The 72,089-nt window shown below is 36.2% G+C and overlaps 1 protein-coding gene across 1 annotated transcript; it reads right to left on the reverse strand.

Moving 5' to 3' along the window:
* Positions 1-289: 289 nt before the first annotated feature.
* col11a2 (collagen, type XI, alpha 2) lies at positions 290-55,032 on the reverse strand. Its single transcript, XM_046843701.1, has 65 exons — positions 54,820-55,032; positions 54,626-54,735; positions 47,298-47,456; positions 42,451-42,661; positions 42,000-42,162; positions 36,501-36,623; positions 32,044-32,652; positions 26,589-26,786; positions 25,571-25,624; positions 24,761-24,802; positions 23,076-23,138; positions 22,750-22,824; positions 22,461-22,547; positions 21,836-21,892; positions 21,637-21,690; positions 21,476-21,529; positions 21,318-21,371; positions 21,148-21,201; positions 20,631-20,684; positions 20,367-20,411; positions 20,145-20,198; positions 19,769-19,813; positions 19,614-19,667; positions 18,837-18,881; positions 18,663-18,716; positions 18,430-18,474; positions 17,054-17,107; positions 16,929-16,973; positions 16,701-16,754; positions 16,504-16,617; positions 16,286-16,339; positions 15,880-15,933; positions 15,605-15,649; positions 15,178-15,231; positions 15,053-15,097; positions 14,858-14,911; positions 14,162-14,215; positions 13,984-14,037; positions 11,559-11,756; positions 11,342-11,395; positions 11,144-11,251; positions 10,936-11,043; positions 10,785-10,838; positions 10,072-10,125; positions 9,848-9,955; positions 9,713-9,766; positions 8,776-8,829; positions 8,632-8,685; positions 8,475-8,528; positions 8,158-8,265; positions 8,027-8,080; positions 7,865-7,918; positions 6,843-6,896; positions 6,572-6,625; positions 6,262-6,369; positions 6,065-6,118; positions 5,752-5,913; positions 5,047-5,100; positions 4,922-4,957; positions 4,764-4,817; positions 4,203-4,485; positions 3,968-4,080; positions 3,766-3,834; positions 2,042-2,278; positions 290-1,724 (listed from the first exon to the last, which is right to left on the reverse strand). Exons 2-65 carry the CDS (start codon positions 54,711-54,713, stop codon positions 1,578-1,580), a joined length of 5,763 nt encoding a protein of 1,920 aa, XP_046699657.1. The 5' UTR covers positions 54,714-54,735; positions 54,820-55,032; the 3' UTR covers positions 290-1,577.
* Positions 55,033-72,089: the final 17,057 nt, after the last annotated feature.

A 72,089-nucleotide genomic window follows, 5' to 3' on the forward strand; every position in this document is an offset into this window, starting at 1 on the left:
AACAGTGTGTATAACTCAGAATGCATGAAAAGCATTAGAGCCCTTCTTTAGAGAGGGGTGTATCTATGCATACAAACCTTTTTTTTGTGAGACTGGGTTGGTTATAAATGTATTATCTTTTCGGCAACACAAAACTAAACTAATCTCTTTACTGTAGAAAATCTCTGAAAAAAAAACAATCAATCACAACAACAAAAAAACCCAAAAAAAACAAAAAAACACATAGGCAATGGTTTGTCTTTTCCAGAACCATCAAATAAAAAAGGATTTTAATATTTTTACACTTTTCAGTTGTTCAACTGTTTTAATGTTTTAATGTCGTGAGGTACATTCTCCTGGACTGGGATTGGTACTGGGATGTACACTGTGATCTATAAGCAACCCGTCATGTGAACACAGAACGGTAGTGTAAACAGGTTAAAACAGGTGAAAAGAAAAAGCACCACATTTTTATTTCGTACTGCAAAAGTGTTCGGTCTGCTCGATCACCTTGTTTTTAATGACCTTTTCGAAAAATAAATACAATCAAATATTTCTATACAAATGCTTTCTAATTCACATTTTTCCACCACGAGCAGGAGTGAGGGTTAGTGATGGTGAACTGATTCATTCAGAGGATGTTCTTGATCTTTACAGCACAGAGGAAATTTGGCTTTAAAGCACAACAAAATACCGTTTGTTTTATATAACGACAAACGGCCCATGCTTAGTAAGCTAAGCTAGCTCGTAGCTTGTTATAGCTACAAACCAGCGTGTCTCTGTTTTTTTTTTTTTTTTGGGAGAGAGGGGGGGTATTCTTAATACTGGGTCCAAGGGTTTGTCGACATAACTTGAAAACTCTAGCTTTAATCAATCTACAAGGCATGTACAGCACGGCAATGCAGTTTAGACATATCCACTGCGTATATTGGAAACAAAAAAGGGGGAGGGGGGACAGTACAAAATGTTGCCACATGGCTTTATTACAGTATGGAAACACGATTTTTTTATTTATTTTACCTTCAAAATAATGACTTCATATGGAGTGAGCACGATCACACAGGGATTTGATGAGATTGTGGATGTGAAGGTTGAAGCTCGGAGGTAGAGTAGGACACCTGGAGAAGGTACCGGAAGGAGAGAAGGAAAGAGAAGGAGGAAGGCGATGTAAAATGCAGAAGAAGTTCGCTGTAGAAGTTCCTCCAACGGGTCTTCAGTTTGTTCCACAACATTCTTCTTGAAAATATCCTCATCACATTTCGAGCTTGACTTGGTTTTTCACCATCTAGACGGTTTTCTTTTCTCTCCGTCTATCTCATCTCACCCTCAAGCTGGAGTTGTTTTTTTCTCTTCATTTCTACTTCCTTTGCTTCACAATGACTTCACAATGTGTGTGTGTGTGCGTGTGTGTGTGTGTGTGTGTGTGTGTGTGTGTGTGTCCACATCTCAGATAGTCTTTAATCATGTATTTATTCTGGCATACATCCATGCCATATAAATGCATATTCGAATGAATCCAAGTTATTGCGTCTCATCTGTGTGTCTAATTTTGTATTTCCTTTGTTTTGTTATTTTTCGTTCTCGGCATGTCTGTAAATTTATCCCAGGAAACAGACAGGTCCAACTTCAAAACCAAACTTCTGACTGGTCTCCCCAAAGTCTGTGATCTTGATGTCCTTTAGAGGAAGTTGCTCAACTTGAGGTGTGTTTATCTCCAGAACCGTCCTACCATAGCCTTTACGATACTAAAAATAGAAAAGGAGAGAATTATTTATGAATAATTTACATTAATTAATTTTTCTTTTTGGTATTCAGTGCAATTTCTTTATGAAGATGTTTTGATGCCAAAACAAATGCCGACGCAGCAGGGACCGTAGGCTTTGCATTTGCACTCACACAGAGTAATTTCCTTTTATAATTCTAACAGATTATACACGGATTTATTGACCAATCATATTCCTGAATAGACAAAAATTTTCTCTAATTTTTTCACATTTTCTTTTGCAAAAACCAGAGCAATATTATTTGTATTTTTTATATTATGTAAATAGAGCAAACTTACAGAGCAGCCATCAACAAGTGCCTTGATATAAGGACTGGTCTCGTAACTAAGCTCCTCCTCATTAGCAGCCAGGAAGCGCAGTGCTCTCTGATATCTGTTCTCAGCAGTGTTATCAGTCCAGGCTACTGAGTGGTGGCAGTGATAGGTGAAGCTCTGACGAGCTTGAATGCTGAGCAACCGCAGGAATCCCAGCTGCACCACTCCCACAGGATCGTCATTTATATCCACATAATAAAGCTGTGGGGGGGAAAAAATTCACATGAACAAGGTCAACTTCAGTTTGGAGTTAAATAACTAAAAGTTTTCATTGGTAGCAAAACAAAACTTGAATTTGATTTACTTAAATGGCTGTACAGTAAATTCAGGACTGGTTGCAAATATTCACATAAAGAGAAGGTTGGGTCCCAAAGTCTGAGGAGGTTTGCACATTTTGGATATAATAATATAATAACACCAAACACAAGGCTTTGTGCCAAAGGTTACAAGTCTTTGCTTCTAAATCCAGCTAACACAGAGCATATGAGGATGGAATTAATACCGGTATCAACAGTCTACTACAATTGCTTACAAGTGGAGTTTGCATGAACAGTTCTAAGCATCCCATCACTGAACAGTACTGGAACTGGAATTAATGTAAATTCATTAATAAAGATGAGTCTGGTTCCTCTCGAGGTTTGTTTCTCATACCATCTAAGGCAGTTTTTTTCTTGCCACAGTTGCTACTTCCTCGCTCATTTGGAACAAACGTATAGACACTAAACTTACACATTCAAACTTTATAACCTCTTTGTCTCTGTAAAGTTGCTTGTTAAAAGTGCTATACAAATAAAACTAAATAGAACTGAATTGAGATCATTTGCCTAATGATGGATTATGGCATATGGTTTATTGTTTTTATGGAAACCAAATTCTAACACAATAGAAACGTTTGTAAATCATTAGCTGGGATGCCATGCCAATTAATTCTTGTAGGGTGGAGGATAAATTATTTAAAATGATTGAGCACATGTGTGGGGCATGATTAAGTTCATATACATTTTTTTCTCAGAAATTCATTCAAAATTAAATTTAGATCACTGCCTTGTTGTCCTCAAGTTGATCTCCACTAACTGGACTAGGGTATGATACATGGGTTTTCCAAAAATGTAAGATATGCCTAAATAAGCTAAGAATAAAGCAGTTTTAGAGAAGATACCTTAAACAAAAATTATATATCAGGGTGTGCTTCAAGATTTATATTAAAAATTTTAAATAGCATGTCAATAAATCTATTGCTAAAGATGGAAATAAAGAATGTCATAACCGCAACTCTGAGCTGCCATGACACTGGAAGGAGACTCAGGCAACATGGGATCAGATTATCTGGCTTGACCATGAAAAATGTGATTGGATCACCAGCAGAGTAGTGTTCAAATAATGGTCTCTCTAGAGATGAAAGACTGATCATGTTCAAATTTGAAAGTTATAATTTTCCCAGTAAAATAGGATTGTTTAATAACTACACTGATTTTTGTTATATATCATGCCTTATTTAATTAAGTGGATTTTAAGTGGATTTTTGTATAACGTCTATTCTCTGCAATAATCTTTTGTGGCATTGTCTTGGTACATTTATCGACCAGTGTATTGCAACTTTCTTCTAATCTTAAAGTGGAATTTTGATGATGAACTGAAATATGTACTTAGATCATTCAAATTCCACCTAGAGACAAGGGATTTCTTACCTGGCTTCCTTTAGAAAACTGGCTATACCATGACTCAGGCTTCTCATTTGGCCAAGACTTCATCTTTACCTGAGAGATTTGTGGAAGGCAACAAACACAGATCACTTATCACTTATCACTGACATTAATGTAGACATTTGATGAAAATTTAATGTAAAAATAATATTTTTTCCCACAGGTAAATGCCCTTGAATGCACTCACATTCTCCACTTCCTTGCTGGGATAGAGGCATGTCTCTCCACCTGCTGTAAAGTTGCAGTAGACCTTAAAAGAGTCGCGAGCACAGCCCTGGTTTGGATCGATCCAGTATTCACCTGTACAGAGAAAAGGCATGTGAGACAGGGCTACCAATTGTTGGTATATTATTTTTTTCTGCATGAGCAAATGAAATCAGTATTTACTAAGTGCAGCAAGAACTAAAATGTAATCATCATACCATCTTTGTATTCTGACTGACTCAGATGGAGGTCGTGGCACGTGCGGGCCGGGCTTTCCTTTGTTCCAAGCGGGAAACGCATGCTCTCAATCTCGGCCTGAAGTGAGTTCAGAGATCCCAAAATCTCCTCCATGTCTTCGTTGCCAGTGAAAAATCCGGGACCTGTGGCATCACCTGGGGAAGCCTCGTCATTAGGAGAGAACATCTTACTGGCATCAATGGAGCGCTTGGACTTTTTCGGGATTGTAAAAGGTAGGGGCTGGATGACATCACCAGGAGGTCCCTAAAAGAAAATCATAACAGTTGGTAATAACAGTTTGGAATAAATGTACAAAGGTTATGTGTTATCTATCTATCTATCTATCTATCTATCTATCTATCTATCTATCTATCTATCTATCTATCTATCTATCTATCTATCTATCTATCTATCTATCTATCCATCCATCCATCCATCCATCCATCCATCCATCCATCCATCCATCCATCCATCCATACACACACACACACACACACACACATATATATATATATATACTCAATACCACTATTTGAACTTACAGGCGGTCCTGGAGGCCCTTGTACACCTTTCTCTCCTTTGGGACCTCCACCTCCCTGTAACACAGCAAAGGTTTCATGGCATTACTTGATGTAACACAACTTTAAATAGGTGTCATCTCTAACTTTACAAAATATATAATATTAGCAGTTACGCTCACCATAGCACCTTTTGTTCCCTTGACACCTCTTTGGCCCTGTGGAATTTATGAAGAGATTGTACAAATTGAACTCTTCACCAATATATGTACCGAATATAATCAAAGTTTTGCCAAGTGATACTCACAGGCAAACCAGGAGGACCAGAAGGGCCCAGAGGACCAGTTCCACCAGACATCCCCTGGAACACAGCAGGCAGGATAATGAAATGTAACATGTGATTACTGAATAAAACTGACAATTCTATATATATATATATATATATATATATATATATATATATATATATATATATATATATATATATATATATATATATATATATATATATATATATATATATATATATATATATATATATATATATATATATATATATATATATATATATATATATATATATATAGCGTAAGGTAAAAACAGTATAGTATATGGAGTGTATAAATCATATGCATTATAAAGGTGTATAAGTTATATATGATATGTAAGGTGTAAGGTTTTTGAGGTTTATAAGGTATATAAATGATATGCTGTATATAAGGTGTTAGGTTTTTAAGGGTATATGAAGTGAATAAGTTATATGCTATATGTGTTATATGAAGCATACACGTTATACAATATACAGAGGTATATGAGGTGTGAGGTCTATAAGGTATATGCAGTATATGAAGTATATGAGGTATATAAAGTGTTTGAAGTGTTGGGTTATGCAAGGTGTATGTGGTATATGATGTGGATGTTGTTTGTGAGATATATGATGTGTATGAGGAACATAAAGTTTATAAGCTGTATGATGTTTAGGGACTATTAGAGGCAACATTAGACAACTTACAGTTTCTCCCTTGGACCCAGCTGATCCATAAGGTCCAGGCAATCCTCTGTCTCCCTTTTCGCCCTGCTCACCTGGAGGTCCAATCAGACCAATCATACCTGAATGTCCCTTTTCACCCTTCGCACCAAAGTCACCACGCAGACCTGGAAGCCCTGCAGGACCCTGTGAAGGGTAAGGAGAGTGTAGCATTTTTTATAAATTCACTAACAAATATTATTTGGTAGAAATGTTTGGGTTTAAAATAAGTGTTAAAGTATGCAAAATACATGACCAATGCCTGTCATTTTTAACTTTAGAAAAGTGAAAGCCTTACCACAGGTCCAGATGGTCCTTTATCACCTGTTTGGCCAGGAGCACCTTGCTCTCCCTAGACATGAACAAATGTGAATTAATCACAAATGTGCAGGGATGAACCTCGTTTGCAGCATGAGAAGGTGTGTTGGTGAAGATTCAGCATAAATCAAAATATATTAGTATATGGGCAGTAAGGTAGGGAAGCTGCAAACGTACCACTGAACCGGGGAGTCCTCTCAGACCCTCTGTTCCTGGCTTTCCAGGAGGACCTTGAGGCCCGACAGGACCTGTCTTCCCTGGAGCTCCAGGAGCTCCTGAATTTCCCTGGAGATTTTAAATAAATAAAAATGGGGAGAGATTTATTAGTACTTAAATTTAAAAACTGTGAATAGTTCTATTTGGTGAACAGTCTCATCAGTTTTATTATAATGCTATCCAACTAATCAAACTATTAAGCATGTTAATGAAAAGCACAATAGCACAAAAGGATCATGATAAATAATTATTATAAATAAATGTTCTTTACCTTGCTGCCCTTCTCTCCTTCACGGCCTTCAGGTCCTCTTGTGCCTGCTGGCCCCTTTTAAACAGTTAAAAAAACAATTACACAAACATCAAATACCCATATTGATCATCTAGATGTATTAAAATTGCATGAATGGCCAATATTAGGCATTTCTTGTATCTCGGTTTCTCATCACAGAAAAACAAAACCAATAAAAAAAAATTGTTATCTGCTTTTTATTTCATTATATTATTTCTTTTAAAAATAATAGATACGTTAAGTATATGCATACCCTTTTTCCTGTAGGCCCAGGTGGTCCGTTTTCACCAGAAGGTCCTGGCGACCCCTGAAATAATCATATAATTAATATTATTAAAATATTAATAAAAAAACATTTTACTGTTCAAAAGGTAGAGAAAAATGACAATACCATTTCTAACTAATTCCTTTATAACTTACTTTCTAACTATTTTCTCTCTCTAAATTCTAGACTGCTATTATTCTTAGTATGTGTCCTATTGATCTAGTGATAGTATGTATTTATGGATGGAGTCTTCAAAGCCCTTTGTACATCACATTGAATCAAGGCTTCTGCCAAATGCCATAGTTGTAATAAAATAATCTGGGATGTTTGAATCCCACCAAACAATGACACTTTTAACCTTGAAATCTGCAAAAGTTATCGAGGAAGCATCATCCATTGGTCGTTCTTTTCCTTTATTGACCAGTGTTTTTAAGGGTTAGTGATTTAAAGCTTTCGGAGTGTTTAATATACACTGTTGGAAAAACCCCATGTTCTGTTCTGGTGTCCACCCCTATTTTGCTCTTTCCCTCTTTACCTATGCCCTATCATGTTAAAAAAATGTCTGGTTGGCACTATTTGTTTTTTTTGTCTTGCCTTGTGTTGTCTTGTGTTGTCTGTCTGCACTGTCTGTCTGTACTTTTTTTTGTCTGCACTGTTTGCACTGGTTGCACTTGATGCACTTTATGTAGCTTTGTGTTGTGTTGTAGCTCTATGTTGTTTAGTGTAGCACCAGGGTTCCGGAGGAACGTTGTCTCATTTTTACTGTATACCGTGTACAACTATGTATAGTAGAAATAACAATAAAAGCTCTTGACTTGACTTGGCTTGAAGAGCTTTCCACTTTTCTTTGAAATAGCTTAATATAATAAATTGTGTAATATAATATTTTTTTATAAAAACAATGTAGCTTTTTCTACACTGCAGAGCTAGTCAAGTATTTAATGGTTAACATGACAATCCATTTAAAAATATTTATTTTCTATACATTTGGATACAATTGGACCACTTACTGATTCTCCTTGTTCGCCATCCTCTCCTCTGTCTCCTTTTGCTCCATCTTGGCCCTTAAAAAAAAAACAAGATTAAGTAAAGTTTGGAATTATACCTACAGTTCAATCAAATAAAATAAAATAAATCTCTGGAGGACAGATGAAAATGTAATGTGCACTCACTCTAGGCCCAACTTCTCCAGGAGGACCAGGATCACCAGGGAACCCGACAGGACCCTTAAAGAGAAACCAATATGTCACAACACACTCGTAAAAGAAATGTATAATTAACTGTAAGGCTGATTCAGACTTACAGGATTTCCTTTAGGTCCATCATCTCCAGTGGGTCCCTTTCCACCTGCAGGACCAGAAGTACCTGGCTGGCCAGCTTCACCTTTTTCACCACGTTCTCCTCTGGGGCCCTGCCATTAGCCAATCAAATTGCATGACGAAAAAAGTCAATTGTATCATAAAAGGAGGATTTATAATGAATATTTATGATTAGTACGAGAGGATATAGAAGATTTAGTATTTAAGAACGGAGAATTTTGGGTTCAATGTTCCTCTCTAGGAGCCTTTTATATTATGAGCAACATAATTTAAACAGTTATGAATTTGCAAAAATGTTCACCTTCTTTCCTGGCTCTCCACCAACACCAGGTGGTCCAGATTCACCCGGTTCACCCTGTCAATGACGCATCATTACACATTACACATCATCATAGCATAATAAAGACATATCATCGGTGTTATCACACTTTACAAATCAATTCATTTTTTATGTTTACCTTCTCTCCAGGTGGACCTGGGTTACCCAAACCGCCAGGGGGACCTTGGGGACCCTGATTACCAAAGGACATGTGTTAATGATAATGCGTTTGTTAGACCAATTTAAAACTGTAGTACAAAATTTTATATTTCAGATGACTTACATCAGCACCATTAGCACCTGCTGGGCCTCGTGGTCCAGGAGGTCCAGGAGGACCCTAAGAAGTAGAACAAAAAAGCCACAATAAAGGAACAATTCTGGAATTCAAAACAGGAGACACAAATGTTCAGCACCTTGTATAAATATTGACCTATAAACATGTTCTCTCTCACTTTATCTATCTATCTATCTATCTATCTATCTATCTATCTATCTATCTATCTATCTATCTATCTATCTATCTATCTATCTATCTATCTATCTATCTCTCTCTCTCTCTCTCTCTCTCTCTCTCTCTCTTTTCATATATAAATAAATAATATTTTTTTGTTTGGAGCACCTAGAACATAAATAGACTTCACTAGGTGTTTAAATTATATACGTATAATATTTGAAGGTATAAAAATACATTTTATTTATATAAAATGCCAAAGTCATATTAGCATATTTCTCTTTTCACCACCCTTTCTTTAATCCTTTTTTGAGTGTCTGGTCTACCACCTTTTTTTGGGGGTCGATCAGACTTCTCTGGAGTCATGCCCCTGCCATATGATTTCCAGTTTTAATAATGGTTTTAAAATCATTTTGTGGGATGTTTATTTTCTGGGACTTTCTCTGCAATCTTCATGATGCTGTATTTAGGTGTGTTTTTATGTGTAGCTCTACTGAGATCATGTGACATATTGCACACAGAAGTACAGTACTCCATTCAGCATGTGACTACTGCCTGGGGGAGAATATTTATGCAGTCAGAACATTGTTTTTATAAGATTATAAGGTACTCTGTGTAAAATCATGTTTAATTTAATTCCAATTAAATGCATTTCACTTTCACAGTCTAGCCTCACAAAATATGAAAATGTATAAGGAAATGAATACAATACATAAAGCAATGTCGGCTTTTACAATCCTATCTATTGTCATTAACAGCAAACACTCACCAGTGGTCCAACATCTCCTGTTTCACCCTTTTCTCCTGCTGAGCCTGGCAATCCCTAGATTAAAAAAAAAAAGTCTCATAGTATTCCTGCATACATTTTGTTTAATGTTAGTGCTCTTGTTATTTAGTTTGATACCTGTAGCCCAATAGGACCTGGAGGACCGGGAAATCCTCTTGTTCCTTCATCTCCTTTAGCACCGAATGCACCCTGCTGACCTCTGGCACCTGTTTCACCATCAGCACCCTAATAATAATAATGAAGGTATGAGATCATAATAAAAATGAGACTTCCTATGGTAATCAAATACAATTACATGTTGGATTTTTAATTAGGTAAATTAGATTATAAGGTATGCTTACAGGAGCACCAGGCTGTCCAACAGAGCCTATTGGCCCAGGTGGACCAGGAGGACCCTATCAAGGTACAAATGATCAATGATTACAAAAAGAGGGAAAGAAACATGCATTAGATTAAACTATGTGCAAAACTGACCAGCTATAATAATCAGATAAATACATGCATTTAAATGTGGTAACAAATGCCCTGAATTAGAGAAATGTGAAAGTTTCCATGAGGTCTTGGTGCAGGTATTAATGAAAGTATATGTCCATATTTGCCTTATTGGTAGCACCAATGTTCTTGAGGGGGAAATATATCTACATAATTGTAGTCAGATTTTATTCTGCAAACTGTTACAATACTGATACACATTTTCGTACAAAATAAGTAGAAATTCATTGATTGTACAGCATCTATACTTAATATATAGCTTTTTGTTTTATTTTATTCTTCTTATATTTTATTGTTATTTTATCTTATTTCACTTTACTTAAATTGTACTGTGAGTAACTGCAACCTAACAATTTTCCCATGGGTTTGATAAAGTATTCTGATTATGATCTCAAAATTGCACTGAAGGTAGCAAATTTTATTATAAAAGTTGTAAAGTATTCTTTGGACTCCTATATGGAATAATAGAAACAAGAATTAATAAAACATACATTTCCAATAATGTGCCTAGACACCTTGGGGTGCTTGCCCCCCTAAATATTACAGATGTATATTTACTTACTTGTTCTCCCTTGGCTCCCTTTCCGCCCTTATGCCCATGCTCTCCAACCTCACCCTGGCAGAAGTTAAATCACATAATTTTAAGCACAAACAGCCACTGAAGCCAGGGACTAATGATTTTGATTATGAGTAGAGTTGAATTGGTCCCTGACTTTGTCACCATCCTCTCCTGTAACACCAGCAGGTCCAGCAGGGCCTGGAAGCCCAACTGGGCCCTGAATGCCATCACGACCAGCTGGGCCAATCGGGCCTTTCTCTCCCTGTAAAAAGAATAAAATCCCATCACTGGCTTAGCATTTTAACTTATTAATATTTTAACATGGATAATTCAATTTCAATCAAACTGAGCTAGACACTTACAGGAACTCCTTTTTCTCCTGCAGCTCCAGGGGGTCCCTGGGGTCCAGGTCTTCCAGGGGGGCCAATTGGGCCAGCTGTGCCTGCAGAGCCTCTCTCACCTGGTGAGCCCTACACAAGAAGTTAGTTTAAGTTACTAAAAACACACATACATTATAATCAATTTGTGTCAATTGTTGTGTTTTAATTTAAAATACTAACAGCAGGCCCAGGGGGTCCGGCCGGGCCTTCATTTCCTTTCAGTCCACCAATACCCTGTTCAGAAAATAAATAGCTTATTACATTAGTCGCACAACAATGATGATTCAGTTGTCATACAGTTACCATGTACTGTAGCAAACATTAAAGCAAACACAATTAATTATGAGACATGAGCACTCATGACCATGCACAGTTTCCTTCTTGTGAATTTTCTTACTGGGGTTCCAGGGAGTCCTCTCTCTCCAGGAAAGCCTCTCAATCCAGGAGGTCCATCTTTTCCTGGGCCACCAGGAGGACCAGGATCTCCTTTGGTTCCTTCCTTACCTGAAGGGCCAGGAAGGCCTTGCTCACCTGGTGGTCCAGGGGGTCCACTGTGGCCTCTTTCTCCCAGTGGGCCTGTATCTCCAGAAGGACCCTAGATATAAAAGAATAATGATATTTGAAAAATAAAAAAATATACTTATAGCTCCTGAAAGCATCCAAAACAAACAATTACAAATTAAATATATATATATATATATATATATATATATATATATATATATATATATGCTATAAATATTTCCTCAAGCAAAATGTATAGCCAGTATAGGTACTGTGATTAGCTGATGTGCACAAATCCAATTAGCTAGCCTGACAATAAAATACATTTGTAGTGCTTTTCTTCTGACAGACAGAATTGAAATTTTAGGTGAATAGGGAAATGTGTCTATATAATAAATAATACTTTGCATTCAGAAAGTATTCAGACCCCATTACAATTTTTTTATTTTGCTCTATTTTGCTGAATGCTACAATTTATACTCAGTACCCCATATTGGAAAAGTAAAAATAGAATTCCAGAAATGTTTGTAATAAAAGAACAAAACTAAACTGAAATATTACATCTACATTAATATTCAGACCCTTTGCTTTAACAAACTTCCCCTTGGAGCAAAACCAATGGAATCTCACTTAAAGTTTGCCTACAGGAACCTGTAGGACTCTCAGAGTGTGTGGAACAAGATTATCTGCTCTGATGAAACCAAGAGTTAACAACTTGACCTTAACACTAAATGTATCTAAAAGAGAAACTGGAGGAAACCTGGCACCGCTCACCACCTGCCCAAAATCATCTTAATAGTGAAGCATGATGGTGGCAACATCATGCTGTGGGGGTGTTGTTTTGCAGCAGAGACTGGGCAACAGGACAGAGTTAAGGAAAAGCTGAATGGAGCAAAGTACAGAGATATCACAGTTCTCAGGACCTCATTCTGAGTCAAAGGTTCACCTTCATATATAACAAACATCCCTAAGCACACAGCGAAGACAAGACAGGATTGGCTTAGGGACAACTCTTTAAATGTCCTGAGCTCTTGCTCCTGAGGTACCAGTGACCACTGTTCCTGCCGCTCTTCCCTCCACAGATCTTCCCACTTTGTCCAGGCCTGCCTCTGGATAGTGTCCTCTACATTTGAAGGCCACTCTGTGCAGCTGGGGAAGGTTTCTCATCAATGCTTTGGATGGTTCAATGAAATTACAGAGTAAGAACAGGCGCTTTGAGGATGGATTTTGACTGTAGTTAATGTCAACAGTCTGCTACACTGACTCAGGACCACTTTTCGCTTCTGATCATCATCACTGCACCCCGCAACAGCGTATATCTGCAATAAATGGACATTCGGTGCAACCCGGATGAGGATGGGTTCCGTTTTGAGTCTGGTTCCTCTCAAGGTTTCTTCCTTATGCCATCTCAGGGAGTTTTTCTTTGCCACAGTCGCCACCGGCTTGCTCATTAGGGACAAACTTACTTATAAAGAACATATTCACTTTTAATCACCACATTATCTGTGTAAATCTGCTTTGAGACAATGTTCATTGTTAAAAGTGCTATACAAATAAAAATGAATTACATTGAATTTGTCAGTATGGGGTACTGAGTATATCAGTAAAACAATCACATTAAAGCATTCTAGTATCAGGCTGCAATGTAACAAATTAAAAAAGTGAAGGTGGTCTGAATGCTTTCTGAATGCAGTGTATATGGGGAGGCTGTACAGTTTGATTTAATTTAAATTTACAATTATAGAAAATAATAGCAATGGATCTATTTCTATAATCTCTAACAATGTTGAGGCTACTTGTAGAGGATTTTGGATCACTCCTTCATGCTTCCTTATATATTTAATTGTCCAGTGTGAACGTTCTCTTCAGGTCAGTCTACAGGTACCTGATTTAAATCTAAAGACTGATATAGAAAGTGTGGAACACTGAAGGAGACTGTTGTTAGCCAATTCTTAATAACCTCTTACCAGTATCCTTGTACTTAACTCAAATGACCACAAAGCATTAAAAATAGTCCTACGGTTTTACACATCCACCATAATATTTTATACTGGGTAACTGGGGCTAGTGGGTCATTAATTTCTAAGAATTTTTTCTTTTGTTATAAAAGAAGCCCAAATTCAACACATGCCACAAATTATGCTAAGACTTGTCTAATGTGTTACAGAATAGTAATCATAGACCCAGTTATAACTTATTCATTATACAAAGTACTGTTATATGTTATATTTTATACTGTTATAAATATGTAACAAACTCATTAACTCATTAAAACATATGGATGTATGTTTAGTACATAAAGGCTAAATAAACCTTACCTGAGGTCCAACAACTCCAGGTGGCCCAGGAGGTCCAGACTTGCCTTGAAACCCCTATGGAAAAAACGATTCAGGAAATTTAACCAAAAATAAACTATGGATTACTGGTCAGCTACTAGCAAAAAAAATCTGTGGAGCAGATGTGTAGGATTTAATCTTCTGAGTAACAACTACTTACAACTTCTCCTCTCTGTCCAGGGTGTCCAGGCAGTCCATCTTTTCCTGGAGGCCCCTTCAAAGAACAGAGATTTCCAATTTTAAAATAATAAAAAGAATGCATTCGGATAACAGAACAAATATGAATATTAAAAAGAATATCACAAATGAATTTGGAAATTAAAAGAATTGATTTGAAGTGCTATGAGTGTTTACAGCATTATTAAACAGTCCTGATTATAATGTTGCTTCAAAATATGTTTATGACAGTCATACTTAAAAATGATTGCCATTAAAGAAAATAAAAAAAATATATTTTAATTAAAAAATATAAACAGTAAAATGAAACACGTAAGTTTGCTTGTTTAAGGTTTTTGTGGAGGTTAAATATGATGACCATTTATGAACATTATAGCTCAAGTTCTGCACAAAATATTATTTTCTTTTTGTGCAAATTGTGCAATAATTGTGCAATCTACTTAAAATCTATTTTACATATATAAACAAGAAACAAGAAATTATCAACAAGAAAATATTTGGAAATTAAAAATCCACCCCCTCTGCATGCCTCTCAGGTTATGTTTGCATTGAAATGCGTCAAATTGTTGAATTGATTTCCTTATTATTTTAGTTTGAAAAATGGAGGCTGTGCATATCAAAAACATTCAAAAGCAAATGATATATTTTCTAATAATTAAATAGGAAAGATTTCTCATACAGGAGGTCCTTTTGGTCCAGGAAATCCGTTTACTCCTTGAGTTCCAGGTAATCCCTAAAACAGAACATAAAAACACACAAATGTATTAAAAAAAGAAAATATACAATAAGTATTATTTAGACTAAATTAAAGTAACTCAATATTATAAATAAATAAATAAATAAATAAATAAATAAATAAATAAATAACACCTACCCTCTCGCCTAGTGGTCCAGGAGGGCCATCACTACCAGATGAACCCTAAAATTCAATTAAATAATTGTTCAGTACATTAAAATGTAATAATGCAAGCTGTAGAGAATAATCGCATTAAAATGTACCTTAGCACCCGATTTTCCGGTAGAACCACGAGGTCCTCTCTGTCCTCTGGGTCCCTGAAAAACACAATTACACCATCAGTTGTTTATGTCATGTGTGTTTTGGTGATCAAAATATCACAAATTAACATTTACACCACATTGCTGTTAAATTGTGAAATTTTTATTTTTGTAAAGATTTACTTAAAGGTTTAAAAAGGTTCATAAAAGTTTATATAGATTCATAAAGATTTATTAAGTCTACCTAAAACATTTGATAAAGAAAGTCATGCTCTGCCAAAAATATTCTGTTTCTCTTCACACTTTGTGCACTTAATGCTAAATGGCTTTTTTTATTTTTAGTAGTATTTATATATAAAACTGTAGCAGATTTTATTAATTAAGCTAAAAATGTTACATTTTGAACAAAATATAACAGAAAAAAACATACCGTCGGTCCTCTCAGTCCTCTTGGCCCAGCTTTACCGATCAGACCCTGCAGAAACAAAACAGTATAGTAATAGTAAAATGTGATTGATTAATAATAATAATAATAATAATAATAATAATAATAATAATAATAATAATAATAATAATAATAATAAACTGGATACTATTTTGATATTGATTAAGAATAGGAACACACAGGTGCATAATTCATTGTTTTGAAAGCAAAATTTTAAAATACTTTTATGACATGTAGTGTTGTAGTGTTGTAATCCTCACCCTTGCACCTTTCTCTCCATTTGCACCAGGGAATCCTGGGAAACCGAGTGAGCCCTGAAACATAAAAAATATTTGTTTTATAATCAAATACATGACTGGATGGTCTCCTTAGATTCCAGCTAATAAATTCATTCAACATACAGTTTAGTTGCTTGTTTTAAAGATGTTGTATATAGCCTTGTTCAAACAGAAAAGCTAATATGATTAGGCAGTAAAAACAACAATAATACAACAATCAATATACTTAAAACATTTGGTAATTGGAAAATGGAGACACTATATTTTTCCAGTCAGTGTGTGGACTTATATTTCTGATGTGCAGACATTATTCACTTAATAATGCCCCTTTTTCTTTCTTAGTCTTTGCACACTGTGAAATGCAAAAGATAATTAAGATATATTTCACCTTAGGTCCTTGTCTTCCAGGATAGCCAGGTAGCCCGGGCACACCGAGTTTACCCTAGGATTTCACAGTTTGGATTTGAACATCATAGTTAAAAACAAAGTAGGATGCACAATAAAGCTATAGCAAAGATACACACTACTACTACTACTACTACTACTACTACTGTGTGTACTGATAAATAAATATAAACAAATGTGTTTTGATATTACAGATCAGACAGGCTCACCTTCTCCAACCAGCCCAAGTGGTCCAATCTCACCAGGAGGACCAACACGTCCTTTTGGACCCTCAGGCCCGTCCTCTCCTCTGAGACCTGGCACTCCGACCTCACCCTATACATACAGAAATCGTCTTAATTAATGATGTATGATTCATTATCAAAATGTGGATAACATTTTCATGAGTTGGCCGTTACCCTTTCTCCTTTAGAACCGAAATCTCCTTTGATTCCAGGAAAACCTTCTTCTCCCTATCACACGATAAACAGTACAATCATCACATACAGCTAACACATTTAATCTAGTAGATCAGATGTTCAGTGCTTTCTTTGAGGCTTCTTACACAGAGCTATTACGACATCTCATCATTTTAAACACAACTCCAATATAAAACACACATGCACACAAACTCACAAAATATTTACCTTTTCTCCCTTATGACCCTTTAGACCACGGATCCCTTGAATCCCCTGGGGGAAAAATGTTTTTTCATAAATTAAGATTTTTCAATCATTAAAAGTTTAATTCAAATAGTAGAAATGAGTCTCACCTTAATTCCACGAGGACCAGGATAGCCAACAGCACCCTGAGGACCATTAGGACCCTGAGGATATAATGACAAAATGATTACATCATTTGGTGTGTGTTCATTTGCGTGTGTTTGTGTATGAGTGGACAATAAATTCAATTTTCAGCTTTATTTATATTTTAAATTTTCTTCTTCTTCTTCTTCTTTCGGCTGCTCTCATTAGGGGGCGCCACAGCGGATCATCCGTCTCCATACCCCCCTGTCCTCTACATCTGCCTCTTTTACACCAACTACCTGCATGTCTTCCCTCACCACATCCATAAACCTCCTCCTTGGCCTTCCTCTTTTCCTCCTTCCTGGTGGCTCCATCCTCAGCAATATTTTCATTTTTATTACATTTAAAAATTAACACTTTGTCCTAAAGCGGCTTTACAGAAATAAATTACAAACATACATTTTTAGCGCCATACATTAATCCTTATAAGTTTATCCTGAAATGTTTATCCCTATTAATTAAGTCAGTGTCAACAATTTCATGGAAAATTCCTACTGAGATGGTATTAGAGAGAAACTTTGAGGAACCAGACTGAACCCAAACTGACCTGGGTGGAGCAATATACAAGTACCAAAGACTATAAAAGTCAATATGTGAGATACTATTCACTATTTATGAATCTTTCTATGCATAAAAGTAGTCATTTAAAATGAACTTAAAATTAAAAGCTTGTGTTTACAATGTATAATAATTCTAAAAGCCCACCACAAAAATCATGTATTTCAGAATGTATATGGCAAATGCTCCACAGATTTAAAGACTACTGCTGCATTTATTTGGTTTCCTTGACTTTAAGTTATTAAAACAAAAGAAGCTGCAGGGAAAGAACAGTGTTTATAGATCAGGGATTAATTCCATTCATTTGGAGCAGTAACTTTCTTTCGACTTCTCCCATTAGGGGTCGCCACAGCGGATCCTCCGCACGTTTGATTTGGCACATGCTTTTATGCTGGATGCCCTTCCTAACGCAACCCTCCCCATTTATCCGGGCTAAACAGTTTAAACAGTTTAAAATGATGCCTCATTGCTATTTGCCTCTAAAGTCATTGCAGCTACAAACAGTCATTTCCTCAGCAGTGTGCCTAATATTGATCCCTGTGTGTATCAGCTACTTCTATAAAAACGATAACATTCTTATCGAGAGTGAGCACTTCAACATTAAACATGTCCGAGTCGTGTTGTTACTGTTACAGAAACACACATTGAGCAATGTGACCAGGATCCAGTAGAATTTTTAACCCAGACCAAGTGACAGATTGTGGATATATATAGAGTTGTAATAAATATTATATAATGTTCTAAAGTCATTTTCACTTAAATATGCACAGTAACAAAGACTGACCTGATTTCCTTTCGTTCCCCCGGGGCCTTCCTTTCCTGGATGACCCTGGATGAAAAGAGGATTTTCTTTAAATATAATATAATATTAATATATACCTAAAGCAACAGTTGGAGATCTCAGCCTTATCTTTTTTTATTAATGGCTGTAACAATGAATCTGCATGCTAATTATTGATTATTGATTATTGAAGCAAATCATAAATATCTCAAAAGAGGAAGAAAAGTAACCCTTACAGGAGGACCATCAGCTCCGGGCATGCCTGGCAGACCTGGCTTTCCTGTAGGTCCCTAAAAAAGCATACAAAAAAAACCTAATTTTACACTTTTTTAAATCTACACATTTAATCTAATTCTTTATAATTACCATGACATTGTCTAAAACTGAGGATGACATTCTGTGAGTTTTACCTTCTCTCCTGGAGGACCATTAGCACCTTGAGGACCAGGCATTCCCTGTAAATCACAAAATATATTAGTTTATTAAGTGGTGCAGACCAAAAATGAATAAATCCATAATAAGTCAGAATACACAGATAGTGCCTCTAATGTGCATGTGTATTTGAATTATATGTCATTTTAAATTTCCATAGAAATTAGAAAATATATGTAGTGTGACCATCTGTGTGCAAGCAGTGCAATTCTACAATCATTTTACATTTTATCTTTCCTTTTTTTCTTTTCTTTCATTAATCACTAAAATGTTCATTTTACTTTTTTTAATATATAATATTAGATGGTGTGGCTTTTTTTTGTTCACATTATGAAAAAATTAATGATACAGCAAATTTATAAATGTAATAATCTTTTATTAAGTAATAAAAAAATGGTTAAACATGCATTAAAAAACATTTTGATGAAGTTTAATGACAGAAAGGTTAATGTATGTAATATCCTGGTTTATTATGTGTTGATCTCACCATTTTTATAACCAGTTATCATGTAGCATAATGAAAATAACGGATGGTTATATTTATGTAAATGAATCGTAAAAATATGATCAATCTTGCACATTCTTACATATTTAGTTTTCCTCATTTTTAAATGATTCTACATTCATCATTTATGAAAGAAATTTTTCTCAAAAGATTCTCCTCAGATTCAGTTCCAGATAACAGTAAATGTTGAATAGTAAATGTATATAATGTCAATAATGTTCTTGATTGTGATTATTAAATTCATATTAACCTGTGTTCCTGAAGCCCCCTGCTGGCCTGGAGGACCTGGCTCTCCTTGTGGGCCCTATTAAACATAAACAAACAGGTATAACAAGACAGAAAGTCTGATTTTGTTCTAAAGCAAATCAGTAAAAAAAGAACAAGTACATATAGACTTTTACTAACCAAGTTTCCTTTTGGCCCATGAGGTCCGTCGCTTCCCCGCACACCCTTAAAGAGGTTTAAAGAGAATAAAATATAAAAAAATATACATAAAAAGTAGAAGGAATACAATAAAAAATGCATTTAGTAATGTTCATACGTTTTGTGTATATTTATTATAAATATAACAGGAAAAGATGCTACTTTGAGTGTTTTTCTTGAACAGTGTCTATGTAGGCCAATAAAGATAAAGAAAGATTTAAATAAATTTGAATGACTTTACATATCAGAGTACTGTCATATACTGATGCTACATATTGAACATATATGCAAATGATTCCAGGGATGTTTTTTGTTGTTCTTGTAATTAATCTTTCGTGTGTGTAAACTGAATTCTTACTGGAGGTCCAGGGACTCCTGAGGGACCCTTTGGCCCCAGCAAGCCACGAGGCCCCTGGAGAACAAGAGGGACAAAGAGTGTATGGATTAGTAACAAATCATTCATGAAACCTAACAAGCATTAAGTAATGTCCGATTTACTGAAACACAATTCATCATACAGCTACACATGCCATGTATGATGCAGGACAATAATGTGTTTTGATAGGACAAAAGCACTTACAGGTTCACCTGGGAGTCCTCTGGGTCCAACATCTCCATCATCTCCCTAAAAAAAGTAAGAAAGCAAGAGAAAAATTAGCACCAGATTTACATTAAAGCATTTATCGATTTCGACCAACTAATGAACCTATTATTTTTATACATACATTATGTTTTTAAGGAGATTTTAAAGTATGTCAATAACACAGGGTTATTTATGTGAGTTAGCAATTTCCTTATTTTAGGACCTACAATCTATTAGTCACAGTATAGTAGCACCACTTACTCTCTCTCCATCCTCTCCTTGGGGTCCTGGTGGTCCCATTATGCCAGAATTTCCCTGGAAAAAATAAAATTAAATGTTCTCTATAAAAATAGTATGAGATTAAGTACTGTATATGGAATGGACTATGGCTTCTGTGGGACCATGGAGCAATCCCAGCCATGCTGATATTCAGTATAGCAACATGTGTGAATTCTTTGATATTTTTACTTGAGATTTTAACACTAGTGTGAGCAAATATTCTCTTTAATTTCTCAGTAGACAAACATAGTTCATAAACATCCTACAGTTGGATAGAGGGACAGGTTTGGTTAAGAGTGAAATAATATATCTGCCTCATGAAGAAAGCAGTTGTGAAGTCTGGTGGCGGAACGAGTGCTCTGCTGAATTCTAGCAGGACAGTGAGGAGTTCATATGAAAGTTAAGTAAAAGGGGTCCTACATAATACAGGTGGTCTTTATGCATGCAGTGGTTTAACATATTATGATTATTCATGAGATCCTGAGATTCAAGTACTCACCCGATGACCTTTATCTCCTGGCAGACCAGGCAGCCCATCAAAACCACGGTCTCCCTAAACCAGACACATGGAACACCACAGAAATAACCTTTCACACAAGAGCCATTGCACATACATAATAATTTATGATAATCCTCAAGAATAAAATGAGTACAGAACTAATGAATGACCTTAAATCCAGGCTCTCCTGGCATTCCACGAGCACCATCAGCACCAGCTCTGCCCTGGAACAACACAGAGAGAATTAACAAACAGGAGAGTAGACATATTTAATCACACAACATCAGTCCAGTTGATGCTGTAGATCAGCTCACTGATGGTTACTTACTCTTCTACCAGCTTTACCAGGGGGTCCAGTTAACCCGTGAGGACCTCTGGGACCCTGCAGAATAAAAAACTATTTAGAGGCAAAATACTAAAAACTACATCCACACATACAAACATGACTATTAATAGTTAATGATTAATATTAATGATAAATAGTAAAACCTGTGGTCCAGGATCTCCACTCTCTCCCTTCAGACCATTGCTTCCAGGTTCTCCCTAGAAACCATTACAGAATAGAAGAATGTTTACCATAGGTCCTGTATCTGTTCATTCATTTGCAAACATTATAGTGAATACATACATACATGCGGTGTGTCATGAAACACAAATAAATTATTTTCATATGACTGGATTTTCATACCACAGGTCCAGTTCTTCCAGTAAAGCCCATCGGCCCAGGTGGACCCATCAAAGCTGACTACAGAGAAAAAAAATTTAAAATAAACAATTCAGCCAAGGAAATACTGTATATACAAATATACCAGGATGCTGAGGAACAAATCAGCCCCCTTCGTCTTTAATTTAAAAAGATAGAGACAAATATAAAGATAGTGTTCTTGTGTTTAATTTTTTATAAAAAAAAATAATAAAAGCAATTTCTTTTGAAAACTTTTCTTTTGAAGTTTTAAATTTAAAAAAAGAAATTCTTTCTTATTAGAAGCAACCAGAGGGTTAAGGGCCTTGCTCAAGGCCCCAAGAGTGGCAGGATGGCGATACTGGGGATAAACAGCTAACTGGCTTCAGTCAGTTTCAGACTTTTTCTTAAAAAGAATGTGGGCTAAATTATCACACAATACCGTCAAGTTTTAATTCTCAATTTGTTTAGCACCAAATCAGAATCCATTTATTTCAGTTTATTTTTAAGTACAGATTTTTTTGCACAGATAATTAAAATCTTAACACATTATACTTTCACTTAAGTATACTTCCCCCTTGTTATTACTAACTATCACTGCTTTTATTCATCCCTCATGTGATCTACGTACCCGAGCTTGAGACAGAATGGCCTGAACATGGGCCTCCTGTGCGGAGGCAATGGGACCTTTTTCGCCACCACTTTGTCCAAAGCGGAACTGTTGGAAAATATTTTTTAGACATTTTTTGTATAAAAATGTGCATTAACAGCTTGAAATGGCTAACAAAAGAGAATCTAAATAGCTGACATTTGAACAAAGTGTTAAGATATGTTTTCATGCATTTTACCCAAACATGTAGTCAGTCAATTATGTAAGACTGTATTAGCTATTTATGTTAAAACTGTATTTATTGCCATACCGGAAGCATGACAGATGAGCCAGGAGGTCCAGGAACTCCATCAGCTCCGGGCAGACCTGCTTTCCCAGTTGGACCCTAGAAGAAGAGGTTAGAGGTATAAAATTTTAAAATATGACCTAAACTCATACACTAATATTTATTACTGTAAATTACACTTAATTAAAGACATGCTCACAACGTTGATTTTAAATTAATTATGAATGCCTTTGCTTTAAATTGTATCATTTGGGTGGTCAAACATAGTCCTATAACAACACTCATAAACAGTTTGTTAGACAATATACCTTTAACACACTAAAAACATACTAATGAGTCTACAAACGCACCCTTTCACCTGGATCGCCTACGGATCCCGGAAGTCCTGGAGGCCCTGAAGGGCCGGGGAAACCCTGTTGTAATGTAGAAAAGAGAACGTCATTAAAAATATCAGATCTGTATGTCTTTATGAAACAAGTATAATGATTTATTAAAAAGATTCACCAGAAACAGTTTACATATCTGCAGACAATTATTTAACATTACTTAATAACTTCATACAATATTTCACAAAAGTGAGTACACCCCTCATATTTCATCAACCATTTTATTATATGTTCTCAAGAGACAATACTATAGAAATGAAACTTGGAGATATATAAGTGTAGTTAATGTGCAGTTTGTATAACAGTACAGATTTTCTGCACTCTAAAAATAACTCAACATATAAGTCAGGTCAATAATATAACCAATATTGTCTAAATAGCTGGCAACAAAAGTAAGTATACCCTAGGGTTAGGGTAAGTGAACATGTCAAAACTTTGTCCAAAGTGTCAATTTTTTGTGTGAGCACCGTTATTAATCAGCACTGCCTTAATCCTCCTGATCATGGAATTCATAAGAGCTGCAGAGGTCGTTGCTGGGATTCTCCATAATGACATCACAGAGCTGTTGGATGTTAGACACATGGTGCTTCTCCACCTTCCGCTTGAGGATGCTACACATGTGCTTAATAGGGTTCAAATCAGGAGACATAATTAGCCACTCCATCATGTTCACTTTCAGCAAGGCAGTTGTCATCTTGGTGGTGGGGTCATTTTCATGTAGGAAAACTGCTGTTTGGCCCAGTTTCTGAAGAGAGGGTATCATGTTCTGCTTCAGAATGTCACAGGACATGTTGGAATCCAAGCCAAGGAACCGCAGCTCCCCAGTACCAGCAGCATTTATGCAGCCTCAGATACTACCACCACCATGCTTGACTCTAGGCAAGACAAAATTTTCTTGGTACTGCTCACTAGAGAGTCACCACACATGCTGGACATCATCTGAGCCAAACAAGTTTATCTTAGTCTCATCAGACTACAGAACATGGTTTCAGTAATTCATGCTCTTGGACAGGTCATATTTGACAAACTGTTTGCAGGTTTTCTGGTAAACCAGCTTCAGAAGAGGCTTCCTTGTGGAACGAAGGTGCTGAAAATCAACTTGTTGCAGTGTGTAGCATATGGTCTGAAAACTGACAACTGGACCTTCTGCAACCTCTAAAGCAATGCTGCAGCACTCATGCATCTGTTTTTTGAAGCAGCTTCTGCACCTAAAGCACAGCACGAGGACTCAACTTCTTTGATCAACTCTTGCGAGGCCTGTTCTGAGTGGAACTCACCTCTATATGACCATGTACAGTAACTCAGTTTCAGGGTGTAACCGATCAATCTTTTTATAGCCTCAGCCATCTTTGTGGAGAGCAACATTTCAAAATTCTTAAATCCTCAGAGAGTTCTTTGAACATCCAGTGAACAGTATGAGAGAATTGTACTCAAATCACCAAATTTTACTGCTCAAATACAAGTTACACAAATTTGTATGGTCTGTTATCACTTAGGATGTACTCACTTTTGTTGCCAGCTTTTTTCACAATAATGAATGTATGTTGAGTTTTCATATATATATATATATATATATATATATATATATATATATATATATATATATATATATATTTTTTTTTTTTTTATTGTAATATAGATGTACTCACAGTTGGTCCTTCTGGCCCTGGTGGACCCTCAATCAACATTCCCTGCAAAGATACAATAAATAAAGTTTTATGGTCTGGGGCATGGAGATCACTGACAAATATTATGACAAACTGGAGACCCCAAAATAAAATAAACAAAAAGGCATTGAGAGAATCTACAGATCTACATCTATACTGATCTACAGTAACCCAGCTATGAGACATTAGAATGCTAGTCACCTTTTTCCATCACCAGTTCATGAATAAATATCGGTGACACCCACACATCTTCCTCTGCAACCTTCTAACCAGGTTTGTACCAAACTGATGCTTGTTCCAGGCAGACATCAAACATTCACAGAGCGATAGAAGAGTGACTCGTATATCTTTTGTGTTTGGAATCACATTGCACTTTGTAAGAAAGAAAGGGGCTTTTACTTGCCACATATACTCTACACTACAGCACAGTGAAATTCTTTCTTTGCTAATCCTAGCTTGTTAGAAAGTTGGAAGAAGAACCTAGGGTCAGTCATGAAGAAGAAGGTTAAAGGCTTTGCTCAAGGGCCCAATAATTGTAGCCTTCTGGGCCAATAACCCGAGCTTAGAAACTTCTCATCTTGTGCTGATCCAGAATCGGTTTGGATGCCATATGAACGTAGAGTTAAAAATTACCCATCATGAAACTTTTTATCATCATTAAGTATTTCTATGCTCCCAGTTAGCTAGCTAATCCATACAAATCAAACAACATATGTATTACTACATAGAATGTACAAATTGTATTTATGTATCTATGTAACTTATTGTGCTTATAAACGACCTGATACTTACAGATTCAAGCACAGCAGGTTCTCCCTTCTCTCCCTTCTGGGCCTTTACAGCAGCCTGAGGGACACAAATACGTAAGCAGCAACACATAGCAGTCAATACTCACAAAGAAATGTAAACAAGATATTGCTCTAAAAACAGTTTAAAAAAATGAAAACCATCAAACTGTGATTGTCAGCACTTGACTTGACACTTGATTTCACTGAGAAACGTCACGATACTTGATACGTTCTGTCACAGAATCTTCTTCACAGATTCGGAAAGATATTTCAGTGATCAGTGTGTTCCTCAACGTGCACTACTGCATGTGACAATTCCATACAGATTATTCAATGGAATATTCATTTTTCCACAGAGTCATTTACTTAACATTGCTCTTTCGCAATGTGTACTGAAGTAAATGCTTGCTCAGGCAAACCACAGTTGCAGGTTTCCTCAGGAGAATATGTGCCAGTTATACTGAAAGAGCTGTAAACTTGCCTTCTATCAGTTGTCCCAATTTATGAGAGATGCACATAAGGCGATATATAATGACTAACAGAGAACTGAGCATAATATGTTAAGGAGATGTGTCTCTTCTGAACTTGGACTCAAAAAGCCATGCAGCTTTTTTCATGCACATATAATAAAAATGTATATTTTGAATAAACAAGAAGAAATTTCAGTTTTTATTTTCCCTTTGGAAGCCAAAGACTACACAGAGGAGGTATTTTTGGTGTGTTCGGGTCAAATTCTGTAGCATGCAAAGTTTCATCATTTTTTAATGTTGCAGTGGAATCTTTCAGAGAGTTCTGTAGACTGGTGTTCATAAAAAAAATAAAAAGCAAATTAACATCTAAGGGACATTTAAATTCAAATAAACATGTTTATAGCATACGAATTGCATGTTGGATAGGCTCAACTCATCTTTACACCCAGTCTCTTACATTTCTGCAAGATGCCTCTACAACTCTTATCTATATCAGTTCTTAATGTTCAAGAGCTTAAAAAAAATTGCAAAAAAAAGCACAACTTGACTTACACCACCCTCATGTGTGACAGCGGGCAGGGCATGGCCCACGTCACCAACCGTGTCTCCTTCAGGAACGGGCTCATTGTAGTCCTTGTAGGAATATTCATATTCCTTCATTTCAAATTGTTCAGTCACAGGCTCCTCAGCAAAGACCTCAGAAACCATCTCACCTTCTTCCACTTCTTCACCCATTACAGTCTCATGCACCTGGGCCATGGTATTGAGAATGAATATAGACAGCAGAGCAGATAATAAGAGAATCGAGTGTGGAGTGGAGGATGAAGTGGAGTGGTGCGAGGTAAAGAGTAAAGTGATATCCAAAAAAGGAATAGTAGAATAAGATGAAACAGGAAGATGTTGAAAGATAGAATGAAAAAAGAAAGAAAAAGAAAGAAAAAGAAAGTAGGCATTGAATTAGAATAATCAGTCTTACCTGCAGCTAGACAGACCAAAACACACACACACACACACACACGTTCAAGCACACTGTCTCTCTGTGCGTATCAGGTGCCATAAGCATGAGTTGTTGGTGAAAATGCTTGACCATATTCTTTGTATTGTACAATAATGAAAATCAGTTCCATTTAATTTTGTCTTGCTTTATTATCTCATAAAACAAACCAGAGAAGAGTTCAAATTAGAGCAAAACACAAGCATATGATGAAGCATTATTTAATACTACTAAACTTACTACTGTTTACACTGCTAGATTTAAGTGCAAAAGCGTCTTATCATTCACTTACCTGCACATTTCCACATCCACACTTACCATACCATCATTCATCAATACAAACCGTTTCCTTTTCCCCAAAACCCTTTCATTTTGTATTCTTCACACTTTTCCCCACCCCAAACCCTTTCCTTCCATTCTCCACACTTACCAGTCCATCATTCATCAGTACAAACCGTTTCCTTTTGCCCCCAAACCATTTAAATTTGAGTGTTTTGTTCTCGACTTGTAGAATGCTAAATGCTTCACTCATCACAAATCTCCCAAAACACTCATCTAAAGAGCTCTTTGGCTAAGAAATAATGCATGATGTGAGTATACTGTATAGCAAAAAAACCTAGTGACAACTATTTATAGGTAAAAAAAAAAAAGGATGGTGACATTAATCCATAATATTAAATTAGAAACAAATAAGAAGAAATCTTGTACACCCTTAAATATTATTATTTCTTGGAACGACACATGGCACCACAGTTACATAAATAAGAAATGACATTACTGCAGACTGTTAGGTACTATAATATTAGTTTGGTCACACCTGCAGTATAATAACTAGTGATTATTTATACAGGAACCATAAAATGACATGTATTCAGAGACGGGTTTAGCACGATAGATTATTTTAATATAGTATACACCATCATCTTTAAACAGAAACACTTGCCTTTAAGCTCAAGCAACCCTAATACTATAATATATAATTATGAGAAGAAATAAACATCTAATAAGAGTCAAGTTCTTTACCAGGTTCCTAAATAATAATGATCAGTTCTAGTTGTATATACGATTCTGCAAATTAGAGAACATTTAAAACCCACTCGATCCAGCACATTCTACTATTTTTATGTATTTATTTATTTGTGTGTGTGTGTGTGTGTGTGTGTGTGTGTGTGTGTGTGTGTGTGTGTGTGTGTGTGTGTGTGTATGTTTCTTTTGCACAAAATATGAACAATGTTTTCAAGGTCATGCAATAATAATTCTGTGCGACACTTTAGTGCAGTGGTGCAAACTTTCTACTATGAAGCGCCAAAAATTAAAATTGATTGAGGGCCTGAAAATTATACCAAACGTTATATTCAAATTAAATGTATAAATGAGAGAAACCATTTACTCTCATTTATGATTTTGTAATATTCCAATTTTTTTTTTAATAATGTCCAACTAAGTTTAATGTCTAATACAGCTTTTTAGCAACCTCTAATGAGAGCCGTAATAAAAGGTCATCACTGGCACTCTCTGGCCTGCCAGGCCTAGTTTGGGCATCTTTGCTTTGGTATCTGATGACCACAATAAATTCCTAAAATAAACACCTGAGGGTTTTTTTTTTAAGTGCAAGGCCACATGAGGAACAAATCAGAACTTAAAGGAAATACAAATCATTACACTTCCACAATTAAATCCTATAAACTGTAGATAAAGTGTCACGTTTTTAGGTACAATTCTACAGTATTCAAATGAGATTACCTAAAGAAAGCTCCAAGCAAAAGAAGGTTAAGAATAGACTAGAGAATCCACAACAGGATCACAAAAGTTTGCAGGATCACAAACTAGACTCCTATTAAGTGTTTAGCTCAATGTTTATTTGTAAATGTCTCCTGCATTAATATTAATTTGTATTACACTTTACCAACAAAGTCCATATTTTCTTTCCATGGTCCCTGAGGTTTAAAGGCAAGGAGTTTGTGTTTAAAGGCAGCAGTCTAAATACTAAATCGACTATGGCACTTGAATTTGAGCAAAGTTTGGCAAGCTTGGATATGTAATGAAATGCAGTTAATCTAAATAATCTGAATGGCAAACCCTGAAATTAGCTCATGACTGTGTAGCACAAGAGAAGCTTCTTTACAATTGCTAAGCTCACAAATGTTCCAAAAGATTTTTTTGATAAAAATATGAAAGAAAGCAAATTCAATGAACTGAAGATACTTTGTTAAAATAAGCAAAATGAACAGCATTTTGAAACACTTCATATGTGGTTTCAAGCTAGTAGCTCCACGCCTAAACATAAGAATGTGCTTAACCCATCTCTGAATAAGCATAACTTTCCCAGGTGTAAATATTTACGGTCTGAATACTAATATGTTAATTTATGCATAAGTGCATGTGTTACTAATCCTGTGAATGCTTCCTGTCCAAGTTAAATCACTGGCCACTTCAGCTCACTTGTAATAATAATTGGTTTCAGTGGGTGAGAAGGTGTGAGTTGCCAGCAGACAGTTGACAATGTCTACTCTATTCTAAAGTGAAATTAGTGTCAATTATAAGTGTAAAGTGTAAATCTGTGCCTGAGTCACAATTACTGCCAAAATAAAGTTGCACTCATATCTTTAAAGCTTCAGTCCATGGCTTTTTGATTTAAATAAACCAAAAAGGATATTGATATTGAGATACACTGCAAAAAACTTTAGCAAATGGTAATAGTCAGACATATCTAGTATTTCTTATAAATTAGATTACAATAAAATATACAAGATTATTAAAATAAGTTACTAGTAAGTTACTAGAGTAACCGGTTGCTAGTAAGATGATTACACTGATTTGTACTCATTTGAAACTTGAGTTTTGCTAATAAAACTACAAGTATGAAATATTAATAGTGATTAATAATGTCCCGAAATAGATTTAATAATCCTATATAAGTTTTTTTTGCAATTGTATAATAATTAATGCTTTAAATGTTTGACTAGATTTAAGATATTTCACCTTTATTTTGCAGTGTAGTCAAATTACCTGCTGAAAAAAAATTAATAAAATAAAATCCAATGGTTTCCACTACAAATACCATTACAAACCATCAGCTGTTAATCATTACAACCATTAATAAATGGTTCCCATTATGTAGTGTGCTTGTGTACATCATTAAATCATTACCATCAAGCCAAAGAAACCCTGTGTAAAAATATATTGGAATCTAGATGCTTGTTTAATGGTGTCCTATTGGTGTCCATTAAAATACTAGAATGTACTCTATCAGTTCGTATTAGTTTCAGATGTAACGTCACCAAATTACCAACAGGGTTAGCATTCAAACTATTATTAAAGCATAACTATTATTAACAAATAAAATATAGATACTGGTGTTTATCTACATTTAATACGTTTTATTGTAAAATGAATTAACTCAAAACAGTCTCCATGTAATGTTTTCAGTAGAGATGAGAACATTACAGATGTAGGATGAGGAAAGTGGAGGTGGGACTGTCAATTGTTTAATATTCCTATGTCCATTTATTTTTATGATGCAAAACACACATATTTTACTGTATTATTAAGTGATACATAGTAAAACAAAATGTGTTTAATATAAACTATGTACATTTTGCTCTGTGTAAAGTTTTTTCACCTCAACCCTTACCTTCTTAATAAAGAATATATAATGTTTTGTTAAATTTTTATGTGAAATACTATAAAGACCGTAAAGAAAAAACAAGAAAAATCTAATAAAAACACGATAGCGCATTTCTTTCAAGAACACCAGAAATGAATTGGATAAAGTAACACATGTTTTAGGTTTGCCACATAAAGAGATACGAATAAACGCAGCAGTATTTCTTCTGTGAAACTGCATTGCTTTTACACAAATATATCTGAGAAAGAAGAAAGATCCAGAAACAGAGAGAACAATAAAGAGATGGAGGATTTGTGTTATTTTATCTAGAGCTAGGAATAATGTGTGGGCCCATAACATTACCTTTAACAAACGTTTGCATGCGGATACACAAATAGTATCTATGAGCTACAGAGCAGGCACTGGAACACGGTATGCAGAAGATAGATACACATGCAGTAGTGTGACAGTTTAACATATCGTTTCTTATGATCGCTACGGATCATTGGATATATGAAACGGTGGAAAGGGTCCAGTGGGTCAGTATATTCCAACCTCATTTCTGGGATGCTACAATGCCTAAGGCTTGTAAGCTTTTATGCATGCTTTTCACTGATTTATAGACACACCTTGCATCTGAGCCAAAACAATGCAAAGCTATTTCAGTATAAATGTCACTGGCTCTAAAATGGAAGGGGAAAATAGATTGAATTCATATTCTGAAGTTCAATGATCCCATCAGCACATTAAAACAGGAAGGTTAGAGTGTAGCCTGAGCATTATCAGCCCATCGCTGGCATGATTCATTCATAAGTGAACAGTTCATTTTACCCCAACAGCTAAACAAACCAAGTTAATACACGAGCAAAGCGGATTCAGAACATTTTTAAAACATTGCTCTGAATGAATTTGTGTTGTATAAGACAGATGAGATCAGTCGAAATCCAAGGACTTAAGAACGTATGGTTACTGAAATCATTAGACCAGTATAACCTATATTTCCTGATATAGTGGACTGGAAAATATAAACTTGTGGGGAAAAGATGTTGCAGCTGTGCATGGGCGAATAACACTCAGGCTATACTATACTATACTGCATTTCTGATTTTGTATACCAATACTGACCTGCTTTGTTTTTTTTTGTTTTTTTGAGGTTGTAACTTTCTACAAAAATCAGGAATGCCACAGTATGTGTGTAACACCATACAGTTTTTCAACATTTTACTTTCCAAATACCAGAGTCAGAGTGTTACTAATATATCAGCATGTCATGAAAAACACTTATGGTTCTAAGCCAACACTTTCACTGTGGCCTCATTTAAGAGGGTTTAGAGGTTTTTTTGTTGCTTGACCATGAGGTTGGAAATAAAGCTCTGGACAGCCAACGTGGGCTCTTAATGATGTACCTGTTTATAACCATTGGTTGGATTCGTCTTGAGTTTTTCTGCAGTCAAGGTGAAGGTGCCCCTGGCCGCAGACGTGGTGAAGGGCGGGAATCGTTTTGAAGAAGTTGTGTGAGGTTTTGTCATCCTTTGCGTTTTCTCCTTCTTGCCATAAGCTTTGTGAGCGTTCCCTGCTGCTGCCTTTTTTCCTACATCTACTTTGAGAGTGCCTCTAGTGCCAGCATTTGTTTTTTTTACAACTTCCACCTTTCTGTTGCTGCTGTTTTTGGCTTTAGAAACAGCATTTATAGCCGGCTTTCCATTTACACTGATACCACTAGGCTTTTTGTTTCCAGATGCTTTGCCACTGTTCTTTTTATTTACTACAGTGGGTTTTCCATAAGGGCCTGCCTTAGCCACTAAAGTTGACTTAATGCCAGAATGTGGAGCTATTTTGTGGTTTACAATTGTAGCTCTGCTCTTAGAACTCTTAATCACGTCAAATTTATTCAAGCCTAATTTAGTTTGCTTGCCTGGAGAAGGTTTATTTTTAGCTGATTTAGCTGAGCTAGGTGTTGCCATATAAGACTTGACTGTTTTAGTGAGGGAATTGGATTTGGTTTTCTTGCTGCCCTGCAGTTTTGTTTTGTTTTTGACAGATTTAAGTTTTTAATTATTAATGTGAAATGGTAGTTGAGGTAGTGAAAGTAAAAAATGAATAAATAAATAAAAAACAGAGAAAAGGGGGATTGAAAATAGCGGGGAAGGGCAGGAGAAGAGAAAAAAAAGAAGCGTTGGTGTTTGACGACATCATGACATTATGATTGCTTAATGCATATTTACTGTCTCACTGAGTCTGCTGCTGAAAATATTATTAACACATTGTTATGTTTCTTAATGCAATAAAAGGAATAAAATTTCTTTTGCTAATATTAAAAAGCTTGTGGTTCTATAAAAAAAAAAATCGGATGCTTGATTGGCACACTGTGCACTCAACATGAGCAAAGACATGACAACAACAAGCAACACAGAGATTTAAATGAATTTTTTGACCATTCAAAGTGACACGACGATCAGTTGCAATACTCCATATGTACATGAGATTCTTTAGATACTACTATACACTTAAAAGCTGTAGATAAAGGTTATATCAATAGCTGAGACAACCAAAAAAAATTCTTGTTCACAGTACTATTTCAGAGCAGGATACTGAAATGTGATGATCTGTAATGATTAGAACAATCCCAACTCCAGAGAAAAAGAACATAATGATATTTACAGAAAGGAAAAGTAAAGACTCCAGATATCCAGCCACATACATTTGCTGTAGTAGATTAACACAATATTTACTGGCCAGCTCTATATATAAGCACATGTACACTTACACCAGCCTGTCTGACCCCAATATCTGAAAATCTAACTGTACATTTTTATGTGCACACTTGGAAATCACTTTTTGGCATAAAATATACCATATAGATGACTAGATCTTATGCTGTTTTGTTGTCAGTTGGTATGACGTCAAAAAAAATCTTATATAAATACTATCATGGATTTTGGTGAAGTGTCTGAATGCAAAAATATCATGGTGCAACCAATGTCTGTCCTCGATTGCCTTTTTGATTTATATGCATGCGCACACAACTGCGAACGGGGTGCTGAATGGACAGTGACCATTCAGTGTTTTGGAAAGCAGACACATGACGGAAAGGTGGGACAGAGGAATTAGACATGGCTGGTGGCTGACCAAGAGCACAGCTGCTCCTGTGTCCTGTGTATGTGTTCGAAGAAGAGCTCGTTCCAAACCTCGAAAGAACGTATCTATATATAGCTTTCTTCCAAAGGTAACAGCAGCGGCTCTGGCAGCAAGTATTACAGAATCTGCCAAACCCAACCACACGTCTGCCTACAAGTTCCCCAAACTCCTCTGAGATGCAGATGTCTTAGCCTTTAGACTCTTTGCATTGCTGGAGCTCTGAAAGTGGCCCCAACTCCCCAGCCCTATCTAGGAAGCACAACGGCTGTTGACAAAAGCGATGGGAAGCGACAACGCAGAGGCATACTTGCATATGTTCGCCCGCATTGCTACACGGGAGGAGTGGCCGAAGTACGAATAGGCAAACTCCCTGCCTTCTCTCTAAAAAGGACGTAGACGACTACAACCTCATTTGGAGGAAATCCTGTCACGCTGTGGACTCTCCCCGACGAATGTGTCCACAGAGTTCCACCACTGGGCGTATCGAGTGGGGAAAACACCCGGACACAAATGGATTTTCCTATGATCCCACCGTCAGTTCACAGCTGCCCACCTTGATGACGTGATGATACACTCTAACAACTGGGCTGACCATTTATGCCACCTCAATGAAACACTAAAATAGCTAAAAAAGGATGAACTGACAGCAAATCCCTGAAATTGCCATTTGAGGCTGACTGAGGCACAAAACCTAGGCTACTGCATCGGCCAGTGGTTGCTAAAGCCACAGGAGGCATAGATCCAATCAGTCAGAGGCTACACCTGACCCAACTCCAAACGCTAGGTATGTGCCTTCCTGGAACTGTCGGGCTATTAAAGAAGATTTATGCCCAACTTCTCCTTTCTAGCCTCCCCCTCTCAGACCTGAGAAAGAAGGGACAACCCAAATGCATCTGCTGGTCCGACATTACCGTCTCTGTGTTCAGCCCAACACAGCCCATATATACAGTATATATATATATATATATATATATATATATATATATATATATATATATATATATATATATGAAAAAGGTTTATGACGATATCTGTTATATAGATCAGGCTTGTTCAGGATTTGTTTTTAAGAAAATCAGTGGAGCTATTTAAATAGCTTTTTTCAGTAACCTTAAGTCAAGTGTGATTAAAATTTGACAGACTGTATAGTCAAACTGTAATTAGTTTAAGGTTAACAGTTTGTTCATGTTCACATCTCCCAATCAGGGTTAATAGGATTAACACTGAGCTTCAAGCACAAGACATAAAAATGATAATTATATATAGAGGGTTTCATCACAAATTGTGCCTGGACCCCGCAGATTAGAACTTTCCCAAAAAGTATCCTTCACATCAATTAAGAAACATCAGTCATAGAAACATTTGGTCATTTGGTCACTTGGCCAGTTTAGCACTCACAGCACTCAGGCAAGCAAGATGGTTCCTTGTAATTAATCTACAGTATATGGGGATTTTTAAAACAATATTTTGGTTCATTATTAATGGCCATCAATGGGCCAAGCAGATTTCACCAAGAACTTCACATGGTTAGCATTATTTAGTTACTAGCATTTGTTATTAGGGAGGCTTTCATTTTTTTTTTTACAAGTTTTTCTCATTGTTATCTTCTCAAGCAAATTTCCTTAAATGCGGCCCACAGCAGATACAGTGCAGCTATAATAATTAAAAATAATAATAATTTTACAGATCAAAGACAACTGTACCTAACCATTAATTAAATAAGTAATTCTATCATCCCTAAAAACTTTCTGAAAAGATTCTTTCTTTATTTTTATTATTTTTAAAACATTCACAATAATTATCAGATTATGAAACACAGTGCATGTATTAGCATGTGCTGCAGCAATATATTAGCAATAATAAGACTTTGTTTAGATTTTTTCAAATAAACTCTTCTCCATTACATAACACTATATTTGTGTTTAAAGGTGAACACAAAGGTGTGGGCAATATGTGGAGAATCAACGCCCTTTATGCAGTTTATCTTTGCTTTTGATTATGTTTGGAGCTAATATCTAAAATGATAGGTATGTTTTTTGCAATCCACATTTGTTTAATTTAAAATCCGAATTACAGTGAATGTACAAATGAATGGAAATGTGACTGGACTAATAGATTCAGAGCAAAGACTTCGTGAATTTATATATTTTCCACTAGTTATCGCACGTTCCACACGTCCCAAATAGAACTACAATTAAATAAAGAAAACTAAATAAACAACTCAAGTATCACAGAAACAAGAGATTTTTTTTTAACAGAAAAGAAGATTTTAACTTCTTAGGCACATTTAAACACAAATATTTTTGCATTTCACTGTCAAAATGTGGAGGTTGCCAGGTCTGAAACAATCTTTGAAATATTTATTTGGCGCTTTTTTTGCGCTCTTTTTAAAAAAAAATCTAATCTTCACCTGTAATTCTTACATTACATGTGTATATCTTCAATAATAAAAAGATCAGTTTATAGAATCTTCATCTTAGGAGTGTACAACAATTTATGCATTAAAAAAAGACTTGCTGTTTATATAAAAAGAAGAGCTTGTCTGATTGTCATTAATTTTACTTTGCCTAAATATTTCTGTTACACAGTATAAAAGCTGTGTGCTAATATCTTAGTGCTGTTTTATATTAAACGAACCTAAATAAGTCTCACAGGACAGGTCTATAAAGCACAGCACAGTGTGTATGAGTGAGTGAAAATGTGAATGTGTAAAAATGACACTTACAAAAGTGTTGGGGTCCTGGGCCTGAATCCCCGGCAGAGGGGAATTGCAGTTTGGACTGTAATGCTCACAGAAGTCATAGGCTGCCTGAGCATTGGAGGCAATCAACAGCTGCTGGATATCGCCCTGTAGAGAAGCATAAGGTTTTTCAAATTTAGGAGCATAAGACAGTAATGTGTATTTCAGAGTCTTATTTAAAAGGCATAACTGACAGTAACAGTAGCTCCTAAAAGAAAGGGCCTCCAACCACCTCAACTCTTTCAAGCAATGCTGCTTATTTTGGGTTTCCCTTTTAAATGTGTCTATTTCTTTTCTTCATTCTCTCTTTCACTGGATATAATTATCATATACATTTACACTTAAATCATGTAAATTGTGTTTGCTTAATGCGGCAAGGTCAATTCAAATCACATATTGGATCTCAAAGTTGAAAAAGTTGAGCAATTCCTTGAGAACAAAATTATGTGACAAAATCATGGTTAATGGAAATCAAAATCACCAATTCATCCTATTCTGGATGTTGGTTTCACAATCAATGCCTTTATAATCCAGAAACTGCCTACACACTTTTGCATGTAAAAACAGGAAGCCACCTGTCATGCACCTGGACAACCCCTGGGCCCACTGCACCAGCGTAGGGTCTGACAATAGCTCTGAAGGTTTCATTCAAATCCTAAATGCAATAAGAAAACCGTTGGCTATTACATTGAGGTCTGTGTGACTCTCCAAAGAGATTTCTCCTTACACCATCCGTGCGCAGCATCACACCCTTCACGCTGGGTTCCCCAGACTCTTTCATATCTGTCACATTTTCTCAGTGTGAACTCTTATGAGTGAATGAAATGGGTCACCAATGGCAGACCTGTCATTTCTGGGCTTTCAGCACAGGTCCCACTAGAAGAGAAGATGTCAGGCTATAATGCCACCTTCATCGAGTCTGCTCCTGTGCACTGGGCACTTGGTCAGAATCATGCACACCAGTATCCTGATGAGGTACTAGGACCACATGCAGCTAGAAATAAACTTTCCGATGACGTAGCATCTCTGGATGGTGTTTCTGTTTCAGCATGTACGGCTGTCAAAGACCTTGGTGTGATTATTTACCCGAGTCTTTCCTTTGAGTCTCACGTGAATAATATCACCAGAATCGCCTTCTTTCACCTTAGAAATATTGCTAAGATTAGAAATATGATGTCGTTACAGGATGCAGAAAAACTAGTTCATGCTTTTGTTACTTCTAGATTAGACTACTGTAACGCTTTACTGTCTGGGTGTGCGGTAAGTGCATAAATAAGCTTCAGTTAGTCAGAATGCAGCAGCAAGGGTCCTCACTAGATCTAGGAAATATGACCACATCACCCCTGTTTTAATTAGTCTACACTGGCTCCCAATCAAATCTCGCATTGATTATAAAATATTACTACTGACGTATAAAGCACTTAACGGTCTCGCACGCAGTATCTGAGTGAACTTCTGTACCAGTATGATCCTCCACGCCTACTTAGATCAAAAGGTGCTGGCTATCTGTTGGTTCCTCAAATAATGAAGACTACAGCAGGGGGCAGATCTTTCTCTTATAAAGCCCCACAGTTATGGAACAGCCTTCCAATCAGTGTTCGGGACTCGGACACAGTCTCAGTGTTCAAGTCGAGGTTGAAAACTTATTTATTTAGTCAAGCCTTTTATCAGTAGATTTTTCTTAGGTAAAGGCACAGATCTGGAGGGAGCATGGATATAGAGTGTTTGGTGAACTGGTATATTTGTATGCTGTCGTCCCTCACATTCACACGTTCACTCAGGTTTGTTGACGGTGGTGTGGTGGGTCGTCTCTTATCCCAGAGATCCCTCATGTCTGTGTTACCTTCTGGTTCTCCCTTTTAGTTATGCTGCCATAGCGAGTCTTGCCGGAGTCCAAACTGCACAGTGACATTAACTTTCATACACCAATAGTTACACTTAATAATCCATATCCTTCTCTCTCTCTCTCTCTCTCTCTCTCTCTCTCTCTCTCTCTCTCTCTCTTCGGTCGAGTTAAACATGCTCCTGAGGCTCCAGTGACCACTGTTCCTGCCCTCTCCTCCATGGATCTTCACACTTCTGTGCAGCTCGGGACGGTCTCTCATCAACACCTTGGGTGGTTCCATATAATTCCGGAGTAGAACGGGTGCTTTTGAGGACGGATTGGACTGTAGTTGGTGTCAGCGGTCTGCTGCACTGACTCGGGAGTGCAGTTTGCTTCTGATCATCATCACTGTACCCCGCAACTTTGCATATATGCTTCAAATGGACATTTGGTGCAACCCAGATGAGGATGGGTTCCCTCTTGAGTCTGGTTCCTCTCAAGGTTTCTTTCTTATGCCATCTCGGGGAGTTTTTCCTTGCCACAGTTGCTCATCAGGGACAAACATACTTACAAAGAACATATTTACATTTAATCACCGCATTATTTGTGTAAAGCTGCTTTGAGACAATGTTCATTGTTAAAAGCGCTATACAAATAAAAATGAATTGAATTGAATTGAATTGAGGTAATTTTGTAGAGTTCTGGCAGTGCTTTTCCAGTTTCTTCTAGAGATTAGATTAGATTAGATTGGATTAGATTACATTAGATTAGATGCAGCCCTCTTCTCCTACTGTTTCCCTTTTATAGCCTTTTCCAGCTCTCCTCATGTCCTCATCTCTCAATATCTACTTCATTTTCTTGTAACTATACTTGTGAGAGCAAACATGGATGTGCCATCCTCCAAGCTGGTCTATCTGTGCAACATGACTGGGTTGCAGGTTCTGCCTCATTCTACAAGCAGTAAAAAAGTAATAAATCAGAAAACTAAAGACAAATTGGCCAGGAAGGAAAAAAGTAATAGTTAAAATAAAACATTTCCATTTTGGGGTCACTATTATGAAAGAAGACTTTTTCCTTTTTTAAATAATTAGAATGAAAAAAACAACATGTTTTCATTACATCATCTACCAAAATCTGTTTTTTATCAGTTACATATAATGCAAACACACATTTGATTATCCCACAAATGTTGATGGATCTGAATTATGAAATTGACTACTATATATAAATATGTCAGCTTGTTATATACTTTTGTTTAGTGTCCCATCCCAAGCGTATTCCCACCTCATGCCCAGTGTACCTGGTATCTGGGGATCCACTGTTACTCTGACCAACTTATAGTGGTTGAATGAAAGAATGAATGAGTGGTGTCAAGTTTAGGGTCGACCTCTCATGCTGATTCTTTTTTCCATGGTTCGTGGGCATTGCGAGATCACATTTCATATGCGGACCTATATTTCTTTATGTATTTATTCATAGCCTTTCTTTATTATTATTTTATTCATTACAATACACTGTATGTAATTTTATATTGTGATACCTGTGTACTTCCACCAGAGGGCTATCCTCCCTAACTACTGAATGCACACACACACACACACACACACACACACACACACACACACACACACACACACACACACACACACACACACACACACACTTCCCCCTTCCAAAACTATACTAATTTTCACTATAAAAGGACTGATTGGCTAATTATACTGCACTATAAATATATCTTTATATATTGAGTAAGCACTCAATTGTGTGTTAAAAATGGTCACACTATGATTCTCTGGCCTAGAGTAATCAGAATAAAAAATCATTTAAAGCTATACATGAAGCTATGTATAAATTAAGAAATGTATTCAAAGCTGTTACCACAAGTTTTGCCAGATTTTAAAAAAATCTATGCATCATATCCACTGTAAGAGATTTAACTCTAATAGTTATATGCAATACGTTCTGCATTTTTTTTCACAAATCAATCATTTTACAAATAATGGCAACAAACTACATAAATAATGCTAACAGAATGATAGTTACAAGTATAACTGTGGGTCTATAAATGCCAGCTCCCCACCAAGGGGTTTTTTCAACACCTGTACATCCTCTAGTGCATGTACACTCCATGCAGAGACAGATAAATCATTTAGGCAAGAAGAGTGAGTTATTTATATTTGCTGAGATGATTATTAGTTGTTCACACTGAGGCCTATTTTCAGAATCTGTGCAGCTCAGTTTGGATAGACTTTAAGACATGGGGCAAATTCCATTCCCACAACTCTTGGTGGAGTTGCTTTATTTTTTCCACAATTACAGCTATGAGTTTTGAGTCCCCAGTGGTTAGCTAAAATAGCTGCCAAATATACACTTGTCGCCCCTAAAGAATGGGCTATCACTTTAGTTTTTGGTTTTAGTTTATGGATTTGGCACATAATCTTTTTCCCTGGTCCCCTGCACAACCTCTGGATGCAAGGAGCACTGTCCTGATCTGTTAGATGAGACTGCTCATGGGGCTACCATGTAAATCAGAGTATTCTTTTTCATTTAGCTATAATGAGGTGAGAGCGTAAGACAATGAATTGAAAAGCCTGTACTTGAACATCAACTTCAAAAATAATATCATCGAAAAAAAAATGTGTTGCCTTCTTAGACATTGTTCTTTATGGTCAGACTCCATGTGATCTCTAGTAGTGATGAGTCTGAGTCATTCGTCCTTTTGTCACGTGACTCCCATACACGCTATGAAGGTTAATCAAAGGAGTGAAATGAACTAAATGACTAAAAAAAGATTTGTTCATTTTGAAGAACAAGATTCAAAGAGCCAATGAATGATCCAATCTTCCCATCACTAATCTCTAGTGGTGTGGGGTATTTTGTCAGATGACAATGGAGTAAGTTGGTGAAGGTACACTATCTTGTGTAAACTGTGCCCGCACATATTTGTTTATTTGTAATAAATGTACATTTGGTGCAACCCAGATGAAGATGGGTTCCCTTTTGAGTCTGGTTCCTCTCAAGGTTTCTTCCTTATGCCATCTCAGGGAGTTTTTCCTTGCCACAGTTTCCACCGGCTTGTTCATCAGGGACAAACTTACACTTATAAAAAACATCTTATTCATTATTTATCCCCACATTATTTGTGTAAAGCTGCTTTGAGATAATGTTCATTGTTATAAGCGCTATACAAATAAAAATGAATTTAATTGAATTGCATATTGGTGGAGATGCTTGTTTTTTCCAGAACAGTGTAGCTAGACTTACTACCTACCAATAATGTGTGGGAAAAAAGCTAGCACTTTAGTTAAATGTTGTGTCCAAAAAGGCTGAATGTTCTGTTGGTCAACTTCCCAGATCCTTTGCACAACTCATAATCAAACCAGCTGTGAGCAACAACACCTCAACCCACAGTGTTTACACCAGTGGTGGCAACAGACAAAAAAACAAAAACAGTATGACCAGAAATATGTATATTTCAGTGCTTGGTGACAACCTGGGTAAAAATGTGTCTTCTTTATATGTCTGTCTTTGTGTGAGGCCATTTTTCCAGCTGCATTCCAAGAAAAGAATGTCAAATTTGCAAAGGCATAAGCTGATGACTGGTGTTGCAAATCAACATTTGGTTTAAATTCATTGTAAGTTCAATTACAACCTACCTGAAAAACTTCGCTATCCAAAAGACGAGAACCAAAAACAGTGATGCCCTTGTTGTCCACCACTGGTTTGTTACTTCTGGGAAGGGGTCTTATCATTTGCTTCTTACAGTCAAGGAAAAGAGTCACGTTTTTCTTCTGCACAGAAATAGCAATGCGATGCCACCTGCAGGGTTAACAGAGTTAGAACAAAAAGTGTGACTAAAAGTTTTAAATACTTGCCTACATTAAAAATATGATTATAATTCCACTAAATCCTGACACAGTAATATATTCCAGTAAAGTCATTAAATCTGCTTGTGAGTAATTGGGTTAAATTAGATAAATGCTACACAGTAAACCCAGTAAATACTGTTAGTACTTTAGTCATTCTGCATTCGATTAAAATAAAAACTCAGATACTGTATATTAAAAATAAATTGTGATTTGCACTCTGAATGGTTCGGTTACTGACTTGCCGTCAGCCAGGTTGACGCCCTTGAACAAGGGGTAGTTTTCAGGGGTAGGCATGCGACTCTGGTCCTCATACAGGAAGACGGGGGAGCGTCCCAGCTCCACTCCTAACTGCTGCACTCCTTGCTCATTGTAGATGGACAATAGGAAGGCTTGAAGCCCAGCCTTGGCCTTCACTGTGGTCATGATGGAGAAGTTCTCTGGAAAACGACCTTGTGAAGAAAAAAAAAAGATTTTAGATCATATTCAAATACATAAAAGAAGAAGAGATAATGGTAAATTATAAGAAATTAATTATCTCTATATATATATATATATGCAGGAATGGAAGGTTAAAAAAAAAAGATCAATTTAGGGTTGAGAGGCATGAAGAGGTGATAAGGTAGTTGGAACAAGACAGGAAGTGACCTAGAACATTGTCCATGTGACATTTAAAATTTTTTAAATCATTAACATGAAAAAAGCATACTCTGTGTGGCTTGAAGTAATGTTTATTTAACCAAATTATGATGTTTGATTTTCCCCTCCAACCAGAAACAAGCATTCAGAAAAAAAATGCATTGACCTCAAATTTACATTAAACCAGGGTCTAACAGACCTTTAAAAGAAAAATCTATGTGCCTAACAGGAAATCTAAACATGAGGGTTAAATTTAGGCTCACCAAGCTACACACAACAACTCTTTCCTACTTAACAATTACCCATGCTGAAAACATTCCAGATATATGCATTTACGGTGTTTTCATTACATAAGCTCTTATTTATTTAATTCGTTTTAGTAATCGAATCACCTAGCGCTAGAGCTAAGCTTCTCTTTTGCTGAAACAGGTCAAGAGAAAATCTAATTCATGACATGGACATTATTGTTAGAAGGGCTAGAAGGGCATTAGTGTTTATTGTTGTGTTTAGACACTGAGATTGGGATGTCTAGGAATCTCCAGTCCCAGTTCATCCCATAGAGAATTCAGTGTAAAGGCGGTTGAATAGTTATTTCCAATATAGAACTTAGCTTGACAACGCTGTGTACCAGCACAACACATCTCGCATACTTGAAAAAATGTACTGCAAATGAGGAATCAATCATGATGCATGAAACAGCCAAAAGTATTTTCTGAGACAGAACAAAAAAATTTGAAAATGTACATGTAAAACAGGGAAATATCACATTGGCAAGAAATATTGTCAATTATCTCAAAATATATTATTTGTATCTGCAAGATTATGGGATTTTGCATAGAAATGCACAATATTAAATCTAAGCGCAATCTGTCATCACTCCAAAACTATGAACGTTAAAAAAACCAAAAAACATTGTATTGTACAACTAAATAAAGTAGAAAAAAGGAGAAGTTGGTGAAGAGCACAAAGAAAAAGGAGAAGAGAAAAAAATATTATGAATGATTTTTGAACTGAGATATGCAAACATAATCATCTTTATCCCTGGACCAAAACACAAAAACAGTATTCAGCATTAAAGAAAATTATATAAATATTAAATAGAAAAAATAGCATTAATTTCTTTCTGAATGTAATTTTAAGATAGATAGATAGAATTCAAAATGTACACACCCCTGTGTAAAACCAAAATAAATCATGTCTGAATGTTTTTCTCACTATTGAAAAAGATCACACTTGAGTAACTATTGTCCTAATTGTGGAATAAAATGTACAGTCACTATTCCTCAAGGTACAGTATTACTATTCTGAGGAATTCACCAAGCCAAGTTTTGACTTATTTATGTCAGTGATAAATCATACCTGGTTAATACTATTAAGGTTTGAGTTTCTGTGTATGTGTTTGTCATGTTTTTGTCTTTTATTCGTAAATGTATCAGATTTGTTTTTGCATACATGATCAGGCAGAGGAGATCCAGAGGAGCCAGAGGTGGCCTTATTGGCTTATGTCTCTTCAAGCCCAATGTAAGGAAGTATCATCCTTACAATCTTGGCCTCTAGGTCCCTCAGTGGACATCCTTACAGATACATGCTTTTTCATGGGTACCAGCCCATCTACCTGGTGTGCCTCCAGACTCCACTTTATATATTGCTCTACATTTCATCTTAGCTGAGAACTTTGCTCCAGTGTTCTTCTTGGCTGTGGATGTTGCTCTACCTTTCTGCTTAGCTTAAGGCATTTGTTGACCTTTTTTCTCAGGCGACAAAATCGCTCTGCTTTCTTTTCGATCTAGAATGTCAGTCCACTTCTTTGCTCACATGAGGACCTTGCTTTGCCTCCTTGCTCCACTGAGGACATATGTTTTGTAATGTTCGTGCTAAACTGACAACATTGACAATTATATAACAATATCAAAAATGTATACATTTATTTAAGAACTGAATAAGATTTAATCATTTTAGCAGACAAACAATAAAAAAAGAAAATATATTAGAGAGAAAAAATGAGAAGAAATACCATTTTGAATATTTTTATTTTATTTTATTTTAGCATGGTTATGTTAAAATAATACCCCTGGGCCACCTAAAGCAGTTGTAATTAATCCCAAATAAAGATCAACTGTTTTTGTAGTTGATTTTTCACATCATGGTTTCTCACTGTAAAAAAATTTATTACAAGAGGGGATATAAAAGAATTTCAGACACATTATACTGTATTTACTATGGTACAGAGTGAAATCCATTATTAGGTCAAGAAAATGAAGCAGTGACATTATCAAGAAAAGGACGTCCCTCCAAAAAGTTCAAAATGATAAGACGAAAAAAGGCAAGATTTTTCAAGGAGGCTGCATAGAGCTATAGCAACTTAAAAGCAGTTGTAGGAACATCTGGCAAAAACTGGTTGCTCATCTGTGAAATACATCTTGTTTTTAAGTTAGACGTGGTTTGTATTTGTTTTTTTAGAGTTGCAGGATAACTGTAGATACTCAAATGCAGTAAAGTTAGGAGGCTATATTCTCACTTATACCATCAGCCAAATATCTAATAAATCAAGGTGTTAATTTTTAGCCTAAGTGACAACCAACAGTCATCTGGTTTTTATTTTTATTTTTATATTCTTAATTTTAGTTTTTTGTATATTTCAAACAAAATTATTATTCTTTTTTTTGGAATGTAAGACGAATTTAATGGTGCATAAATGTTTTAAAATTTCATAAATGTTAAAATTTAAACATTAAATTTTTAGCTTTTAAAAAGGTTTCATAACTTGAATAACTTTCAGTTATATTTTTTGTATTTAGTTTTAGTATTGTTTTAGTACTGTGTGTGAAAAGCTAGAATGAATGTTAAAAAAATGTTTTATTGATTCAGAAACTGATAGTTTCACTGATAGTTTTACTTCTGTCTGACCACTTATTTTTGATGTACATATATTCTCCATTGCATAATAATTTCTCTTTTCCTTCACTAAGTCCTTGCAAATTCCACCATACAGTATAAAATGTATGTGCACCCCTGAACATTAAACCTACATGAGCTTATTTCCAGGCAAATTCTTGGGGTTTAGTGTTCATTCAGCTAGAAGGGCACTAGTGTTTATTGTTGTGTTTAGACACTGAGATTGAGATGTCTAGGAGTCTCCAGTCCCAGTTCATCCCATAGAGAATTCAGTGTTAAGGGGGTTGAATGCAGGGCTTTATGCAGGACACTCGAACCTCTTCTTTGACGCCAACTATTCCACCTACACCACACTATTGGTTGTATATGTTGTATATGGTTTTACCAAACCAGCCTGAAATAGTGATTTGTGACTCATCTAGGTAAAAAATTCCCAAAGCTCAAAAGGCCAATGATGGATTTACCATTGCTCCATTAAATGATCAGCAATAAGGATACTGATTTGAGGCTTGTGTCCAGCTGTTCAGCCATGAAACCCATTTCATGAAGCTTCTGATGCACAGGTTGTGTGCTGATGTCATGTGCCCAGGCAAAATAGGGCACTTTGTGTGGCCTATAGCCTTTTGAATGTAATGTTTCTCTTTTATATTAATAGCCTCTAGAGCCATATTTACACTATAATTACACCATAAGTATTGGGACACCCGACTATTCCAGCCATATGTGGTTCTTTACCACACAGTTGGTACACACAAGTAAAGAACAGTAAAGGATGTCTTTGGGTGTGGTAGTATAACATTTAACATTCATTTGAACCGGGCGACCCAAAACTTTGTCCCTGTGCATAAAGCCAACTTCATGAAGATATGGTTTACAGGGGTTGAGTGGAAGATAATGAGTGGCCTGCTATAGACCTCTGACCTCAACCCTGTTGAACATCAGTACCTGACTTCAGTAATGCCCGCAAATCTCCACAACCATACTCAAAAATTTAGTGGAATGGTTATTATAACAGAAAACTAAGACCAAATTGTGGACTAAGACCAAATCTTTTCCATTTAGTGTAGCGGCATAAAAATTTCATCAACTGATGAACTTGTGGTAAAGGATGCACCTTATGACAGTGCCATGTGTACAATGATGCAGCTTATGATGTGCCCCTTCGGTACCATTCTACTTATCTGTGGACACTGTGCTAAAACACCTATACTCACTAATTAGGAGGGATGCACATGTCTTTAAATATATATTTTACATTAAAATGAATTTGTGCATTGTATAAACACTGAAATTAGATTCATTTCTTATTTAAATTTAATTGAGGTGACTTGTTCTAAAATTAGATCTTGGCCAACCTTAAAAAACTTTTGTAAGTGTCCTGTCCACTGCTCCTTCCTAGTACATGAGGCAGTGTAATTTCTGCACAAGTGGGCCTTCATGCTTCTTAAAAATACAAGAATCACTGCTTTATAGATCACCCCAGAGCACCCTGTGCATATAGCATTTGCGATGGTGAATGGTTCATAAATTTATCAAGATTTTAGAGATTGGTACCTGGGAACAGTTGCTTGGTTGGAGCAGATATTTGGGCCTTCTTGCTGATGCGGTAGGCATGATCAGTACCGCTATGGCGCGAGACACAAAAGCCTGGAACCTTTTGAACACCTTCAGGGAGGGAAGGAATCTGCAGAACCCGCAAAACATCAACCGGATCTATGAAGAAGAAAAAACAGAGAAGAAAAAGGAATTCACTTCACCTGTAGCATTATAATAAAGATTTAATGCTGTGTAGAGATGTTTAAGAAATCATCTTAAAAATAATAAATTCTGTTAGTTTTCAAATTAATCTTTAAAGCAGCTGAAAAAATTACCTTTTAAAAACTAATGCAACAAATAGCAATGCACAATATGACAGATTTCTGAACCTGACATTTTAAGTGAGTAAGGGAGCTCACATTTGTGAATGGAGATGAGGATGGGTCCCCATTCTGCTTTCTCTCAAGATTTCTTCCCTACAGAGAGTTTTTTCTTTCCACTGTCACCACTGTGTCTCTCACTAGGGATAGACTTATAAGGAAAAAAGCTTATAGGCACTAGTTTATGAATTTATATTCATAATCTATTTCTGTAAATCTGTCCAAAGTGTCTATTGTTAAAAGCAAAATTAGTGATCTATGAGAACTATATTTTATCACTTCCACAGTTCATTGTTCTATTTTCCTGATCATCATAACCTTGTTTAGGCACCGAGTGAGAGTACCTATTCCTTATATTAAGTTGTGGCATTGCGACAAGTTATCAGGTTAAGTACAATTTATGTATTTCTAAAATGTAATAAAGTGAAAAGTAAGATAAAGTGTTACGTAAAATAAAATAAATTAAATTAAGGACAGTAACAAAAAAAGTAAAAAAAAAAATCTAAATTTATAAACACACTGAAAGAAAATTGTAATGACGTAACCTGCAAGAGAAACTTTTTGGTATATAATACATCTGACCATGTTTCACATTTCAGATATATTATCATTTACCTATATTACATCTATCTATATTTTTATTTGCAGAACTCACACACCACTTATACTACTATAATCTGAGTGCAGTTTGCGACCTGACGGAGCATGGATATAAACAAAACCCTTAATTAAATGAATAGAATGTTTCAGTGATGATTTAACAGAAAACAGTAGCTAGTCTGATATAAGAGCGTGTTGTGTTGCAGTAATAAACAATTTTTAAGATACATTTTAGTTGTTCTCTCACACACCAGTACAAACAAAATGATTGCACATTAATGTGAACGATATAAACCATGGCTTTCTGCTAAATAAATAATATTCTCTCATATTTTACCTCAGAGCTTACATTTCCCTGATTTAGTTAATCAAGCTAACTGTGTTTAAATCTTCATATATAGATGCTCATTTAGAATGAATTCACGTTATCAACCAATGTGTTCATTATAATCCAAAAGATTATTAAGACTTGTAATTTGCACAATTATACTGCAATAGAGCAGAGCTATTAAAAAAAGTGTTATCTTACATTTTGTTTCTTTTATTCAACACATGTGACTACCGTAATTTCTGGACTATAAAGCGCATCCATATATAAGCCGCACCCACTGAATTTTACAAATATTTTTATTTTAAACATAAATAAGCTGCACCTGTCTATAAGTCGCAGGTGTCTACACTAATGTACTTTACACAGGCTTTAACGAAAGACACGTTACACACGGTGTAACGGGTAAAATATGTTGCGCATTCTTTAGGAGCATAGCGGTATTTTGGGAATAGCATGCCACTGCATTTTTCCAGTATTACTGCATGTGTTCAAGACGAGGATTATGTCCTTATTATTTTCTGATGCTGATTTTTAAGTTTCTTTGACTAACCCTTAACGCTGTTGCCAAGAAAACTTGCTTGTGCTTATATGATTTCTGTTGTAACTGGAGTTAGCGAGCTCTCCCTTGACCTAGACTCAACGCGTTACAACGGCTTGTATCTAAACAGTAACCGACCAAGAAAGTCATTGCTCACTGTCTTCCTCCTTCCTTTCACAACTATTTCTCTCCGGAGTTTATCTTTTGCATCGTCGTGCGTTTAAAAAAAAGATTTTTCTCCCAAAAGCCATGCAGCTCAGAACACAGGTGAGGTGCGTATTTTTGTTTCCGTTCGGAAATTTCATTTGTCTAATGTTATGTCGTTCAGTTTATTGGCTTGAAGTTTGTGAAACCGGGAAAAACCCAGGAAAAATTGTTTAAGTCGGGGTTCAAAACATAGGAAAAAAGTAGCGGCTTATAGTCTGAAAAATACGGTATATTAAACATATGTATATTTTCTAAAATGTAATTTTTTTTTTTTTAACAAGGCTGAGGATGGAGCCACCAGGAAGGAGGAAAAGAAGAAGGCCAAGGAGGAGGTTCATGGATGTGGTGATGGAAGACATGCAGGTAGATGGTTTGAAAGAGGCAGATGTAGAGAACAGGGGGTATGGAGACGGATGATCTGCTGTGTTGATCCCTAACGAGAGCAGGTGAAGGAAGAAGAAGATGTAATATTTTTACATGTTGGATAAAAGAATAACAGGAATCAGAAAATACAGCAGCTCATATTTTATTTAAAATTTAGCAAGAAACACAGTAATATACTGTGAAAAAAAAAACTAATGTTGACAAAAAGCTAATATATGACAGTATTTAATTGTAAACATGTAAACATTATTTAGTGTTCATTTATAATACATTTATAATAGATCATCAAATAAAATAATATATAACATTCTGAAATATATTAGAAATGATTTAAATAATAATTAATAATATATTTTATTTACAGTGCATCTTCTGAGAGTCATACCTACAACAAGCAGGTGGTTTGTGCTTCAAAAACCATGTAAAAATATATTATTATTATTATTATTAAAAAAATTCTTACTATATTCCAAATTCAAATGTTTTGAAATTCAACGCAATTTCTAACATTAACAAGAACGCATCTTCTTTAATTAATAATTAGAGACAAGAGGGAGTTGAAATTTAGCAGCAGGTACTTCAGTAATCGGTGATGTGCTATCTGATGCTAAAACTCTGTTCTGTTTTAGAGTCTAACAGTGTTTTTAGTGTTAAATATTATTCTTATTGTTATGTTAATAATATCCTGCATAAGGATTTGCTTTTGATGGAGGCCACAGTGCAAATAAAAAAATCCTTTATTTAGAGTATTGTCAATTTTATCCAGTACTGTATATTTCTCTTTTTAGGCACTAATTTCTTGCACAAAAATGTTTTTTATTTTTTTAATTATGTTTTCTGTTTTACTGTTAAATATGTTTTCTAATTGTAACTATCTACTTCTAAAAAGACATGGAAATAAATGTTGCTATCATCTATAAATCAGGTCACAGCCACCTATTCACCTATCACACACTAATTTCCAATTACTCACACACACACAGGCCAGATATAAAAATGGATTTTCATTCATGAACTATTTAGGTCTTTGGATATGGTAGCATAGATTTTTTCCTTCATTTGAACTAGGAGACTCAAACCTGTTTCGGCATGGCAAGGCCTTGTCATTTCACCTACATCATTACCTGTATTTACCCTTGAGCTCTTATGGCTGAATGAACACAAATCTCCACAAACACAGTCAAAAATCTAATGGAACATCTCCCCAGTAGAGTGGAGAATATCATTACAGCAAATGGGGACTGAATGAAAACATATAAAAACATATATGAAAGCACTACAAACTTTTGTTCATATAGTGTATATTTCTTGAGTGTGGATTTATAAAGATTTTTTAATAACGTATTTTTACAATACAAGCTACTTTTAGCTAATCAGAGAAGTCATCTACATTATAAAAAGACATCTTCATTACAAGACATAACAAGACATCTACATTATACTATAATTATTACTATTTAAACCAGTCTCAACTACAAAATCTGATTCATCTCCCCTGTGGTCTTTCAAAGCTATTACACCTGCCGATATTAAAACTGTGGTCTTACGTGAAACATTAAAGAAAAGCAAATGGCCCTGTTAAATGCAAAATATAAATTTTAACCACCTGCTAATATAACATGTAGATCAGTCATTGATATAACAATATTATATGCCATTCCTACTTATATTTGTTATTCGGGAGACTAAATAAAGATGCACGTTATTGGTGGCACATAACTGGAATTAAGTTGCAGACCCTGTGTATCTTAGCAGCTTTTGTAGCTACAGTACCTCTTAACCCAAATGTAAAAAAATCTGAAAATCATGAGCCATGTTTACTTTTCCTAATCTACCAGAATGTTCCAATCAGCGGTCAAAAACAAAACCTTGCTTCGTACAAGGATTGCAATATGGGAATATGAGGACTTTACTGGATTCTAAATCTGCAACAATGGAACATGGATGTCACTGCATTTGAATTAATCCAGACTCCTGGGTGAAGTCTCTCTCAGGGAAGACGGTGATGGTCATATTAAAAGGAAGCATCTGCACTAATGTACCATTAATTGAAAAAAAAACTACTCAGCCTCACCAAAACACCAGTTGGTCTAAGTGAAATGACTTTCCTGCTGCTACTTTCCTCAGTGACAAACTATCTGTATGAACATGACCACTAAAAGAGGATGCAAAACACTTTTATCAGGTCCTTTAGGATACCCAGAAAAATAAAATCCTCATAAAAATGCAAAATATTAGCAAAAATTGCCTCAAACATAGGCTAGTTCTTTCTGAACAACTGAAGACGCCAGTAACAACAAGTGAAATATCACTTAATTAATTACATAAGGCGCAAGTTTTCACACATATGCCTACCAAGTGAGCATCAATAATTCAGCCTCATTAATCTGGATTCTGAATTATAAAAAAAAACAAGTAATCCATTCTAATGTCTACAAAGCCTTATGAGAGATGCGCATTTTAAATGAAATGGAATAGCAGAGGACACGCTAACATGCATTAAATGCCATAATGTGGGAAAAGGGGAAAAGTAACTAAAATATGCCATAGGTACCCATGAAAGTTCTCTTCAGAGTCCTATGGATTTAGCTGACAAAATCTATTTGGAATATTGTTCATGGATTTGGCTTTGTATAGGAATATGATCTCATTGCACATAAACTGAGCACAAAATTTGTGTAGGTTTTGTCATCCTCAATTGCTATGAAAAAACAATAATTTTTATATGCATAAGATGCACAACTAAACATCAAAAATAGCAGAAAGGTTGTGTCACATATACCTGGACTTCCTCAGCAGTTTACTGTATCAGTGTAATTAGAGTTTTTTACTGTTTAATCCCATGGAATAAGCACATGAACTTATACAGGAAATCTATTTTTTTGTGTCATGGTTTTATAGTAAAGTTATTTTCTCTTTGGATTTTGAAATCTTAAAGTAAATGTTATGTTGAAAAAAGACAGATGCTTCCACTTCCAGGCTCATTCATGGATGGAGCAAGTGTTGAATCATGTTTCAGATCGATAGAAGATTCAGAAATCTTAACTAATGGCAAGTGATTAATAACTAATTAATCTTGAATAAATAAAAAATCTACTTTATTTATTTTTTTTTTTACATCTGTACCAAACAAATGTAAAAGTTTTGTTGAATGATGTTCTACATTTCCCACAGTATTTCCCTGTTTCAATAATATGCTTATAAAAACATATATATATAAAACACATAGTATATAATGTTTCTTTCCTTCTGTTACTACTGAGCTACTCTTTATACATTAGTTCATCCTTTCAGACCCATGTTGAAAATTATTAAATTATAAACTTACACACACATATATATATATATATATATATATATATATATATATATATATATATATATATATATATATATATATATATATATATATGTGCTTCAAGATTATTGCTTTTGACAGGAAAAAAGAGAGCTGCTGACCATCTGGCCACACCCTTTTTTATGATGTCACATAAATTGAATCAATCATCAGTTATTTATTGTTATCAAGTAATCCACAAACATTAAAGTCAGGAAATAAATGCTGTTAAGTGTAATATGTACAAAGGAAAGTCAGAAATTTTTTTTCCCTTTTTTTTCTATTTAAATAAGCAGGACATTTTTTGACAGTATAATGTCAGAGCATTCCTTCAGCTGGACTGCTACACACAGCCGGCTGTCTGTGCTGTTTTCACCACACAGTGACACTGTCACACATGTAAACCAACGTCTGTAGCACACACAGTAAAGCATTCATGTCACTATTTAAACTCTGCCTTTTTTTACAGGTAAAAAAAACTGTTTCCCTCCCTTGGCGTTTGCGGTTACATAAACATAACTGAACAAAGCGCACACACAGGCAGACACTAACTCTTTCACTCACTTCTGAGGACTTCAATATAACCCATTCATTAAACGTATTCAAGCTTTCTTCAAAAATGTATATAATTAACGCTTTGAAGCTGAAACACATTTTCTTTATAGTACACCAAAGAGATTCAGTTTTTTAGAGATTTTAAACAACGTATAAAATAAAATACATTATATATATATATATATATATATATATATATATATATATATATATATATATATAATTTTATACATTGTTCAAAATCTCTAAATTTAGCAATTTTTTTGTCATCAGTCAGAATCTTATAAAGATTATAACTTCAGGACTACAGTGCTACAGTAAGTACAGAACTGCTTTTATTGATGCAATCTTTTCAAATACCTGTAATCACAATCCTAGAGAAAACACACCTATATATAGTAGGAATGCACACACAACCATGTTGTAATTGGATTAAATTAGAGGTTAGATTAGGCCTGCCCTGTTTCTAAACTTCTGCTTTATAATTAGAGGATAAGAGAACAGGTGAGAACTCAACTTTCAGTTCAATACAGGTTTAATATAATGTATGTTTATATAGACTACTCCAGGAAATCAGAGTGAACCTGTCCAGCATCATGAACCTGTAGAGCCAGACGTGATGGAGAAAAGCACCGTCCTAGCCTCTGTCACCTCCTGGGATATGCGCGTGCATCCAGGGCTGCTTTATCTCCTAAGGAGGACGTGTGCTCTTTATCTGTTCCAGAAGTGGATGAGAACGTGTTTCAGATCTCCTTATTGCTGAAAGTCATGCAACTGTGTCATATTCTCTCTCTCTCTCTCTCTCTCTCTCTCTCTCTCTCTCTCTCTATCTCTTTTTCTCTCACTGTCTCCCTCTTATTTCTTTCTCTAACAATGCGTAAAAGCAAAAAGAAACAAGCGCGCGCGTCAAGGTGAGAGCCCTTGCTTCCTGCAGATATTCTGGAGCTCTGTGCGCGCGCGCGCGTGTGTGTTCGCTCATGCATAACATCATTATCTTCAACAAATGCACCTTACCTGCTTGTGCCCGGAGAATTAAGCACAGGACGAACACAACAATTATAGGCTCTTGCATCCACGGTCTCCGTTTCATCCGAATATCCATAGTTTCCAAGATTTTGGTGAGACTACAAGGCAGGACAGCAAAAAGTTACCAAAAAAACCCTGTTGAGGTCCGCTTTTAAAAAAACAAAATTGTAGCGCACACCCACCTTTTTTACATATAAACTTTTAGGTTCAATAGAAGCAGGGACGCTGGTGATAAATCTGACGCTAAGGAGCCATGGAGTCAGAAGGAGAGAGGAGAGAGGGAGAGAGAGAGAGAAAGAGAAAGAGAGACTTCACACGGCAATCAGACTTTCTCTCTCCCAACAGTCTCTCTTCCACTTCTTGCTTTACTCCCTGAAAAGCTAGGAAGCATGTGGAAGTGAGAGAGGGGGAGAGATAGAGTGAATGAGAGAGAGAGAGAGAGAGAGAGAGAGAGAGAAAGAGAAAGAGAGAGAGAGAGAGTATGATGAGGGAGGGAGGGAGGGATGGATGGATGGAAGGAGGGAAGGTACACGCATAGCCATACTAATCACAGGCTACACCTCGGCTCGAGACGAACCTTAGAACAGACCTGCTATTGTGCAAAAACCTTAAGCAAAGCTCCAGCATTCACAGTCTGATCTGATTGATTGATCCTCTTATACACATGCATTATACACATATTATTATTTACTTCTTATGTCCTTACATATGAATTATTCCCATAACTAACCTGACAAACATACAAGTGAACTAGAATAATCATTTGGCTCATTAGAATATAGAAGAAGCCATGTGACCTGCAGTCTGCCCTCCATGCTGGTGTTTTCCTAAACACTGTATAAAGGTTGATTACATTTTTATGTAATATCAAAATATATCTAGTTATAGGTGTGCAGTTTCAAAACACCATCCAAAATATGACTGTGGTAAGTTGCAGCTCAGTGGATGCTGTTAGACCTCTGATCAGAAGGTTATGGGTTCAAATCCCAGCATCACCAAGCTGGTACTGCTGGGCCCTTGAGCAAGGTGTTTAATGCTCAGCTGTATAACTCTAAGTCACTCCGCATAAAGGGGTCTACTAAATGTAGTTTAGGCATCCCTTTATTTCTATAGCACTTTTAACAATGGACATTCTCAAAGCAGCTTCATTAAGAGGTTATAAAGTTGTATAAATAAATGTATATGTTTCGTGCCTATATGTTTGTTCTTTATCATTTTGTTTATCCCAAATGAGTGAGCCAGTGGCAACAGTGGCAAGAAAAAACTCCCTGAGATGTTATAAGGAGGAAACCTTGAGAGATTCAGAGAACCCATCCTCAACTGGGTGGTCCATTAATTACAGTTCCATCATTGTTGAGGTGTCAAACTGTGGTCCTAAGCCATTGTAGCAGACTGTTGATATTAATTGTAGTCCAAATCCAACCTCGAAGATCTTAAGTTGCTCAGTAACCTATTGGATGTTAGGTTTACTGTTAATGTGGAACCATCCCCAGCTGCCATCCCCATCCCCAGTTAAAGGGGACTAAGATTTATAAAGAATAGTCAGTTGAACTGCTTTAAATTCAATAACAATAGATTGAGTCCCATATCATATACACAATTTTTAAATAATCTTACTGGAGTAATCATCCTAAACTTGCTTTAAGATGAAGAACAAGCAAAAACATTTTGTAAAATATTAAAAGTCTGAGAACTTTAGTATGTAATACTTTATTTAGTTAACACTGGAAAGAAACACATTACAGAAACTTGTAAACTTGATCGTGGTCTAGATCACCATTTCTAAGTGTATGTGCATTATAGTTTATTTTGTTTTTTTTTAGTGAGTAATCCCTGTCATTGAATCGTGATACACTGATCGATTTGATCTAAACTGGTTTTGCCTAAGCTTCGAGAGGTCATGCCAGCTCAAGTAGATAATACACAGGAGCAGCTATTAACCATCACCTTGTGGTTGGTGTTTAAATGTGACCCAGCAGTGTTAGCCCAAAATTTGTGACATAGAGGCATAGAGAAAAAGCAGTTTCTTATATTCCCTTGTTTGTTTGTAGGAAGAACAAGAATTTGACTCCAAAATAAAGGCTGGCAAATTCCCTAGAGTATAAGTGTGATGGTTTAGAGAAACTGCAAGACAGAAGTTTAGAAATGCATCGATTTTGCTTTCTGTAAAGTCAGAAACAGATTTGATAGAGTTTGTTTTTTGTTTTTCTGTATATGTATATATTGTATTGTTTTGTAGAGTTTGGCAAATACTCAAAGCACATACCATAGCCCTTTACATTAAGAAGGTCATTTGAGAGGTAAAGGACAATTTATTCTGTGGTGTAAATTACCCAGACATTTGGTGTCACCAGGAGGTGTAGTTATATATGCCAGGAGCCAGGCTGCTGGACATTGCAAGTCATCTTGGAGAAGATATTCAAAGAAAGATATCTATATAAGGGCTAATGGTTTACTACTTTTGTCTGTTCTGGTGAGTAAACTGCTGGATGTCGTGATGATGCTCTAAAAACAATGTGCACTTGAAGAAGTGAGGCAGACACTGGTTTGTTTAAAAAGCCCCAAAAGCCCAAGAGTAGATTTATGCAGGTTATCAAGGACAGCTGTGTCAGATTTCTAAGATTGCACTGCCTCTTAGATTTGAGCTAGGATCTTTATAGAGATGAGATTTTAGCTTCAGTATATCTAATATCCAGTTGAATCTCTATTAAAAGGAATCTTGTGTAGATTAAATAAGACTGGAATAAAATACATGCCTTTTTCTTTTCCAGGTAAGACAAAGTTCAGGTTATGACACAGCAGGAACAGCAGCCAGCAACACAACACTTCATTGTAAGGGTTAGAAAAACATGTACCAGTTTATTTGCACTGTATTTCTCAGATTATTATTCTCGATGTTTATTGTTTGCATACTGTAGATTATGGAAATACATACATTGTTCATCTTAAACAATAAACCTGTTTATAGCAATTTTTTTACAATCTCCAAAAAGACAGAATGTGTTTGAGGTCAGAGCAGTTACAATGTCGCTTTTGAAGGCATGTCTGTAAACAGTCTGGTTATAAAAAAGAAAAAAAGAAAAATGTGGGAACTTAGAAAAACTCAGCAAACACTGATCATTCTGGAAAAAACTTACATTCTTTGTATAAAAGTAAAAAAAAAAATTATAAGTGTAAAATAATCTGAGGCAATAAGGACTGTTTTAGCTGTCAATTTCATGTTGAAAATACATATAGGACATTTCATAGGATTGTGCATGAATCCCTCACATATTAGAAGTAAAAAAAAATGTGCATATAAAACTAATCATGTCTTATGACACATTTCTTCTTGATCATATAAAGTTCATGTCAATATGATAAAGTTGAGATGATAAAGTTTAAATATTTTATGTGTGTGGATTAATGTGTAGAAGTATTAATAATCATCTATGCTCAATGTAGCTCAAACAAAGCTCTCCTTCCTCCTCAGTTAGATGCTTAAGGTAATAGTTTCCTATGTGATAATTCTCATTTTCAACAACACAGCCACTGTAATTCTAAAGTGTACCCTTAACTTTACGGCTATAGATCTGGTTTTCAATCAGCCACCAAAGAAAAGTCAATGTGAATGCATATTCTTTTACTGTGTTTTCAGGGGGTTACCAGGTGGAGTACACATACGGAAAAGCAAAAATTCACCACAGACAGATACAGCAGCCTCTTGTGGCTAGCCTGGCTATTTACGAATGGGACCTTGTAATTACAATAAAGCAGGCAAGAGTTTCTAACAGGGTCTATATTTTACTGGGCAGGGCTACAAACCACGCACACACCCTACAACCTACCAAAATAGACTGAAACCTTGTGAAGACATTGACAGGATGGATGTGTTTACATCATTTGCTATAAAACTTGGATACAGATGAGCATAGCTGTCCAGCTGTGTGCAGCACATGGTAATATCAGGTCTCTGACAACAAGATTTTTATGTGTGTGTAAGATAATACGTAGAATTATTTGAGACAGTAGCTGCAAGCCAGAATAGGAATATGAGGACCATGAGAGAAGTAGTAGGTTAGTGATTTAAGGCTCTAGGTTACTGATTCGATGGTCAGAAGTTTGAGCGCCAGTATCAACAAGCTACCACTCTTGGGCCCTTGAGCCTTGAGCCCCTTAACTCTCTGTCCTCCAGGGCACTGTATCATGGTGACCATGCGCTCTCTCCCCAGCTTCCTAACATCGCTGAGATACGTGAAGAAAGAATTTGACTTTGCTGTAAAGTACATGTGACAAGTTAAAAGCAATTTTTTCCCTAAAGATACACATAAATCAGGAAAATACATCCAATTATCATCAATAAATGTTGATATCATCTGCATTACTGTTTGCTTACTGTTAGACGCTGACATGAGTTCCTATGATCACATCCGTAGAGCTTGTCTTGTTTTAAGGTAATAAAACAATTAATTAATTGTTGAACACTAATATGGCATGAAGGCCTGGATAAATGCTGTCTAAATAAAATTTCAACCATGATGAATTATAGACTATGAAAAAGATATTCTGGATGAAATTTTGGTTTGCTAAGAGGTTGTCCAAAAACCTATGTGAGGATATGAACAAATCCAGATCTTTGGAGTACTTCTGGTATGTTATAAAATATGGCCAAACTTACCATTTGAATGACTGTTCCAGAGGAGCACACATCTTTTGTTTTTGCAAATATAATGGACAGAATCCATAAAAAACAAAAATATGAAACTGTATACTAGACTTTTGCTAAACCAGTCCTTTACCGAAGAGTCAGGGCAGTGTTACTTTAGCTTATCATGGTATGCTGGGTATTACTCAACAATTAGGGTCCGTTTAAAGCTCCTCCACTGAATATTCTAAATGTGGTGGTGGCTTAGTAATTATGGCATATGACTACAGATCAAAAGGCTATGAGTTCAAATCCTGGCAAGCTGCCACAATAAACCCGTTAAGCAAAGCCCTTAACCTTCAACTGCTCAACTTAATTACAGGTTGGTTTGGATAAAAGCAAATGTTTCTATAGTAATTTGTTACATATATATCACATGACAGAAAACTAGACATCTTGCTGTCAACTGGGACCAGTTTTCCTGTCTGTTGGATCAACATTATAATGCAACCATCATCATGCTTTACTCTGAAAGTGGTGCTCTTCCAGTTATAGACAGTTTAGGATTTCCACCAAATTTGAAGATTGTGGAAACACAGAAAAAGATCATACCAAAGGAACATTTTCCATGTTTTAGATAAGATTTTGTTTGTTCATTTTCACATCACCTCTCTTTTTCATAGATTGTTTAGCAGGTGGTGAACAAGGTAGTGTTCTGTAAAAAAAAAAAAAAAAAGACGCTGTTGTGCTGTTTTATTCATGCTACAGTTTTGACTGTTTATGACAGACTTCAAATATGTAGTCAGTAATTAACTATAGTTGGGGTTATAGTCAGATTTTTCCCTAAGCACCACAAAGCCTTTTGTCTGTAAATTGATTCATGTTCAGAAATCTTATTGTCATAGGCAGAGAGATAGTCATAGGTTAGGTAGTTAGAGAATCCAACAGGGCTTCTAGCAGCACAGCACTGCAGAATATCAGGCTGGAGGATTGGGGTATTCAGGGCATAACTGAGTGAGGGTGGCTTGTCAAGTCTTTGAACTAGTGCTGCTGGTGGACAGTTAGGTCATGGACAAGTATAAGGAGACCAGTTTCTTTGACTATTCTGTTGAATGCTGCATTGTGATTCTTGACAAATCTTTTACTGCCACATTGTTGATGTAAATGTTTGAATACGCAATTACAGAGAATGTATATATATATATATATATATATTTATTCACCGACTATCTCAAATGAGGGAGCATGAGGCTCTATATCCTTTATGACTGTGTAATGTGGTATAATGTGCTATCAGCTCTCATGGAAAACTTTAATAGATGATTGCCTAATTAAATTCACCAGCAATAATAACCCTGCCTGAAAGTGCACTTTTAATCTGGATTATAGCCTGAAGTGAATTGTCTATTACTAGTATGTGAAATCTCTGTGTAGGTGGTTGTTGTTTGTGTAGATGCAGAGACCTATTGTGCTAGTCAATTTAAGTGGCTGTATTGTCATTTTAGTCATATACAGAAGTACAGAATGTTCCATGAAGTGCAAACGTGTGCAAACACCATTTAGTGCAACAACACAACACAATAACACTGTTGCATTGCAGACAGAGCTAAATGTGTGATATACAATTAAATTGTCTATAGAATTATAAATACTGTGGATTCTTGGTGAAGATTAAGCAGCATTTATTTGTGCATAAAAACTTGCAGGGAAGGTGTTTCGGTGTGTGAGTGTGTGTCAGTCCAGTTTTATGTTAAGTAAAAGAAAATTAGTCTTTTGTCCTTTTGTTTCCATGTTATCCTGTTACCATATTGTCCTGTTTCCAGTGTGCATCCTACTAGATCAACAACCACATCTGGAATCGAGAAGTCTAGACAGGTGTCTGTGAAAATCATAAATCTTGAGTGCTGCATTTCACAGAAATGAGCAGGCTAATTTAGGGATTGTGATATCTTAGTGGCTTAGACACTGACCTCTGGCTCAGAAGGTCATAAGTTAAAATCCCAGCACTACCATGCTGCTACTTAACAAGGCCCTCAACTGCTTAGTGGCTCTGGATAAGTGTGTCGGCCAAATGGCATAAATGTACATGCAGGTTTGTGTAGTCAGGTAATTTTTACATTAGTTTCTTTAGTCCTGTCTGTAAACTAGTGATAAAGTTCTATGACAGGCCTGATTAAAGAATGCAATTTATTTTATAAATAAAATGTATTCTTACTATCAGCAGTTATCTATCAAAATGGTCACTATCATAACTCTCAGATGATTTGACAACGTTTTTATCTATTTTTTGTTCCATAGTTTTTTACTATGGTACACCCTATACTAGATGTCCTTTAATTCAACTTAAAAGAAGATAGAATTTTGAAGGTTGAAAACTATAGAGCTGTATGAAAGGAAATGTTGAAATTATTGGTTATGGTTTGGCTAAGAGACAGATGTAGAGATTAAATAGTATCTTTCCGGGAATTGAAACCCTGAGCGACTCCACAGCTTAGATAAGAAGGCACAAAATAGTATTCATAACTACTTTGGTAGTCAGAAACCAATTCAAAACAGAACCAGGAGGTCAAACAGTGTTGTAACCAACAAAGTAATATTTTATGGTCAACTGAGTCAAAAGATGCACTGAGGTCTAAAAGCACAAATATAGGTAAGTATCTGCATCTTGATGTACTTTAAGTTTGTTTAAAAATATAAATTAACACCATTTCTTTGCTGTGATAAGCCCAAAATGACTGGAATACATTTTAGTTGAATGGATACCATCTTTGCAGCGCTTGAACTAGAAGGAGATTGGTCTGTAATGAATAAGAAAAGCAGTTGAGATCACTTCATTAAACAGCTGTCTGGAGAGTCTCTGGATAAAAGCCTTATTTGTGTGACTGATTAACAGTGTTTAAATTTGTCCCACTGAAAATGCCAGGAGTTCACGCAGAAAGGTCATTTTCTATGTTGTACAAAATGAAACAAAATATAATGAAATATTTTACTGGTAAAGAATTTTATTGAAAGAAAAAAATCTTACAGGACATGTGGTTAATCAGCCCAGCAATGATCAAAAATGGAAACTTGGAATTATCTTTATATGCACCCAAATTTATTTTATATTTTCTTTTCAGACTTTTTTAAGTTTAGAAATGGATACATTTCTCCATTAAAATGATGTAGCAATCAATTCAATTCATTTTTAATTGTATAGTGCTTTTAACAATGAGCATTGTCTCAAAGCAGCTTTACACAGATGGTAAATGTCTAGGTAATGGATTTCTAAATCAAGAAACTTTACCAGGGGATTAAACCTGTTTCAGTATTTCTGACTGTTGTTTGGGAATGTCACTCGAGTGTAGAAGTTCTGTAGGATTTTGCATATATCACGATTAATTGCATGAGGAAAGGTTAATTCTAGATAGATAGATAGATAGATAGATAGATAGATAGATAGATAGATAGATAGATAGATAGATAGATAGATAGATAGATAGATAGATAGATAGATAGATAGATAGATAGATAGATAGATAGATAGATAGATAGATAGATAGATAGATAGATAGATAGATCGGTAGATAGGTAGATAGATAGATAGATAGATAGATAGATAGATAGATAGATAGATAGATAGATAGATAGATAGATAGATAGATAGTTTCACCCCTGTATAACTTTTTGCTTTTGCCTTAATAGAAATTATATTCCATCTTTATCAAAGCTGCAATGATTATAAAATGGTTTGTTTACAAATAAAATGTTATATGGTGCCAATAACTAGCCAAAGTATTGGATCAGATATTTCATTAAGCCCCTAAAAGAAAGTTGTACAAAGAGAGTTGTATTTGTTTCTATAAAATTTGGCAGTTATTCAGCTCCCTGGCTGCAAAACCTTCAAGCTGGGCATCTTCAAACATTTTTATTCAATCATGTAAATTGCTCTAGACCCTGTACACACCCATCTCAGTCCTCTAAGGTGTTCCCCTTTCAAAAACCACAAGACCAATAATCTCATTTTACCTCCACCAGTTGCAGGCAGCATTGACAAGGAGCTCTGGATTTTCCAATCTGTCTACAATGCTAACTTCATCACTTTTTTTCAAGATGTATGGCTCCTTAGACCCTGACAACACTCTACCTTCGTTTTCTTTCCATGTTTGGAATAATCTAGACATAGTTCTGCTTCTTTATATTTTTGGATCCTAAAATCTAATCTTTTAAATACTATGCTATTCCTGTAACATTCTCCAGTGCAAGTCATTTGATTGTCATCTTTAAACCATCCAATTATGTAGGTCATAAAGAAATGCACAGTTATGCTGAACATGTTCTGTGACTCTGTGTTCTGTTCAGGCAAACTGCCAGCTCGTCAGTAGCCATACGGCAGTTGTGAAGTTTATGGTGGTCCATCACCACCTTTCAGCTCACCACTTGCACTGAACAACACTGTCAATACTTCATTTTTTATCACTCTCTTCTTAAATAGATTGCTCCTGCCCTTTGCTCCTCTCATCCAGTTCAACAAAGCCCTTTCATCTGCTCCTTAGGTGAAAGTTGCAGAAAGATGAAGGAACTCCTTTCATAACTCCGTTCATACCATACTCCTCTTTAAAGTTCATTTCTGAATGGATACTAAACAAATAATTAGTCAATAAAGAACATTTACATATAAAATTCTAATTTACTCTATAAATCGAATCCAAAATGTGTGTTTTACAATTAAATTGTGAGTTTTAATCCTTTTAAATGAAAGCTGTTAGTGTGCCTGAGACAAAGCTTAGGACAACAAACACAACACGTTTTAAAAAAGGAACATCTGTTTATTTAACATCTTCCTGTTGCTGCACATGGGGCAAACAGGTCTCCTAGAATAGTTGTCATGAAATTGCTAAATATTTTACATGACAGCATGGAAACCTGCTGGACAGGAGTTTAAGGTCAGCCTATAATGGTTGCTGATTTTAATCAGTCACGGTGTTTGCCAAAATTTCCATAAGTTCATAGGAATTTAACTGAAATAGAACATGTAATGTACAAGCATGTGGGTAAGTATACAGTAAAACATATGGTGCCCCAGAAGCTGACAAATTTGTCTTGGGAAGCTTTAGAATCTGTCTTGTAAAAGGCCTTAAAAGCATCCAACAGAAATAAAATAAACAAACAAACAAAAAAATTCAAGATGTGCAAAAGGTACACAAACGATGCCACCTACCTGCTGTACAAGTGCTTGCATGCATTGTTAAGTAAATCCCCAAAATAATCTTTTAATGGCTTATGAATAAAACATGAATCGACTTTTTCTGGCCAATGAGAATAAAGATGTCAACAACAACATAGTGTAATAATTGATACTAACTGTATTTTGTTAAAAATCCTGATGATGCAAAGATGGCATCACAAAACACAAACTGAAAACACTGAAGTGAAAGTTGGACAAGCAAGAAAAGTACAAAGAGAGAAATTATAGGAATTTATAGAGACAGATGGAAGGAGGCCAAAAGGCATGTGAATGAAGCAAGATATGAATGAGGCCATTGAATGAGGAAGAGATCGAGGGAGGGAGGGAGGGAGGGAGAGAGAAAATATCCACTATTTACACAGAGAAGAGTAGAGACAGGATTGGCAAGTAGGAGACCAAGAGGGTGGGGTTATGTTAGTTGACCTGTTGACTAAGGTTGCAGTTCGGGTTTAATAACAGGGATATTTACGGAATGTAAGTGATATAATCAAACAAAAAAGAAATGTAACCTAATGTAATTCTTATAATAACCAGCACATACCGACTGCTTTCTCTAACTGTTGCTGGAGTCCTTTTAGCTTGGGTGTGCATTCTTAAATCAGAGCATGTGCTTTTTTAACACACCCATGGCAAACTACGCAGCCTGTGCAGGTCCATTTATAACCCCAGTGAGTCTGGAATCTGGAGCAAATTACACTATTTCAGTGCCAATCTGAAGTAAACCACACACATTATTTTAGACAAACATCAGTCTGTGAGTGTCTGTTGCAAAGCTAAATGCTCATACAATTAACAACTCGCTGGTACCTTAGTAGTTTTCTTAGATTAAATGGAGTGTAAGTGTAAGGAAGATGAGTGTAAGTTTAATGCCAGCACTGCCAGAGAGTCTGTTTGGTCTTTGAGCCAGACCATTACACTAGATTTATTGTATATTATACTCTTTTAACTGTAAATTGTAAGTACAGTAATAGGTAATACCTATAAATTGTAAAAAAAAAACAAATGAATGGTAATAGAAGATGTATCATGAGCACGTCTATATTACAGGGATTCACATTCATGATTATGCACAGAAATATAGATTACTTGTACTTATACTTTTTTGGCAGGGCTATATAGTACAATAATAAGCTAGCAAAAGTAAATATAGACAAAATGGTAATAGTTAATGGTCTGTTAACTGTTACTGACTTTTACATATACAAAAATCTAAGACATGGGATGGTGATACATTCAAATTGAAGTATATCAGAGAATAGCATGACAGTGGGGACATGGTCAAGCTGTGGGCAGAGAGGTGGCAAGTGAACTGCCAGTTAACATGCAATGTTTGTCGATTGTGGCTTATTTCAGGCAGTCTGCATAACTGTCTTTTTTTGTGCTTTTTCGTTGGTTGTCAACATAGAAAGAGATTGAGCTGGTCATACAAAGCAATGTGTGTATCTGCAATAACAGGGTTGATAATTGTTGTGGTAAAATTAATCTTTCTTCTTTTATTTGAAAACTGAGACCTTCCTCTCACTTTTTCTTGCCCGAACCAATATGCACTTTACACTGTTGCCCTAATTCGGGATTTGAGGAGCTAGAATTGTGCTGTCATAGAGTCTTTGCCACTGAGTGCACTCATAAAGGTTCTAGTCACCCTTCATCCAAACCAACACTGGGCTTTTACTGAGGCCCTGCTCCAGGTCTAGGTGGAGGACTGGCAGGTGCTCCAGGGCAGGAAGGTATGTTAACTACAGCCATTGTAACCACAACCCACACTGTACCTGAAAGATGTTTTTACACAATAATACAGAGTCTTGGATGCCTTTTTAAAGTGTGTGACTGGCCAGACTGACCAGACAGCATGTACACTATCTGCTACAGCCACTGTTGAGTGATTTTGCAATGAGTTGGGCAGACCTCTATACAGCACCATCAACATTTTCACTTACTGGCTCTTTGTAAGCTTGACCCTTTTTTTGCACTCACCCAGCAAAAGCTGCTGAAAAAGATTATTTTTTTATTTAAATGCCTTCTTTAACTATCTTCCTCTGATACATTTTGTATGTCCACTGGAAATCTTGACACAATGCAGACCTCCACAACTAAGCAGGAGTGTACCATGTGTCGGTGAGTATACAAGAGGGTACATATCAAGCTTTAGGGACCGAGTGCACGACTTGACCTAATGACTAAGTAAGCGATAGTCAAACAGTTCAGCCCAATGTGGTGTTCTTTCACCTGTACTTCAAGATTATTATTAGAGGTTATTTCAAGTGATGTAGGACACTCAGACTAAGGAAGAAATGCCTTTGTTGTTGGTCTGTTTTTGTGTAATGAAAATACAATGAGGTGTCTAAAACTGTTTGTGTATCTGATGCCATGAAATAATTAACTGTTGGCAGGTGTTCACACCAGATTTATTCAAACGTTATTAGCAGATTCTCTGAACTTATTCAGGAAAAATCTTTCCATTTGCGTTGTTCAGAGCCCCATGATCAAAATCTCATTGACGGAATCCTCAGTCCCAAAAGGATACCTGCCTCTCATTTCCTCTGCCCTGGCATCTATTGATTTGGGCACTTTCTGAAATGTCCACCTCAAATACAAAGAAAAATGTAGGATCAGAGTGATAAAGAGAACTTTAATGTCTGAAAAGCTTCAGGTACTGCATTATTCTACTTCAACATTTTGCATTTCCACCTAAAAGTTGCTGTGAAGAAATAGCTACAAAAAAAAAAAATAATGAAGTAACCTTCTGTCTATGTTTGCACATTCCAGGAAAATCTGTAGTTCCTTTATGGTACAAGCCTGTGGCCATGAGGTTACTGTCTCCACCAAGGATTTGTCCATCTTTACCCTTCTGAAAATATCCTATCAAAAGAAGGCAATACTTGTGGCACTCACACAATTCCAAGTTAACATAGAGTTTATTCCCCAGTACAGACAGTACTTAAAATATCATCTATGTAGACCATGACAAATTAATGTAACATTTTCCTGAAAAGCTCATTTGTAAAGACTTGAAACACTGAGAGGCTGCTTATCATTGTGGCTTATCATATGTGACATTAACTTTCATACACCAATAGGGACACTTAATAATCCATATCCTTCTCTTCCCGTCACCCTCTCTTTCTCTCTCTCTCTCTCTTTCTCGCTCTCTCTCTCTCTCTCTCTCTCTCTCTCTCTCTCTCTCTCTCTCTCTCTCGGTCGAGTTAAACATGCTCCTGAGGCTCCAGTGACCACTGTTCCCGCCCCTCTCCCCTCCGTGGATCTTCACACTTCTGTGCAGCTTGGGACGGTCTCTCATCAACACCTTGGGTGGTTCAATGTAATTCCGGAGTAGAACGGGTGCTTTGAGGATGGATTGGACTGTAGTTGGTGTCGGCGGTCTGCTGCACTGACTCGGGAGTGCAGTTTGCTTCTGATCGTCATCACTGTACCCCGCAGCATTGTATATCTGCTTCAAATGGACATTTGGTGCAACCCAGATGAGGATGGGTTCCCTCTTGAGTCTGGTTCCTCTCAAGGTTTCTTCCTTATGCCATCTCGGGGAGTTTTTCTTTGCCACAGTTGCTCATCAGGGACAAACATACTTACAAAGAACATATTTACGTTTAATCACCACATTATCTGTGTAAAGCTACTTTGAGACAATGTTCATTGTTAAAAGCGCTATACAAATAAAAATGAATTGAACTGAAAAATTATCAATTCAGATCAGAGATGGCAAAAAGTAAACACATCCTTTACTCAACAGTATTAATATATAATACAAAATCATTTAAAATATTATATCTAATGGATGTTTGCTGAAAAATCACCATGTATAACACAAGCAGAGAAAAGATGATGATGATCAGGTGATCAGAAATGTCTCCGTTTTCAGTCATGTTTTCATCGCTGACTTCCTCTGTCTCATCCACGTTAGCTATATTTCTTGTTGCCTTCTGCCTTGCTTGTTGTTAGCTTTGTAGGCTAGCCTACATCTGTTGTGTGTGAGAGCCAGGAAATGATACACCAGTGGTAGGTTGAAAAAGCCATGCAATGATAGGAAATAGGTTGATGGGCTTAAAATGGTGGACAATGAGAAGAAAAAATATTAATCATGTTACCAAATAGATTAAAACTAAAGTAATGAGTCTGGTTTGAAAATGTAAGAAGTAGAAATAAATATAATGGGTGAAGATAACAAAGTAAAAAAATAAATAAACAGTCAAGTAAACTACTGATACCGGAAAAATTGACTTAAATACAGTAACGAAGAATTTATACTTCGTTACTTACAATCTGGCTGAAATCCTGTTGTTTTTCTCTTTAACAAAGCACTTTTGGGGGCAGAGATGTGAATAGATGAATATAATTGAATGCAAGCACCTCCTCAAGACATTTCTTTTCATGGTTTCGGTTTCTAATCTTATTTTTCTCTATTTTAGAAAAACTGCAGGGCTACACAGCGATTGTTGAGCTCGACACATAAAGGAAGAAGTTCTGAATGCATAGCTAAGAGATAATGCTTATGGAAGTTTTTAAGGAAAGTTGATTAGATCTGAATGTAAATGTTTCTGTTGTTAACTAAATAATTTTAAGAGTAAAGAAATAGCATGGTAATAGCATCCAAATTAGAAGCCACAGGTGCACTGGAAAGGGGAGAAAAATCGAGCCAGAAAAAACAAGGGAAAGAATTAGCTTGCCCCACCAGCAAATATGTTGACTGCAGTTGGAAAAGAATTTATTTTAAAGAGCCTCACCTGTGTGATTTATTTGGCCATTACATGCTCACAGAAAATTTTAATCTTAAGCAAAATTTTACACACCCCAAAACATAAAAAAACACACAAGATCCAACACTCAAAAAAATAGACAGACAATATAATGCATCTATGAGTTTTAGTCTCCCTGACCTATTCTTTTTTCTCAGTCTTTCTCTGCAGCCAAATAATAATAATCAGTTTGTCTAAGACCTGTTTTTTTCTAGTTAGACAATTTTTTATGGCCCACTATTACCATGTAATGCTCATTTTTCCATTACAGTTCATGTGTTTGGAAAACAGTGTTATTTTTATGTTTATAGGAAAAGTCATTAATATGTATAGCTATTCAAATTAGCTGGTTTTAATATGAATTTTCTATAAAATGCATCCCCTGCTTAAAGGTTATCTAAAATTATGAAGGTAGTACCATTAAACTAATGTGCTGAAACACCAGCATTTTTTCTAATCTGTTCAATTTGTATACCAGTCTCTGTAAAGTGCTTTAAGAAACTGGTCCTGAATCACCTCACTGCGGGCCTACCACCTACACTGGACCCACATCAGTTTGCTTGAACAGGTCGACAGAGAATGCAGTTTCCATGGCTCTTCATTCAGCCCTCACCCACCTGGATAAAACCAACACCTACAACAGAATGCTGTTTGTTGACTTTAGATTAGATTAGATTAGATTAGATTAGATTAGATTAGATTAGATTAGATTCAACTTTATTGTCATTACACATGTACAAGTACAAGGCAACGAAATGCAGTTTGGGTCTAACCAGAGTGCAATAACAGCAAGTGCAGGATATATAGTTTTTACATGAATTTACATAGTTAAATAAAATGAAATATAGACTATAAACAGTAATTTAAAGATGTATATGTACTATAAATGTAGTATACAGATGAATATATATGTACTAAAAACATAATATACAGACTAATATATATATATATATACTATGAATATAATTACAGATGAAAATGAATATATATGTACTATGAACAATAATATACAGATGAATATATGAATATATATATATATATGTATTATGAACATGATATACAGATGCCTAGATGCCTACAGATGCCTATTACTATACACAGAGATTTACAGAAGGATGTGAACGGTGAACATAATATTGCTATGACTATAAACAACGGGTATATATACAATGGTGAGCAGCAATACAAAAAAGAGCAGTGTGCAAATGAGCAAAGGTTTGTGTAAACAGTCCGTGCAATAACAAAGTGTGAGGTGAGAAATGATCAGTGTCTTGGTGAGCATAAGTTTTTGTTCAGAGAGTCCATTAGCAAAGTGACGAAGTGTGAGGTGTGGGGGGAAATGTGGTAGTGTATCAGTGAGTGTCAGAGTTCACTAAAGAGACAGCTCTAGGAAAAAAGCTGTTCTTTAGTCTGCTAGTCCTGGTCCGGAGGCACCTGAAACGCCTGCCCGAGGGCAGAAGAGTAAACAGTCTATGGGCAGGATAAGAGGAGTCCTTAAGAATGTGGCGAGATCGACGCAGACAGCGTTTCTTCTGGATGTCCTCAATGGCTGGGAGTGAAGTCCCTGTGATGCGCTGGGCAGTTTTTACCACCCGCTGCAGTGCCTTGCGCTCTGCAACAGAGCAGCTCCCATACCAGACTGTGACACAGCTGGTCAGGATGCTTTCTATTGCACAGCGGTAGAAGTTTACCAGGATATGCGAGAAGAGCTGATTTTTTTTAAGTGTCCTCAGGAAAAAGAGGCGCTGGTGAGCCTTCTTGACCAGGCTGGAGGTGTTGATGTTTCAGGACAGGTCCGCCAAAATGTGGATCCCCAGGAACTTGAAACTGGAGACGTGCTCAACAGCCATCCCATTGATGTGGGTGGTGTCATGTGTGCCTCTTGCCTCCTTCCTGAAGTCCACAATAAGCTCCTTTGTCTTGGAGGTGTTAAGGAGCAGGTTATTGTTATTGCACCATTTGGCTAGGTGCTGGATCTCCTCCCTGTAGGCAGTCTCATCGTTGTTGGTGATGAGACCGATTATGGTAGTGTCATCTGCAAACTTGATGGAGTTAGATCCATTCACAGGCCTGCAGTCGGAGGTAAAGAGGGAGTAGAGGAAGAGGGCTCAGCACACAGCCCTGTGGTACACCAGTGTTGAGTGTGATGGTGTTGGAGCAGATGGAGCCAGATCGAACCTGCTGTGGTCTGTTGGTCAGAAAGTCCATGACCCAGTTGCAGGTGGAGGTGTTAATGCCCAGATCTAGAAGTTTGGCTATTAACTTGGATGGAATGATGGTATTGAATGCTGAGCTGAAGTCAACAAACAGCATACCTGCATAGGTGTTCTTATTTTCCAAGTGTGTGAGCACAGAGTGCACTGCCATGGAAACTGCATCTTCTGTGCTTCTATTGCTTCGGTAGGCAAACTGGTGGGAGTCTAATGTGGTTGGCAGAGAGTCCTTCAGGTGTGCCAGGACCAGCCGCTCAAAACACTTCATGACAATGGGTGTCAGTGCTACAGGGCGGTAGTCATTCAGGCATGTTGGATTGGAGGTGCATTTAAAGCAAGTGGGAACAGCTGCTTGGGCAAGAGCTGCTTGGGCAAGAGACAGGTTGAAGATGTCAGTAAAGACCCCAGCGAGCTGCTCAGCACATGCCCTGAGTACGCGACCAGGGATGTTGTCTGGTTCAGCGGCTTTGTGAGCGCTGATCTGGCTCAGTGCATTGCAGACATCTGAGGAGGAGAGTTTGATTGGAGAGTGATCACCCGAGAGTTTGAGCTTTGTGGCAGTTTCTTTGTTGTCTCTCTCAAAGCGAGCATAAAAGTCATTAAGCTCATTCAGAAAGAGGACATCAGTGGCAGCGGG

The sequence above is a fragment of the Silurus meridionalis genome, chromosome 29 (genome assembly GCF_014805685.1).
Source record: "Silurus meridionalis isolate SWU-2019-XX chromosome 29, ASM1480568v1, whole genome shotgun sequence".
NCBI classification, from domain to species: Eukaryota; Metazoa; Chordata; class Actinopteri; order Siluriformes; family Siluridae; genus Silurus; species Silurus meridionalis.

Excerpts from the sequence above, each read along its gene's own strand:
- col11a2 (XM_046843701.1), bottom strand. The coding sequence starts at position 54,713 with ATGGATATTCGGATGAAACGGAGACCGTGGATGCAAGAGCCTATAATT. Across the intron at positions 9,956-10,071 it reads TTGGACAGCCTGGTGCTCCT|GGTGCTGATGGTGAAACAGG; the intron begins GTAAGCATACCT and ends TATTATTATTAG. Across the intron at positions 8,686-8,775 it reads CAGGTGCTAATGGTGCTGAT|GGTCCCCAAGGTCCCCCTGG; the intron begins GTAAGTCATCTG and ends TTTGGTAATCAG.